Source organism: Puntigrus tetrazona, unplaced genomic scaffold (genome assembly GCF_018831695.1).
Source record: "Puntigrus tetrazona isolate hp1 unplaced genomic scaffold, ASM1883169v1 S000000694, whole genome shotgun sequence".
In the NCBI taxonomy this organism is placed as follows: Eukaryota; Metazoa; Chordata; class Actinopteri; order Cypriniformes; family Cyprinidae; genus Puntigrus; species Puntigrus tetrazona.
In genome coordinates this window covers 94,818-166,906 of record NW_025048308.1, presented here as the reverse complement: position 1 = coordinate 166,906, position 72,089 = coordinate 94,818, and the positions used below count along the sequence as shown (strand labels likewise).

General features: G+C 40.4%; 2 pseudogenes; both read right to left on the bottom strand.

The window, feature by feature from the left end:
* Positions 1-20,387: 20,387 nt before the first annotated feature.
* Positions 20,388-67,498, bottom strand: LOC122335042 (annotated as a pseudogene).
* Positions 67,499-69,904: 2,406 nt separating this feature from the next.
* LOC122335044 lies at positions 69,905-70,013 on the bottom strand (annotated as a pseudogene).
* Positions 70,014-72,089: the final 2,076 nt, after the last annotated feature.

Genomic DNA, 72,089 nt, shown 5'->3' with positions numbered 1-72,089 from the left:
ATGACTAGAAATTTTCTTCTATTAAACTCTAATAAAACAGAGGTGCTTCTTATCGGCCCAAATTCATGTTCACAGCAAATTTCTGAGCTCAAACTACAATTAGATGGATGTGATATAAACGTTACTCCGACAGTTAAAGACTTGGGTGTGATATTGGACAGCAACCTGTCCTTCGAACACCATATCACTCATGTTACAAAATCTGCCTACTTTCATCTTAGAAATATTGCTAAACATGCTCTCTCTCTCAGATGCAGAAAAGCTAGTTCATGCGTTCATGACATCTAGACTGGATTACTGTAATGCGCTGCTTGCTGGTTGTCCAGCATCTTCAATAAACAAGCTTCAGTTAGTGCAGAACGCAGCCGGTCAAGTTCTTACCAGGACAAGGAAATATGATCATATAACCCCAGTTTTATCCTCCCTGCACTGGCTGCCTGTTAATTTCCGAATTGATTATAAAGTACTGTTACTGACCTACAAGGCTCTAAATGGTTTAGCCCCCATTTATCTGACCAGCCTTCTGTCTCGCTACAACCCTTCACGCTCTTTAAGATCTCAAAACTCAGGGCTCCTGGTAGTTCCTCGTATAGCAAAGTCCACTAAAGGTGGTCGAGCATTTTCACATTTGGCACCCAAACTCTGGAATAACCTTCCTGCTAATGTTCGGGGATCAGACACACTCTCTCAGTTTAAGTCTAGACTAAAGACATATCTTTTTAGCAAAGCATACTCATAAAGATTCACATAAACCTATGCTACAGTACATTGTGATTCCCAATAGTATGAATGGCCGCTACGCTAATTATCCTTTCATCCCGAGGCATCTAGGTACCGAGCCTCTCCAGTGGACCCAGTGAGGAGATGACCTTCCCAAGATGACGTCGAGGAAAACTTAACCTTCCGTCTGGACTAATTCTATCTTGAATTTTATTGTAATTCATCCTGCTGTGTAGTGATTTGCTTTTGTTGTGTAATGATTTGCTTTTGTTGTGTAATGATTTGCTTTTGTGAAGCTGCTTTGAAACAATAGCCATTGTAAAAAGCGCTATACAAATAAACTTGAATTGAATTGAATTGAATTGAATACATTGCGCAACCCTAGTTTATAAACAGTACATATATATTGTGACAAGTCGGCTGCCCCTCCTCTTTATCGTCACCATCACCCCGTCCTTTATTCGCCGCCCTTCACCAGGCTCCCGACGGGAGTGGGTGTGTTCGAGAGGAGGGGCGTGGTATTGTTCAGGTCTGGCGGCGTGTGACGAGGCACACCTGACGTGGATTTAGCCTCGTTACCGTCGCCGTTAAAGGGCCGTGTCGCGCCTCTCCTCGGGAGACCGGTCTCTTCCCCCGTGCATGCACGCTGGTGTCCTCGTGGGTCCAGGAAGGGTGCGCGATGGACCTCACCCCGCCGTCCGTGAACACTGAGCTCATCCCACTCTGCCGCCCGGAGCAACGAAGCGACGGAGACGCCGCGGAAGAAGCCGCCGCCCCTCGCGCCCGACCAGAAAAAGGGGCGTGTGCGACCGCCGGACTCCGCCCCTTACCTGGACCCTTCCCCTGGAACACGGCCTCCGGCCTTCCCGAACACGCGACGAGGACACCAGATCCCCTTTTATTTGGACACTTTTCCCTGGACACTTTATTTTGTATTTATTTTATTTCTGTTAATAAAAAAAAGCCTCTCCGAGGCCTGACGCCACGCCCACTGTGTCTGTCATTGGCTCCTCCCGTCACAATATATATATATGTCCTATGTCCTATGCCCTATAAAAGAAGTTCAAGTAATGGCACAGCCGTCTTTCCAAGCCATCATACAGAAAACCCAAATTTATCTCAATGGCTAATTTATCTAACTTATCTAACTCCAGTCCCACCTTGTTAGCCCTGTCGACTGACTGCTGCCTCTGGGATTGAACCCTCTTTACCAATGTGGACTCAGAAAAAGTCTCCTTTCTCATCACACACATTAAACAGAGAGATGGTGTCAGTGAGGTCAGCGCCAGCCATAGACCTGATGGGACAGAAAGAGCCCAGCACAAAGCTGAGCTCCATTTGCCACAATCAACCCATCTGAGGAAGTGATTCAGTAGCTCTTTTACCTGGCGCCGCTCCAGCACCCAACCCCCCCCCTTCCTTGATGAAGGAAGTTTTTAATGAAAATGACACACAATGTTATTTTCTGACTATATCAAATGATATATTGTTTGTAATATTGATAAGATAATGATTGTCAAATGATTAATTACAATTAATTGAATACAAAGTGTTTGATTACATATGTTTACTTTGTATATTTATTATGTATATATTATGTGTATATATATTTATTATGTGTATATATATAGTGCGACGTAACTAGTTATCTTGTGACAAGTTAAATTCCTGGATATGTTGCCATGTTGCCAGTTTGTGACTGCAAAATTGTATCAACATCATGGATCAGTATTCTTGTGCTGATCAGTTGGTATTTTTTTAGATTCTTTATTTTCAATGGGTCTGTCACATCTCTGGACTTTTGTTGTTGTTTTTTTGTCTCGAGCCACGTGCTGTCTGTGCCCTGCCTTCCCTTGGTGTTTAATTAACAGGCCTGTCACGTTCTCCGTGGTTTCTCGGGAGAGAAGGAACGCTCGAGACTCGAAAATACAAATAAACTTAAATACACAAGGAAATTAACGAGACAAGGCTGAAGACAATTGAACAATTAAACACCAAGGGAAGGCAGGGCACAGACAGCACGTGGCTCGAGACAAAAAAACAACAACAAAAGTCCAGAGATGTGACAGGGTCGCTTTGGGCGTGATCAAGTGCGGAAGTTATCAGTCAGTTGACCTCTACCAACCTCATTTGCACTTTTGTCCCATTGGAGACTGCAGCAAGTTCTCTCAGCACATTCTGTCTTTGCTGATTTCGCTAAACATTTCAACAGACAAGACATCACTGGAATCCATCACCAAATATGAGGAAGTAGATTGTGACATCTTCATCCCGCCCACGTCCATCCTCATTTTGAGCGTGCATCATGTAAAGTGGAGTGGCTGCCCACGGCAATATATCAGAGAAGTACGCAAGGCAGTCTGTGTGCTCACTGAACAGGGTGACTTTACAAAGACGAAAAATCTTTACAAATCTTTACTTTACAAGATGGAAAAATCAGGACGTGGGAAACGTTATGTGATCACGTTGAGCGTGGAGTAGTTTTTACGATTTATGAACACGTTTCAAAGATTTTATTTAATTTTGTTCGTGTCAAAGAACTTTTAGAAGTTTTAGTTCGTTTGACACGTCATCACGTGACCATGTGATTAGTCCGGACTTTATTCATGTTGTGGGATTTATGTTTTACAAGTTTTACTCAATAGAAGCACTGTGCCCAGGCCTCATAAAGGCTCTGAGTTTTTCTATTTGATATTATGTGTGTATGTGCTGTGCAAAATGTCTTATCTACAGAAACAGGACGTGGAGGCTGCTGAGCCCATCTACTGATTGAGAGGGAGAAAACAACTGCACCTGGTTCTGTGAAGGACACCCTGAGTGGGAGGAAGACCCAAGCACAAGAATATAAATATTGTGTGAAATGTAGTGTGAGCATACAGGACTGCCCTGCATGCCTTTAATGCTGTTGTTCTGTATCCTGAGCTCAGTCTCAATTATTCTGACTTTATTAAACTAATTAAAATAGTAAATTTAAGAGTAAATCTCATCATTGACAGACCTGAACCTGGGAGGGAAACAAGGAAGATTTTCCCAACAATGTCAATGGGTGTTTTTATCGCCTTTAGCTGGAAATGGACTGTTTGACGTGGTCGTTGTACATTACTGACACTCTGTGTCGGACCGACAAACCTTTTCTCTCTCCATTTACAGGAGTGTGGATGTGGTGGAACTTATTTGATCTCATTCGCTTAGTAGTTCGGAAAACAGGGTATCAGTATCGCACAGCGACCACGTTGAACACTCCATTTCAGCTAAAGTTGATATAAACTCCCGTTTACATGAACAAAGAGACACAGTTTGGAGTGATCACGTTGAGCGTGGAGTAGTTTTTACGATTTATGAACATGTTTCAAAGATTTTATTTAACTTTGTTTGTGTCAAAGAACTTTTAGAAGTTTTAGTTTGTTTGACACGTGACCACGTGATTAGTCCGAACGGAGTTTCTTTATTCATGTCAATGGGTGTTGTGACGGCCCGAGATGTGGCCGCACAAGATCATTAAGGTAGCCAAAGCTCACTCAGTTTCTTTTATACATTTCATATAGATTTAAGGTTATCATTTCCATTCTTTGTTTGGTTTATTTTCTTAATCACGTTTATAGTAACAATACACAACATGCATCTAATAAACAATTATTACTTTTATTTTGGTTTGCATACCTTTTTTCATCACTTTCATTCACAATCGCGGTTCATTTGGAGTGCACACAGATGGATTGCATTGTATTTTGTTATTAATATTTGTTTTCTATTCTGAGTTTAAGTTACCGGCCTGGCTAGCCGCGGACGGGAGAGTTGCGATACTTGGGGAAATTGGAGTCCTGGCGGGAACAAGGGATTAGTTTATTGGTTCCGCCTGGATGTACCATTGGCTAAGGTGGAATGGGGGAAACAGAGAATTGAGGATTTTTTTTAATTTAATTGTTTGGGGGTTTTGGATTGTAGTTATCTATTTAGTGTTTCTTTTAATATTAATTTTGAATTGTATTGTTTGATGTTGTCATTTATTTTTGTGTTTAATGTAATGTAACTTTTTTGTGTCTCCCCTTTTTGTGTTGTAATGGGCCCATCTTTTCCTTTTTATAAGCTGTGCGTTTTGTTTATTTGGGGAGTTGTAATTGGCCAGCTTACCCCTGTGTGAGTTCTTGTTTGGTTGTTTTCACTTGTTTTGGTTGCGACAAGTTTGACTTATTTGATTTGGGTAAATAAAGACCCATTTTTTTTTGTGTAAACCTGGGTGTTCCTTTTCTTGACCTCTCAGTCCCTCACAGGTGTTTTATCGCCTTTAGCTGGAAATGGACTGTTTAACGTGGTCGTTGTATATTACTGACACTCTGTGTCAGACCGACAAACCTTTTCTCTCCATTTACAGGACAGTGGATGTGGTGGACTTTATTTGATCTTATTCGCTTAGTAGTTCGGAGAACAGGGTATCAGTATTGCACACCGACCACGTTGAACAATCCATTTCAAATAAAGTCGATTAAAAACTCCCGTTTACATGAACAATGAAACACAGTTTGGAGTGATCACGTAGAGCTGGGAGTAGTTTTTACTATTTATGAACATGTGTCAAGATTTTATTTAATTTTGTTCGTGTGAAAGAACTTTTAGAAGTTTTAGTTTGTTTGCCAGGTGATCGCTCCGAACAGCGTTTCATTGTTCATGTCAATGGGTGTTTTAATCGCCTTTAGCTGGAAATGGAGTGTTCATCGTGGTGGTTGTACATTACTGACACTCTGTGCTCCGAATTGTATAGCGTTGAGTGCTTTGACAGGATATGGTTGAAATGTAAATAAAGGTGCCTGATTAATTTGATATCGTTGAGAAATAGACTTGCGTTTACTTGCACTCAGTGTGGCTGGCAGCGTCAGCGATGTTTGTCTTCCAACTGAATTAATGTGAGTTGATTTATTCAGGAAGGAAGGCATTGATGTAGGGACGAAGGCGTGAAAAAGAAGGGGAAATGGACGTGTTGTTTTGGCGTGGTGAGGGGCGGCGTAAACGCCGCGCTCCGGCCAAGTTTGCCGGTGGGGCGCCTTTTTCTCGGGCAGACAATGTCGAAGAGTTGCAGAAGACATGAAAAGAGTGGAGTGGAAAAGCTGGTGTGCGTCTTTGGCCTGCTGCCGGTGCCTTCTTTAAATAGCTCGCATTCGCGGGCTGCTTTCGCTTACGGCCATACCACCCTGAGCGCCCTCTAGTGGAATTCAGGAAGTGAGTGAGTCAGTGGCGAGAACAGGTGGAGATTGATTGTTTGGAAGAGCTTGGAACACTTTATTGTTTGAAAACTACGTCAAATAAGCAGGGATTTTTCTTTGAACGGTTGTTTTAATCCCCAGGCAGCTCTTGCTGTTTGGGGATAAATATTTCTGTTTCTGAGAAGGTGGAAAATGCAGAAAAAGAACATGGAGAAGGAAAACAGATTGGACAAGAGGAATTTGAAGGAGACAGTCAGTGATGGCGAACAAAGTAAGAGAAATTATGACAAGCATCTAACTGTACACGTGGTGATAGATGGAGATGACAGAATTACTATGATGGAATTGTTGAAGAAAGTAAAAGAAGAATGTGGAGTGGTTATTGGATGCAGATATAAAACGCCAAGAGAATATGAGCTGACTATGCAGGAGGAGAAAGGAAAGGAGAAATTACTGGATGGACTAAATATAAAAAGAGCAGAATCATGGCGAGAGAAATAAGCAGCACAGAGTTGGTGGTTTTCGTTCCTGGTCTGCCCACATATATCCAGGACGATGAAATATTGAAAAAGCTGACGGAATGGGGAGTGATGGCGGTTTCAAGAATTAAAAGGAGAATGTGGCCAGGAACTGAAATCGCGGATGGAACAAGATTTTTGAAAGTGAAGTTCACAGACACCGTCAAATCGTTGCCATATTCCACAAAGTTTGACACAGTGGGAGGTGCTGAGCACTTTCGAGTAATACATGATAGACAGGTGAAAGTGTGTCGTTTGTGCATTCAGCCTGGGCATGTTGTGAGAGACTGTCCGAGCTTCAAGTGTTTCAGGTGTGCCAAACAAGGACATTATGCACGGGAATGTAATGAAGGGATCTGCAACGTGTGCAAGATGGGAACTGGATTTTGTGCGTGCGAAACTGTGGTGGAGATTGAAGAAGAGGGAAGTGATGAGAAGTGGACGGATCTGTATGAGGTGGAAGAGGAAGAGGAGAATGAGGAGGGGGAAGATTCTGTGGCCGTGGAGGAGGTGAGAAGAGACAATGGGAGCAGAAAAGAAGACACAGCAGAACAGAGAGGCTCTGAGGAGGAGACCTGCCCAAAGGACGTGATCTCGGGTCAGAGAGAGGAGAGAGAAGAGAAAGGACCGAGGACTGAAGAAGAGAGGAAGACAGCAAAAAGTGGTATTGCGAGCCAAGAAGGCAGTAATGCCAAAAGTCAAGGCATGGCGTTTCAGGTGAGGGAGAAGATCAGTGGAGAAGGGGGAAAGAATGTGGTGCAAGAGACTCCAGAATCAAATGGAGGAGAGGAAATGGACACATGTGAGGAGAAGATCATGCAGAGGAAAAGAAAGAAGAAAGAGATGGAGTATAGGGGGAAAAAGTAAGACTTTGAGTATATATTCGCTATGTGGGGCACAATGAACATTGCATGCTTAAATAGTAATGGACTAAGAGAATCAAAAAAGGTTGAGAAGGTGATTGGTATGTTGAAAGCAGACATAATTTGTTTACAAGAGACACATTGGACAGAGGGAATTATGGAAAATATTAAAAAATTATGGGAAGAAGATATTTTAGTTAATCATGGACTCAAAAAGCATGTGGTGTTGCAATTTTGATAAAAGAGAAAACTGAAATGTGTAAAGCAAATATATAAAGATGATAAGGGGAGATTGTTAGTTATAGAATTTGTGTTTTGTAATGAATTGTTTAGATTGATAAATATATATGCACCAAATGTAGAGGCTGAAAGAAAGGAACTTTTTAAAGAAACGAAGCCATTATGTAAAGGTAAATGTATAGTGGTTGGAGATTTCAATGTGTGGTGCACAAGATTAGATGCTTCAAGCACTGCTAATTTTAAATCGGATGTGTCTAGGAAATATCTAAATGAGTGGATGCAAAGTGATGAAATGGTAGATGTTTGGAGAGAAGAAAACCCATTTGAGAGAGAGTTTTCTAGAAGGCAAATGGTAATGGGAAGCTTAAAACAAAGCAGGATAGATTTGTGTTTAGTTAAAAGAGAAATATTAAATTATGTTAAAAATGTGAAATACAGTTTTTTAGAATAAGTGATCATGCAGCTATAAAAGTAAAGATAGGTATAAATCTGGGAGAAAGAGGAGGGGGTGTGGTGTTTGAATTCATCTATATTAACTGAAGAGGCTTATAAGGAAAATATCAGAAAATGCATAAGTTATGAAATGGAAAACCCTTTGTTTGATGAAAATGTGTGTGAGTGGTGGGAAGGAATGAAAGAAAAAATTAAAAGAAGAAGCATTAGCTATTCAAAGCAAAGGGACTTTATGAGGGAAAGTAGAATAGAAGCACTGAAAAAGGCGTTGGAGAAAGAAGCAAAAAAAATAGAAAGTAATCCTGAGTACGGCAAAGAATGTTATCGTCAGATAAAAACAGAAATGGATGAGTATGAAATAGTAAAAAGTGAGGGTGCAAAAGTAAGGAGTAGAGCACAGTATGCGGTTGAGGGAGAGAGGAGTACAAAGTTCTTTCTGAATTTAGAAAAAAGAAAGCAGAAGAGAAATCATATTATGGAACTGGAGGATGGAAAAGGTGTAAAGGTAACTGATTATGTTGAAATAATAGGAGTGGTGGAGGCATTTTATGCGGGATTGTTTAAGAAAGAAGGTGTAAAACAAGAGTGCGTAGATGAAGTTTTAGACACGTTGAGTGCCAAGTTAAAAGAGGGCGATAAAAATATGTGTGATAGAGAAATAAGCATAGAAGAAATAAAAGAAGCAATAAAACAAACAAAACCAAATAAAAGCCCAGGATCGGATGGGTTAACACACGAGTTTTATAAGACGCTCATCGAGGTTTTAGCGCCCATTTATGGAAGCTATATAAAACTATGGAAGAGAGAGCGGAAGTGCCAGAATCATTGACTTTAGGCGTAATCACTATCTTGTATAAAACTAAAGGTAGTTTAATTTGGAAAATATACATGCCTTTGATTTAAATACAGATTATAAGATATTTATTGAAATAGTAAAAGAGATAGAGTATAATATCACCAAGTTTTATAGAGCAAGGGATATTTCAATGACAATAAGAGATTTGGGACAAAATGGGAAAGGATGAGGATTTTAAGATGGATTTAAATAAGTTTGATAGTGTATAGTAATTTTAAGAGCAAGTTGTGTAAAGATTAATGGTGAGGATTTTAAGATGGATAAAGACTCATAGTAATTCAAAAAGTTGTAGAGGTGTTTAACAGACTCAGAGAGGTCAGTTAGGCAGGGATGTCCGTTGTCGGCATTGCTGTATTCAATAACGGCTGATCCTTTGGCGACATTAGTTAAAAAGATAAGGAAATAAAAGGAATCCAAATTCCATATGGGGGAATGAGCATAATTCATCAGTATGCAGATGACACAACATTAACAGTCAAAGATAGAGAGAGTATAAATAGGGTAATGAAACATATGGAAACATACGGTAAAGCATCAGGTGCTAAAATAAATGTTGATAAATCAGAAATAATGAGTGTAGGTGGAATAGATATAGAAGGACAAGATATTCCTTTTAAAGTAGCGAAAGAATATATAAAGATTCTAGGTGTGAATATAGGAGTAAATGCAAAAGAGGCGAGAGATGCTACATGGACTGGGATTTTAAATAAAATAAAACAGGTTTTACAGTTTTGGAGATTAAGAGATTTAAGATTAAGAAGAAAGGTAGTTGTAGTTAATTCACTATTGCTTGTTAAATGCAATTATGTGATGAGAGTAATTGATCTACCGGATTGGTTGTTGAATGAAATGAGGGAGGTTGTGAACACATTTTTGTGGAAGGGGAAAGGAGTGAAAATATCAACAAAAACATTAATAGCAGATTACAAGGAGGGTGGATTGAGGCTGATTGATTTAGATGTAAAAGGAAAGCAGTAAGAGTGAAAACAATAAAGAAGTACTTATATGATAAAGTGGAATATGGATGGAAGGGTTTTATGAGAGATTTTCTGGACAAAAGTAGTGGTTGTGGAGAAGAAGGGATATTCATGGCCTTAAAGAAGCCAATGATTGAAGATATGCCACTGTTTTATAAAGAAGTATTGAGTGCATGGTCTGAGTTTTTAGTGAATGTGGAGTACGAGTGTGAAAATATAAATCAAATACACAAGCAGCCAATATTTTTGAACCCAAAGATACGGATGAAAGGGAAAATGTTTTATAATAGACTGTACATGAAAGCAGGAGTAAGACAGGTAAAGGATATGGCTTATGAATATGTGAAAGGTTTTTTACCAAATAGAGCCATTTATGATTAAGGGGTAGAGTGGGATGAGGAAATTGAAAAATCAAAAGTGGACTCTGTATGTGAAAACATTAAAATAAGTTTGCCCAGGAGCTGGGTAGAAGGGATTGAGAGAGAAACGGTTAAACCGGAAATTGGGGAATGCCAGAAATGTTTTATTTTGAAAATGGTAAAAAGAAACCTTTGGCTGATATAAATACTAAGCTGATATATAAAATATTCCTGAAAAGGGAAATTAAATTGCCTGCATCAGAAGCAGTTTGGCCAAAACTGTTCCCAGGATTTAACGTTAAAACAATATGGAAGAATTTAAGTGTGAAATATAATGGACTGGACTGTGAAAATTTAGACTTCAAATTAAGACATAATAGAATATATACAAAGGTGGTAATTCATCAAATAAATAAAAATATGAACAGAGAATGTGATGTATGTAAGATTGACCCGGAAACTTTGATGCATATCTTTTTTGAATGCAAAGAGCTTGATGTGTTTCATGAAAAATTGAAAAATGTGGTAAAGGAGGAATGGGGAAAAGATGTAACAGGAAATGAATGGAAAAAATTGTTTTTATTTGGTGAATGTATGAATTATAAGGATAAGAAGGTTAATTTGGGACTTCCGGTTATGGCGTGGTGCTGAGTGGAGGCGAGTCGGAGCTCCGCTACAAATACTGATTTAAATCTTATACTTTAACCCAACAAGCGTTGTCAAACTGTTCCCATTTAGAATTTTGTTACATCTTAACATTTTAAGATGCCACCAAAACCAATTAAACCGACGAGAAACAAGCTAAATCGACTGTACCTGAAGAGGCTGAGGCAGATGCTAAATCCAGCGAAGCTAACAGCGAGGGACCGCCAGAAGTTAGCCAACAGTCTGCAATTCTCGAGGCTATTCACTCACTGAAATCGGACTTTGCGAGCGATTTGAAGGATTGCTCCAGGCGATTAACGGAGTGCAGTGCGAGCTTAAAGCTCTCACAACACGGGTAACAGAAGCGGAGGATCGAGTAAGTACCCAAGAGGATAACGTCACAGAGTTGCAAACTCAAAACACAAAGTTGAAATCGGTCATAGAATCTCTATCATCAAAAGTCGATGATCTGGAAAATCGCAGTCGTCGGAGTAATCTACGATTAGTGGGACTTCCAGAAAAAGGAGGGGAAGGACATGTGTGCTTTCTTAGAGAAATTACTCCCGGAAATCCTTGGCAGGGAAAGTTTTCCAGGCCCTCTTGTAATTGAGAGAGCTCACCGAATCGGGAGATTCTCCGAAGATCGCTCTGCATCTCCGCCGAGAGCTGTGATTATGAAATTCCTGACAAAACTACGCTGACAAAACTCCGCACTCTGAAAGCAGCCCGAGCAGCAGGCACCGTGAATGTTAGACGAAAGAAAACTTATGTTTTTTCTGACGTGTCAGCTGAACTGCACTAGAAAAGGAAACGATTTGACGAGGTTAAGAAGGAGCTTCGCGATCTCAACTTTCCCGAACTGCGGTACGGGATTTTGCATCCAGCTACTTTGTGCGTGACATACAAGGGAAAGCACCACTTGTTCGACAATCCTTCAGATACTCAGAGATTTTTGCGAGATCTGAAAGACAAAGTATAACAACACTCTAAGGAAGATGTTTCTCACTGGGATCAGTTGCATAAACGTAAACAAACTTATGGTTTACCACGCATGTTAAATAATATATGTATATGTTTCAGTAATATGGGGTTAATAATTCTGAAATACTTGTTTGTTGGCCAGTTTTGTTTGGCTGTATTTTGCTTTCACTATGTTGTTGCCGTTATGTTACTATGGTGTATTTTTTTTTTTTCAAAATAATAATAGTCTGTATATCCACTCTAGTACTCTCTGCAAGGATCAGAATAAGCTTATGCTTTATATACAATAATGGCTACCCTATTTGATATCCAATTTATATCCTGGAATATAAGGGGTCTAAACAAAATTGTAAAGTTAAAACAAGTGATGAATAGAATTCGGCAAATGAAAGCTAAAATAGTATTTCTCCAGGAAACGCATTTAGCTACAGAGGATGTGGACATGGTGAGGAAGAGATGGCCAGGGCAAGTGTTTTCTGCCTCCTTTAATTCACAGTCTAGGGGGGTTATCACACTTATACATAAATCCATACCTTTACAAATAATTAACACTATTAAGGACAGACTTGGGAGGTATATAATTATTCAAGCTGAGATATTTTCTGTTAAACTGAATTTAGTAAATGTTTATGGGCCCAATGTGGATAATCCTACTTTTTACAGAAATCTATTTTTACTATTGGCTGAAATGTCGGGACATTTTGTCATAGGAGGAGATTTTAACTGTGCTTTATATCCAGAATTAGACCGATCAACTAAATCAGACCTCTCTCATTTACAGACCAGAACAGAGGTAAAACAGTTTATGCAAGAGCTCAATTTAATTGATATTTGGAGGAACAGACACCCAGAAAGTATAACTTATTCATGTTACTCTAACACTCACAAAACATTTTCTCAGTATTGATTATTTTCTTTTATCCGTTGATCTAATTTCCAAAGTCAAGGATTGCTGGTATAATAGCATATTAATCTCAGACCATGCAGCAGTTTCACTTATAATAAACTTTCCAAATTTTTAAGCAGATCCTCAAGATGGTGCTTTACATATAACCTGGCTGAGAGATCCCAAATTCTTGGAGTTCATTGATAAACAGATAGATTATTATTTTGAAATAAATACAAATCAAACATCTGCTTCAGTTCGGTGGGAGGCCTTTAAAGCTTTTATAAGAGGACAGATGATTAGTTACACAAACTATAAATATAAACAGTGTCAAGCTGAGATGATAGACCTGGAAAGCAAAATAAAGAACATTGAATCGGAAATATAACAAAAAATTACGCTGATCTTCTTTTTGGATCTGCACAAACTGAAAATTAAATATAATGAGCTTTCATTAGAACATGCAAAGAAAAGTTTGATGAGACTTAAACAGACTTATTATGAAGGGGGTGAGAGAGCGGGTAAGCTATAGCCTGGCGTGTTAAGCAGTTACAAAATGAAAGAGCCATAAATTCCATTCAGATAAAGGAGGGGGGTAACATTTGATCAAGAAACTACTATCAGGCTCTTTATAGCTCTGATTATCTAGAGAGTGCCGCAGAAAGACAAAAAGCCTTTCTGGATACTTTGGATTTTGAGTCTGCAAATCTGTGTTTCATGGAACCACTTGAGGATGATCTAAAATGTGAAGAACTAACTGAGGCCATTAACAGTATGAAAGACCCCAGGCCAGATGGCATACCGATTGAGCTATATAAAATTTTCCATCATAAATTAACTCGCCCCTTTTTGGACATGTACGAGGAATCCCTGGAAAATGGGGCTTTGCCTCCTTCTCTAAATACAGCAATAATAACTCTGCTGTTAAAGCCTAACAAGCCACCAATGGAGTGTGGTTCAGTATAGACCAATTTCTCTTCTAAATAATGACTTAAAAATCCTTTGCAAGGTACTAGCAAAGAGATTAGAAGTACACTTGCCTAAGCTTGTTCATATGGACCAAAATGGCTTTGTTTGGGGAGGCAAGGATTTCATAACATTCGTAGAGTATTAAACATATTACATGAGAAATCTAATACCAAGGATAATGCACTTTTGTCACTAGACGCTGAAAAAGCGTTTGACAGGATTGAGTGGCATTATTTGTTCCAAACTATGGAGAGAATGGGATTTGGTAACAATTTCATGAAGTGGGTTCGAATCCTGTATGCTAACCCCTCAGCCGAGATTCTAACAAATGGAATAATATCTGCCCCTTTCAGACTCTTCAGAGGAACACGCCAGGGCTGCCCGCTCTCTCCTTGCTTTTCACCCTAGCGATTGAACCGCTGGCTATGGCACTGCAAACATACACATATTTCAGGTATTAAGGTTGGACTTTAGAGCATCGTGATTTCATTGCTTATGGATGATATTATTATATTCCTTTCAAATTTAAAACAATCTATACCACCTTGCTAAATCTGATTGAAATGTTTGGAAAATTTTCAAGGTATAAAATTAATAATTCTAAATCTGAGTTGCTGTTCCTCCACAAAACAGAGAGGCTTCTCCCCAGTTCATACACCCTTTAGGATCTCACAAAATGGTTTTATTTATCTTGGGATTAAAATCACACCGACTGTTAATGAACTTGTAACCGCTAATTATAAGCCCATAACAGATATTATATTTGGCCTGCTGAACAGATGGATAAAACTCCCTATCTCAAGTTGATTGGCCGTGTTAATATATTAAAAATGTCAATTTTGCCTAAACTGCTATACCTCTTCCAATCCATCCCACTCCTTCCGCATTCATCTTTTTGCTCTGATGAAAAAAACTTTTACAAATTTCATCTGGAACAATAAGCCTCTGTCTCAGACTTTCTTTGCTCTACTTGCCTTATGACAGAGGGGGCTAAACCTTCCAAACCTAAAATGGTACTACTGGGCGCTCAAATTAGAGCAGCAATGTTTTACTTTGATAAAGACTTTCCTCCGTCCTGGGTATCCATAGAGGCCTACTCTATTCTAATTCCTTTGAACTTATATTAATATTCAGCAGATGTTAAAAAGTTAATAAAGTGTACTAAAAATCCATATACCAGAAACACTATAGCAGTTTGGTTTGAGGCTCTTACTTATTTAGGTGAATTATCAAAACTTTCATATTTTTCACCAGTTTTTGGCAACGAAAATTTCCATCCTGGCAGAGCTGATCAAGGATTTAAATTCTGGTCGAATCAAGGTATTAGTAAGGTGTCAGACTTATTTAACGGAGGAATTTTTATGTCCTTTGAAGAAATTAGAACAAGGTTTGGAATTCCCAAAGCATTTTTTCAAATACTTGCAAGTACGTAGCTTCATTCATTCAAGACAAAGGCCAAAGCCTGGTAGAACCCACTCTTTCTAGTTTGGAAAGCATTACACTTAATAGTTTAAAGGTAGAGGTCAGATTTCACTACTGTATAAAAATTTGTAGCCCATTCTAAAGAATCTTTTAATGATAGACTTCAAGCATGGCGGGAATGACCTTCAGATTGATATAACTGAGGATGAGTGGCAAATAGCATGTTCTAAAGCCCAAACTCAAACAGTGAACTCCAATTTTACACTGCTTCAATAAAAGTGGTTAGGTAGACAATATATTACTTCAGTGAAGCTACATCACTTCAACCCAATATTCCTCGATGTATGCTGCAAATGTAAACAGGAGAAGGGAACTTTATTCCATTGTATGTGGGAATGTACCAAAGTTAAGTGTTTTTGGGTAAAATATTGAGTATTATAAGTCAAATTATTAGCAAAGTAATACCTCTTGATCCTGGTTTGTGTATTTTGCATATTCAACCTCTGAACTTTAAAACTACCAAACATGAAAATGTGTTGTTAACTCTTTGTTTATTGGAAGCTAAACATGTAGTTGCATGATCTTGGAAGAAAGAAGAAAGTCCTGGCGTGGGCGCAGTGGATAAAAGGGATGACTTCTTGCCTTGCATTAGAAAAAGATTACATATTTTTGAAAAACAAACTTAATGTATTCTGGTCTATCTGGAAAGTTTTTTTGACTTTTTACAGAGTCTAGATGGTGACTCTTTTGTGGAAATGATGGACATTGAGTGTATACAGACATGAAAGATATTGTGGTATAAATATATATATATATATATATATATATATATATATATATATATATATATATATATATATATATATATATATACATATACATATATATATATATATATATATATATATATATATATATATATATATATATATATCTCTCTTAATGATATCTCTGTGCTAAATTATTTTTATTTATTTATTATTTTCATTTTTATTTTATTTTACTTTATTATTTATTTTTAAATTATTATTTTTGTTTTCTTCTTGGTTCACTGTTCTTTGTTCATTTATACAACCTGGTATAACAAAATATATTGTATTGTCATCCAGATTTGTACAACAGTGTTTGAAAATAAAAATGTTGTTACAAAAAAAAAAAAAGAAGGTTAATTTGTGTAACTTTATTTTAAGTCATGCAAGGTATGCACATGGGTTGGAGGAGGAATTTGGCATATTATGAAGGGAAAAAGTGGACGTAGGCTGTGATGTTCAGGACTGTTGTGGAAAAAGTATTTATCTAATGTGGAAATATCTGAGCAAAGATGTTTTGAAAAAGCTTTATTAATGGATGTAGACTTATATCTGTGGATGACAAAGGAGGATTGAGTTTAAATTTCTAAAGAATGTTAAATAACATAGATGATTATATGTGTAAATGTTTGGTGATGTGACAATCTGAATGAAGGATTTTGTGTTTATGTATTGTATGGATGGCTATGTCATACTGTGTTAATGAGTTGTATTGATTTGATACTTTCTTTGATAAAAAAAAATTAAAAAAAGCACGCCCAGATCTCAGAAGCTAAGCTCACTCCGGCATTCTTGCTTTCTCCTCCAGGAGCAATAGACAGACTCTTCTCTCTCTCTCAGCGATTCTCTTTAGAGCTGCACGTGCCTTTGCAACTCGGCCCTTCTCTTCGACTTGAGAGGTTGCCAGTCTTGTTTGTCAGTCCAACCTCTTGAATGCAAACTGCACAGGGAAAAAATAAATAAATATATAAACAAATAAATAAATAAATGAAATAAATAAATGATTTAAAAATTCAAGAATCAACCAAGAGCTAATTATTTATTCGCTTAAAGAAATCCTAGGCACGGCCGCTTTGGAAGTCTCTTCGACATTAGGCCCCCATTTGTTTCTCTCGGGTGCCTGACTACAAAATTTGTATTTGCCTTTTTCCTGCATCAGGAATCCTCAAATAAGATCCACCACATCCACTCTCCTGTAAATTTCAGCTCTGACCCTAATCAAACGACCTGAACATGCTGATCCATTTCTTCAGGATCAATGATTCGTTGAACTCAATTGGTCTATGTTTGCATTGTTTAATATTTGATTCCGCTTTTATTTAATTTACTTGTTGTAGTTTTTTCAAAAACTTTAGTTTGTTTGACATCGTGACTACGTGATCACCCCGATCGCGCTTCTTTATTCATGTCAGTGGGTGTTTTTATCGATTTATTTAGTTTTTACGATTTCTAAACACGTGTCAATAATTTTATTTAATGTTGTTCGCATCAAAGAACGCTTAGAAGTTTTAGTTTGTTTGCCACGTGATCGCCCCGAACGCGCTTTCTTTGTTCATGTCATTGCGTGTTTTTAATCGCTTTTAGCTGGAAATGACGTGGTCGTTAGGCAATACTGACACTCTGTGTCAGACCGACAAACCTTTTCTCTCCATTTACAGGAGAGTGGATGTGGTGGACCTTTTTGATCTCATTCACTTAGTAGTTCGGAGAACAGGGTATCAGCATCGCACAGCCACCACGCTGGAACACTCCACTTCAGCTAAAGTTCTATAAAAACTCCCGCTTAAATGAACAAAGACACAGAAGACCAGCATCAGAAATACACTGATTATGTGGTGCATTGAAATTAAATGCATTGAGATTTTGCATTGCATTGAACATTAGGGTTATTCAACATACCTTTAATGTTGTCATCCACTTTTACCACTGCAAAAACTCAAACAGTGGCATGTAGATGAAATATAAAAGAGACACAGAAGACTAGTATCAGAAATACACAGTTCCCTATCAAAAGTTACTTCGTGCGAGGCGCTGAATGCGCTAATGAGAACGCTCTTTGTCTCGACCGGGTTGTTGGGGCATGTGGTCAAACACGCCAAAGTTTGGCTTAGATAACTCGGTCAGGTGACGCCACCCGATCACGAACACCTGGAGGTTATAAATAGATGACGCGAAACATCCTCAGGTCTTTGTCTCAAGGACCGCATTGTGTGTGAGTGTGTGTGAGGAGAAAAAAATAAAAAAAAAAATAAAATAAAATATATATATATATATATATATATAAAAAAGAAAAAACGAGTAGTAAAACTAAATGACACATCAAGAAAGGAGATGCTTTACCTCGGTACAGAGGCAGCTCTCCCCATGACGATCATCATACTTTTGTTTTGGGAGGAAGAGCATGTGATCCCTTGGGTTTCGAGGGCGAAAAAGTAGTACTGATTTATTTTTCTATCAAGGTGCTTTCGCGGTCGCTTTGCCTTTTTTAAAGGAGGATCGAGTGGATCGGGCACGGCTAATCCGCTGAGGCGCCGTGAGACGGACTAGCCCTTCTCGCGCTGGGCTCGCTGATCGCTGAAAGCCTCGCGCTGGCCTGCTTTCTTTATCGCGCCTGCAGCGCTTTCTTCTGAACGGACCGAGGAGACTTTATCTCTTGCTTCTGGGGAAGCAGAGTGCCACCACAGAGCGCCCTCCCGGGCGACAATAAATCGTATGAGGAGCTACTTTGAGGTGGTAACTCACGCAGTCGAAAAGATTAAATCCAGACTGGCCCCAGGAGCGAGAGACCTCAAGCTAAACTAGGACGCATAGATTTCGTCGGGCGGCCGGGGAGGGGCATCAGCGACGGTTCTCCCCTTCTTTGGCAATCTCCACGGTGAGTTGGTGCGCTCGTGGAGTAAGCTTTATTCGTCCCGCGTCTTCGCGTGCCATCGACGCCGATTTATTCCACTATCGCGGATGCGTAAGGCACGGGCTATTTCAACGATGCCCCCCGTGGAAGAGACACTAGCGGGCTATCTCTCCTGGGACTTCATCGCCCCTGAAAAAGCTGACTCTCCTCACCAAAGCCGTACTATCCTCCTTGATGCTCTGTCACGCCTTCCGCCTCATTTGGCGACGCAGTTGGTCACCGCCGCCACTAGGCTTCGGAGGCGTAAACGCCGCAGGAAGCGCTAGTAGGTTTCTTCCCGCCGTGCGCCCAAGAGTCGGGACGCCGCCACCCGCCCTGACCAGGTCCAGTTCCTTTGAAGAGTGAGGCACAGAAGGACAGTGTAGCGGAGCCGAGCACCCCCTCAGAGACTGGGGGTGTGGCTCACACGCCTCACAGTCCGCCCTCAAGGAGACCGGGCCTGGCGGAGCATAATTCTACGAAAAAGAAGCTCTGATACTGGTGCGCTAGACCGTGGTGGCAGGCTTTCTCGGGAGGGGCGCAAAAATTCCAACAGAGAATAAAGGCCTTCTCGCACCCCGGTAGGAAGCCATTGTTCAATCTCCGCCACCACTGGTGTTTCGGGAGCAATGGTTTAACGAACGCTGATGTTCGGTCGCCCTGCCACGCTTTCAGGACGCCAACATCTAACAACCCCCAACAAAACGTAAGTGTCAAAATTAGTGCCCCTTTCAGAGAAGCTGGCAGCATGGAAGCTTACTGCCAAATATCTCTCATGGGTCCAAAAGACCATAGAAAGAGTTAGCAGATTCAGTTCGATATATCGCCCCTCCGCGTTTCAACGGCGCGATTTTCACTTCCGTGAAACCGAACGGGCGCATTTGTTGATACAGGAGCGTAAACCTGCTGGACAAAGGGCCATAGAACGTGTTCTCTTACTAGACAGACAGTCAGGTTATTACAATGGTATTGCTCTCAAGAAAGATGGGGCTGGCGTTCTATTTAGACTTCAGGATTGAACCATCACCAGAACATACAAGATATTAACAATAAAATGTCCAACCGGCGATTGGTTTTAGACACCGATCTAGACGATATTTTTCAACAGAAATATTGCCACAACACAGGAAGTTTCCTGAGGTTCGCTGGGGGCGGTTACCAGTATCGGGTTCTTCCTTTCGGCCTAGCATTGTCACCCCAGACACAGACAAACGCGAATGCAGCTCTGCTCCTTTTACGACCAGGTTAGTCCACATTTAAATTACATAGAACATTGGTCGATTCTTGCTCAGTCTCAAGAGCTTGCGCTTCGACATCGATGTCGCCCTAGCTCTATCCGGACGCTGGGGTTGAGACTCAATGCCAAGAAAAGCGCTCTCTCCCCGTTCAGAGGACAACATATTTAATGTATACCGACCACTACGCAGGCACCCCGTCTCCTGCACGCCCAAATCCATTCTAAAATAGCATCAAGCTAGCCAGAAAGTCACTCTTCATCACCTCAGAGTAGTTCTAGGTCTGTGGCAGCTGCTTCCACAGTGATACCTTGGGGCCTCCTGCACATGAGATCGTTTCCAGTTGTGGTTCAGAGCCAGGGGATTTCATCCAAGGCCAATCCCCAGAGGCAACAGGTTACGCTGGTCGGTGGGCTGCACTCTATCTATGCGTGGTTCAGGACCGTTTTCTGACCTTGGGTCCCACTCTAGGTCCGTGTTGTCGCCGCTAGTTGCTAACGACAGACGCATCCCCACGGGTTGGGGAGCGGTCTAGATGGCCGCCCAGCCCAAGGGATCTGGAGAGGTCATCTTCTCGAATGGCACATCAATTGCCTCGAAATGAAGGCTGGGCTTGGCCCTGAAATTTCCTCCAGCAGTTGAGAGGCTACCATGTCCTAGTGCGGTATCGGCAGTAGTCTTCACATAAATCGCCAGGGCGACCGCGTCGCGCCGCTGAGAAGCTAACGCAGCAGGTTCTGCTTTGGGCACAGACGTTCCTCGTCCCTCAGGCTTATTTATATTCCCGGGCACATGAACATGGGAGCAGACTTGTTGTCCAGACAAGCTGTGACACATGGGGAATGGAAATCTCATCTCGAAGTAGTCAGTCAAATCTGAAAAAAGATTTGACGAAGCGGAGGGTGGACCTTGTCATTGCAGGAGACAGCAATGTCCCTCTACTTCTCTCTGACTCATCCAGCTCCCTGGGTCTGGACGCCATGGCCCATGTGTGGCCCAGAATGCGTCTTATGCATTTCCTGATTGCTCTGCTCCCTGGAGTCTAGAGCCAAGGTCCGTCAACAGGGTCTCGCCTCTACTCATAGCACTCGTTGCCAACCAGAATATGGTTCTCAGATATCTAATATCTCTCCTCGACAGATCCCATGAAATACACAGATTTTGTGGTGCATTGAATTAAATGTATTGAGATTTTGCATTGCATTGAACATTTGTGTTATTCCAACATACCTTCATCTTATCGTTGTCATCCACATTTACTCATGGTAAAGACATAAAATGGTGGCATGTAGATGGAGAGATTCAAGCAGAGAAAAAAAAACAGTATCAGAAATACACAGATTTTGTGGTGCATTGAAATTAAATGCATTGAGACTTGCATTGCATTAAACAATTGGGCTATTCAACATACCTTGTTAATTTAATGTTGGCATCCACTTTTACCAAGGTAAAACTCAAACAGTGGCATGAGGATGAAATATATAAAGAATCACAGAAGAATCAGTATCAGAAATACACAGATTTTGTGGTGCATTGAAATTAAATGCATTGGTGACTTTGTATTGTTGAACAATAGGGTTATTCAAACATACTCCTGCATTTAATATGTCATCCACTTTTACCACGGTAAAAACTCAACAGTGGCATACATGAAATATATAAAGAGTCACAGAAGACCAGTATCAGAAATACACAGATTTTGTGGTGCATTGAATTAAATGTGCATTGAGATTTTGCATTGCATTGAACAATTGGGTTATTCAACATACCTGTTAATTTAAAGTTGTCATCCACTTACTAATGATAAAAACTCAAACAGTGCATGTGGATGAACATACAAGAGACACAGAAGACCAGTATCAGAAATACACCGATTGTGGTGCATTGAAATTAAATGGCTGAGACTTTGCATTGCATTGAATTGGGTTATCTTAACATACCTTGTGCCATCCAATGTTGGCATCCACTTTTACCACGGTAAAAACTCAAACAGTGGCATGTGGATGAAATATATAAAGAGTCACAGAAGACGAAGAATGAAATACATTGATTTTGTAGTGCATCAAAAATTAAATGCATTGAGACTTTGCATTGCATTGAACATTAGGTTATTAAATTTTTGTTAATTTATTGTTGTCATCCACTTTTACCACGTAAAAACTCAAACAGTGGCATGTAGATGAAATGTAGAAAAATACAGAAGTCTTAGAAATTACAAGTAGATTTTATGCTTTTGAATGAAAAAAATTTATTTTTATTTTGTAATAAACATTTGGGTTACTGAACCTGTCTTTTGTTAAGTTGGATGTTGTTATACAACCCACATTTACCAAGGTAAAGGCTCAAACAGTGGTATGTAGATAAAGTATAAAGTATAAAAGAGACACACATGACCAGTATCAGAAATGCACTGATTTATGGTATATAACGAAAAATAGAGATTTTATATCGTAATATTTTTTGTTTACTGCACTTACCTTGTTAATGTTAATGTCCATTACCATGGCAACGTGGTTAAAACAGAGTAAAGATTACAACACAACTGTGTTCCAAAACATGATGTCATAATTACAATAATAGAATGCTCAGGTGAAACTGAACATGGTGTATACAAATTAGAAAATTATTGGTTTATACTATAGTGAATGTTTGGGTTTTTTTACTGAAATTACCTTTGTCTGGGGTTAATGTTAGTAACTTACTCACATTTACCACGGTAAAGACATTAACAGAGGCATTTAAATGAAATATAGAAAGAGATACAGAAGGCCAGTATCAGAAATACACAGATTTGTGGTGCATTGAAATTAAATGCATTGAGATTTTGCACTGCATTGAACAATTGCTTATTCAGCATACCTTGTTAATTTGTTGTCATCCACTTTTACCACGGTAAAACCTCAAACAGTGGCATGTAGATGAAATATAAAAGAGACACAGAAGACCAGTATCAGAAATACACAGACTTTGTGGTGCATTGAAATTAAATGCATTGAGACTTGCATTGCATTGAACATTTGTGTTATTCAACATACCTCTTAATTTAATGTTGTCATCCACATTTACCACGGTAAAGACATAAATGGTGGCATGTAGATGGAGAGATTCAAGCACAGAAACAGTATCAGAAATACACAGATTTTGTAGTGCATCAAGAAAATGCATTGAGACTCCTTTGCATGGCATTGAACATTAGGTTAGTTCAGCCTTAGCACTTAATGTTGTCATCCACTTACCACGGTAAAAACTCAAACAGTGGCATGTAGATGAAATATATAAAGAGTCACAGAAGACCAGTATCAGAACAAATAATGATTTTGTAGTGCATTAAAATTAAATGCATTGAGACTTTGTATTGCATTGAACAATTGGGTTATTCAACATACCTTGTTAATTCAACATTGCAATCCACTTTACCATGGTAAAAACTATAAACAGTGGCATGTAGATGAAATGTAGAAAAAATACAAATACAGATTTTATGCTTTTTGAATAAAAATTGATTTTATTTTTGTACATTGATTGGGGTTACTTTGAACCCTTGCCTACATGGATGTTGTTATACAACCCACATTTACCATGCAGTCAACAGTGGTATGTAGATAAAGTATAAAGTATAAAAAGAGACAGAAGACAATAAAAATAGAGATTTATATCGTAATACATTTTTTGTTTACTGCACTTACCTTGTTAATGTTAATGTCCACATGGCAACATGGTTAAAACAGAGTAAAGATTACAATACAACTGTTTTTCAAAACACATGTCATAATAATAATACACACACACACACACACAATAATAATAACAATAATAACAGAACGCTCAGGTGCAACTGGAACATGGCTGCTGTTCGTTGTGTTCATTTGCCATCATAGTATTGTAAGGCGGAGGTTTCTGCTGGTGTAAATAAAAGATCAAGGACTTGAAAATACCGACGATCAGTAATTTTTATTGAGCCAGCTTTGGGAGACAAACCACACTCGTCGGTGCCCGGCTAAATTTTTCCTCTCCGCGCTCTTTTACTTCACCAGCCTTCCGGGAGGACTAACACCAAAATAAAAGTCCTTAACAGAAACATGCAAAAATAGAACACATGAATATTAAACAAACAACTCCACATTAGTTACCCTGTTGGAAAAGAAACGTCAATGCTTCAACATACAAAAGTATCAAATGTTCTTAAACCAGACAAACAATGCATATTCTTGCAATATAACCCAAATTTCAATAAACATAATACAGGGTGTGGCGTGAACCACAGCAAAGGTCTCTAAGACAAAGAACATTAATTTTTTTTTTTTTTTTTACTTCACAACATATCTTGGGCCAGAGGCATTTTCACAGGCCTGCGACCTACGTGTCTAGGGTTTAGCATACCCGCAGAGTCACATCTTGAGGCTGGTCCATGTTTGAAGATGTTACTGTCCATGTCATCAGACTGTGTGAGATTAATCTCTCCAGTGTTCCGAGATAAGTTCAGTGGGGACGTCTAAAGCAAAAGACCTAGCTGGACTCCGGACTAGAACCTCACCTCAGTAGCACAGAAGGCAAGTTCTCCTGGGCAGTAGAAGAATTGGAAGTACTAGGGTAGCTCTTCAACAGGCTTGTAATTATGGGAGATGATGCACTTGTTTGTCCAAGCGAAAGGTGGAAGACAGGTAAGGTTTAAGACTTGTTATGATAAAACACTTGCACTGTCTTTGCAAGCATCTCCTTATTATTACATACAGCACAGAATGATCATCATTTGTCTGAACATTTCCTGTTATAATGTAGGTCCTTCCAACGGGGCCAGTTTACATCGGGAATTAGCAGGATCATTTAACCAAACCAAGTCTCCAACATTGTATGTGGTATACTTCGCCTTTTGTCATATTGTGCTTTTGATGCCAGCAGAGCAGCTGTTCCTGATTCTCCTGACGGAACTTGAAAGCGAACTGCAATTTCCTTGTTCATGGACTGAAGCCAGACCGCACGCTCTTTCCTGTCCTACTGAAGTTTAGTGCCTCTGCCGGGCACCCCAGCAGAGTATGCCACGCCTGTCTACAGGAAGAGTTCGCCGTTCCGTCAGGAGAATCAGAACATGCTCATGAGCATCAAAAGCACAATATGACAAAAGGCGAAGTGATACCACAATGTTGGAGACTTGGTTTGGTTAAATGATCCTGCTAATTCTCGATGTAAACTGGCCTCAATGCTGAAAGGACCCCTACACATAACAGGAAAATGTTCAGACAAATGATGATCATTCTGTGCTGCATGCCATTAAGCCAAAGGAATGCTTGCAAAGACAGTGCAAGTACATCATAAACTGCCTTAAACTTTACCTGTTCTCCATCGTCCATGACACTGACGCATCATCTCCCATATTACAGCCTGTTGAAAGGGAAGCACCCCAGGTACGCCCCAATTCTTCTACACTTGCCGCCCAGGAGAACTACTGGTTGTCTTTTTACTGGTGAGGTCCCTAGTCGGAGTCCAGCCAGGCCTTTGCTTTTTGGGGCAGTCCCCACTGAACTTATCTCGAACACTGGAGAGCCAATCTCACACTGCCTGATGACATGGACAATGTATTCAAACATGGACCAGCCTCAAGATGTGACTCTGCAGGGTGCAAAGTAAACCTTAGACTGCTAGGGCTGCAGGGCTCAGAAATTGCCTGCAAAGTTTAAAGATTATGTTGTGAAGTAAAAAAAAAAAAATTAATGTTCTTGTCTTAGAACCTTGCTGTAGTTCACATACACACCCTGTATTATGTTTATTGAAAATTTAAGCATATTGCAAGAATAACCTGCACATTGTTTTGTCTGGTTTAAGAACATTTGATACTTTTGTATGTTGGAAACGTGGACGCTTTTTCCAACAGGGTAACTAATGAGTTGTTTGTTTAATATTCATTGTGTTCTATTTTTTGCATGTTTCTGTTAAGGACTTTTATTTTGGTGTTGCGTCCTCCGGGAAGGAGGGGCTGGTGAGGTAAAAGGGAAACGCTGGAGAGGAAAAAAGATTTAGCGGCTCGAGACCCAGTGTGGCTTGTCCTCCCAAAGCTGGCTCAATAAAATTACTAGTCAGTCGGTATTTTCAAGTCCTTCGCCTTTATTTACACAGCAGAAACCTCACGCCTACAATACTATGATGTAAAATGAACACAGCGAAACAGCAGCCATGTTCAGTTGCACCTGAACGTTCTGTTATTATTGTTATTATTATTATTATTATTATTATTATTATTATTATTATTATTATTATGACATCATGTTTTTGAAAACAGTTGTGCTAATCTTTTACTCTGTTTTAGCCATGTTGCCATGGTAATGGACATTAACATTAACACAAGTAGTAACAAAATGTATTACGATATAAAAATCTCTATTTATTGTCTTCAGTTCTTTTTACATTTATACTTTATCTACATACCACTGTTTGAGCCTTTGTCAAGGTAAATGGGGTTGTATAACAAGACCATTAACTAATAAGGGGCAGGTCTAGTGAACTCCAAATGTTTGATTACAAATAAAATCAATTTTTTTATTCAAAAGCATAAAATCTGTGTATTTCTAAGACTTCTGTGTTTTTTTCACATTTCATCTACATGCCACTGTTTATAAGGTTTTTACCATGGTAAAAGTGATTGCAATGTTGAATTAACAAGGTATGTTGAATAACCAACATTCAATGCAATACAAAGTCTCAATGCATTTAATTTCAATGCACTACAAAATCATTGTATTTCTTGATACTGGTCTTCAGACTCTTTTTATATATTTCATCTACATGCCACTGTTTGAGTTTTACTGTGGTAAAAGTGGATGACAACATTAAATTAACAAGGTATGTTAACAACCCCAATGTTCAATGCCATGCAAGTTCAATGCATTTAATTTTGATGCACTACAAAATCTGTGTATTTCTGATACTGTTTTTTTTTTCTGTGCTTGAATCTCTCCATCTACATGCCACCATTTATGTCTTTACCGTGGTAAATGTGGATGACAACATTAAATTAAGAAGGTATGTTGAATAATTAAATGTTCAATGCAATGCAAAGTCTCAATGCATTTGACTTCAATGCACCACAAAGTTCAGGTATTTCTGATACTGGTCTTCTGTGTCTCTTTTATATCATCCACATGCCACTGTTTGAGGTTTTACTGTGGTAAAAGTGGATGACAAATATTAAATTAACAAGGTATGCTAATAACCCAATTGTTCAATGCAATGCAAAATCTCAATGCATTTAATTTCAATGCACCACAAAATCTGTGTATTTCTGATACTGGCCTTCTGTATCTCTTTTCTATATTTATCGCCTCTTGTAATGTCTTTACTGTAAATGAGTAAGTTACTAACATTAACTGAACAAGGTATTTCAGTAAAACCCAAACACTACTATAGTATAAACCAATAATTTTTTCTAATTTGTATATACACTATGTTCAGTTTCACCTGGAGTTACTCTATTATTGTAATTATGACATCATGTTTTGGAACACAGTTAGTTGTACTTTTACTCTGTTTTAGCCACGTTGCCATGGTAATGGACATTAACATTAACAAGGTAAGTGCAGTAAAACAAAAATGTATTACGATATAAAAAATCTCTATTTTTTCGTTATATACCATAAAATCAGTGCATTTCTGATACTGGTCTTCTGTGTCTCTTTTTATACTTTTATACTTTTATCTACATACCACTGTTTGAGCCTTACTATGGTAAATGTGGGTTGTATAACAACATCCAACTAACAAGGCAGGTTCAGTAACCCAAATGTTTATTACAAAATAAAATAAATTTTTTCATTCAAAAGCATAAAATCTGTGTATTTCTAAGACTTCTGTATTTTTTTTCTACATTTACTCACATGTTACACTGTTTGAGTTTTTACCTGGTAAAGTGGATGACAACAATAAATTAACAAGGTATGTTGAATAACCCAATGTTCAATGCAATGCAAAGTCTCAATGCATTTAATTTGATGCACTACAAAATCAATGTATTTCTGATATGTCAGACTCTTTTTATATATTTCATCCACATGCCACTGTTTGAGTTTTTACCGTGGTAAAAGTGGATGCCAACGTTGGAATTAACAAGGTATGTTGAATAACCCAATTGTTCAATGCAATGCAGTCTCAATGCATTTAATTTCAATGCACCACACAATCAGTGTATTTCTGGATACTGGTCTTCTGTGTCTTGTATGAAACATCCACATGCCACTGTTTGGAGTTTTTATCGTGGTAAAAGTGATGACAACTTTAAATTAACAAGGTATGTTGAATAAATCCAATTGTTCAATGCAATGCAAAATCTCAATGCATTTAATTTCAATGCACCACAAAATCTGTGTATTTGATACTGGTCTTCAGACTTATATATTTCATGTACATGTTAATGTTTGAGTTTTTACCGTGGTAAAAGTGGATGACAACATTAAATTAACAAGGTATGTTGAATAACCCTATTGTTCAAAGCAATGCAAAGTCTCAATGCATTTAATTTCAATGCACCACAAAAATCTGTGTATTTGATACTGGTCTTCAGATTTATATATTTCATCCTCATGCCACTGTTTGGAGTTTTTACCTGGTAAAAGTGGATGCCAACATTAAATTAACAAGGTATGTTGGAATAACCCAATTGTTTAATGCAATGCAAAGTCTCAATGCATTTAATTTCAATGCACCACAAAAATCTGTGTATTTCTTGATACTGTTTTTTTTCTCTGCTTGAATCTTCTCCATCTACATGCCACCATTTATGTCTTTACCATGGTAAATGTGGATGACAACATTAAATTAAGAAGCAGCGTTGAATAACACAAATGTTCAATGCAATGCAAAGTCTCAATGTATTTAATTTCAATGCACCACAAAAATTCAGGTATTTCATGGGATCTGTCGAGGAGAGATATTAGATATCTGAGAACCATTCTGGTTGGCCAACGGGCGCTATGAGTAAGAGGCGAGACCTCTGTTGACGGACCTGGCTAGGACCTGGGAGCAGAGCAATCAGAGGAAATGCATAAAGACGCATTCTGGGCCACACATAACATCGCGCCCAGACCCAGGGGAGCTGATGAGTCAGGAGAGAAGTAGAGGGACACAGCTGTCTCCTCAGAAGCAAAGAGGTCCACCCCGCTTCAGAAAAATCTTTTCCAGATTTGACTGACTACTTCGGGGTGAGTTTTATCTCCATGTGTCACAGCTTGTCTGGACAAACTGTTCCATGTTCATGTGCCCGGGAATATAAATCGCCTCTGAGGACAGGAACTTGTCCTGTGCCCAAAGCAGAACCTGCTACGTTAGCTCGTTTGCCGGCGCGATCAAGAAATCCGCTTCCTGGCGATTTATGTAAGAGACTACTACAAGTTGTCCACCCGCACTAGGACATGGTAGCCTCTCAACTGCTGGAGTAGCTATTTAGCCAGAAATACAGCCTTCATTCTTTATACTGATGTGCCATTCGAGAAGATGACCTCTCCAGATCCCCTTGGGCTGGACGGTCATCTAAGACCGCTCCCAACCCGTGAGGGATGCTGCCTGTCGTTAGCAACTTACACGACAACACGGACCCAGAGGGGACCCAAAGTCGAAACCCGGTTCGAACTACAGATAGGGCAACAAGCCCTCGACGCTGCAAATCTCTTATTTGCCTCTGGGGATTGGCCCTTGGATGAAATCCCCGGCTCTGAACCACAACCGAAACGATCTCATGCAGGAGGCCCAAAGGTATCACTGTGGAAGCATGCCATGAGACCTAGAACTCTGGAAAGGAGTGAAGGAGTACTTGGCCCAGCTTGATGCTGGCTTAGAATGGATTTGGAGGCGTGCAGGGAGACAGCAGTTGCCTGCATCGTAATGAATCCCATACGACCCCAACATGTTGTCCTCTGAACAGGGGAGAGAACGCTTTTTCTTGGCATTGAGTCTCCAACTCCAGCGATCCGAGATGAGCTTGTGACTCACATCCTCATGTCGAAGCGGCAAGCTCTTGAGACTGAGCCAGAATCAGCCAGTCGCTCATGCAATTTAGAATGTGGGATGCCCTGGTCGTAAAGAGCCAGAGCTGCATTCATGCATTTTGTGTATAAAGTGGGTGACAATGTTAGGCCGAAAAGGAAGAACCCGATACTGGTAAGCTCGCGCTCTGAAAGCAACCTCAGAACTTCCTGTGTTGTGCAATATTTCTATGTGAAACATGTGCCTCTTAGATCGATTGTCACAAACCAATCGCCCGGCTGATTTGAGAAGCAATCATTTTTATTGTTATCTTGTATGTTCTGAGGTGATGGTTCAACTGAAGATCTAAAATCGGACGCAGCCCCCATCTTTCTTGGGAACGAGAAAATACCGGCTGTAATAGCCTGACCGTCTGTCTAGTAGGGGAACACGTCTTAGCCCTCCTTTGGCCAGCAGAGTTTGCAACTCTCTGTATCAACAAATGCGCCGCCCGGTTTCACGGAAGTGAAAATCACGCCGTTGAAACGCCGGAGGACGATATGCTTAACCGAACTTCGTAGCTCTTTTCATGGTCTTTGGACCCATGGGGAGATATTTGGCAGTAGCTTCCATGCTGCCAGCTTCGAAAGGGGCATCAATTTTGACACTCGTTTTGTTAGTTGTTAGATGTTCGGTGTCCTGGAAACGGCAGGAGGCGACCGAACACCAACGTTTCGCTGGAAACCATTGCCCCCGAAACACCAGTGGTGGTGAGATTGAACAATGGCTTCCTGGGGGTGCCGGAAGGAGCCTTTATTCTCTGTTGGATCTTTGCGCCTCCCCGGAGCACCCCCACGGTCCTGAGCGCACCAGTATCAGGAGCTTTTTCGTGGAGATTGTCTGCAGGTCCGGTCTCCTGAGGCGTGACTGTGAAGGTGATGAGCCAACCGCAGTTTCTACGAGGGGTGCTCGCCGCTATTAATTGTCCTTCAGCTCACCTTCAAAGGAACTGACCTGGTCAGCCAGTGGCCGACGTCCCGACTCTGAGCACGCATGGAAGAAACCCACAAACGCTTCTCATAGCTGCCGCTTTCTCCCGAAGCTCAGTGGCTGACTGTATTAACCGCGCCGCCAAATAGGCCGGAAGGCGATAGGCATCAAGGAGGATGGCACGGCTTGGTGGGAGGGGTCAGCTTTTTCAGGGATCGATGAAGTCTCCAGGGAGAGATATCACTAGCGTTCTTCCACCCGGGGCATCATTAGTAGCTCCCGTGCCTTCTCAAGATCCACGATAGTCGGTCAAATCGGCAACTAAGACATCGGGACTAATATGGCTTGACTCAATGAGCCACACCAACTCCTCGTGGAGATTGCCAAAGAAGTTGGAGAGACCGTCGCTGATGCCCCTCCCCTCGGCCACCCGACAGAAATCTGTCGCCTGCTTCGAGCGCTGAGGGTCTCGGCCCTGGGGCCAGCCTAGATTTAATTTTCACTGCAAGTGAGTTAACACCGAGTAGCCTCTCATACCGCATTTATTGGTCGTGGAGGAGCGCTCTGTGGTGGCACTTCTGCTTCCCAGAAGCAAGAGATAAAGCTCTCGGTCTGTTCAGAAGAAGCGCGCTGGGCGCGATAAAGAAACGGACGCGAGGGCTTCATGGATCCGGCGAGAGCGAGAAGGTTGGTCCGCTTCACGCCGCCTCAGCCGGATTGGCACGATCCACTGATCCCTTTAGCAAGGCGAGCGGGCTAACCTTGATAGAAAATAAATCGGCCAGTGCTCGCACTCGCCTCTAATCCGAGGATCACATGCTCTTCCTCCAAAAAACAAAAGTATGATGATCGCCATCGAGAGCGTTCTGGCACGGAGGCATCTCCTTTCTTGATGTGTCATTTTAGTTTACTATCGCTTTTTTCTTTTTTATATATATATATATATATATATATATATATATTTTTATTTTTTTATTTTTATTTTTTTTTTTCTCTCACACACACCCACACACAATGCGTGTCCTTGACAAAGACCTGAGGATGTTTCACATCTATTTGCAACTCTAGGTGTTCGTGATCATGACGTCACCTGACCGAGGTTATATAAGCCAACCTCATGTGTTTGACACACATGCTTCGTCAGTCCTGCCGAACAAAAGACGCCTCTATTAGCGATCCAGCGCAGCATCGAGAGTAGCTTTGGATAGGGAACTGTGTATTTCTGATACTGGTCTTCTGTGTCTCTTTATATTTCATCTACATGCCACTGTTTGAGTTTCTACGTGGTAAAAGTGGATGACAACATTAAAGGTATGTTGAATAACCCTAATAAACACGTAATGCAAAAGTCTCAATGCATTTAATTTCAATGCACCACATAATCAGTGTATTTCTGATACTGGTTCTCTGTAAAATTTTGTTCATTTAAACGGGAGTTTTATCGACTTTAGCTGAAATGGAGTGTTCAACGCGGGTCACAGCGACATTGATACCCTGTTCTAATCCACTAAGTGAATGAGATCAAAAAGGTCCACCACATCCACCTCCTGTAAAATGGAGAGAGAAAAGGTTTGTCGGTCTGACACAGAGTGTCAGTAGTACAACCACCACGCCATTTCCAGCTAAAGGCGATTAAAAACACCCAATGACATGAACAAAGAAACGCCGTTCGAGCGATCACGTGCAAACAAACTAAAATCCTAAACGTTCTTTGACGAACAACATAACAAAATTATTGACACGTGTTTAGAAATCGTAAAACTAAATAAATCGATAAAAACACCCACCGACATGAATAAAGAAACGCCGACGGAGGATCACGCGGGTCACGTGTCAAACAAACTAAAAAGTTTTTGAAAAACTACAACAAGTAGAATTAAATAAAAACGGGAATCAAATATTAAACAATGCAAACATAGACCAATTGAGTTCAATCTAATCATTGATCCTGAAGAAAATGGATCAGCATGTTCGTGGTCGTTTGATTAGGTCAGAGCTGAAATTTACAGGGAGAGTGGATGTGGGTGGATCTTATTTGAGGATTCCTGATGCAGAAAGGCAAATACAAATTTTGTAGTCAGGCACCCTCGAGAGGAAACAAATGGGGGCCTTCCAATGTCGGCGATCTCAGTTAATGCGTTTCAGATTTCTTAAACTAATAAATACTAGCTCTTCGTTGATTCTGAATTTTAAATCATTTATTTATTTCATTTATTTATTTATTTGTTTATATATTTATTTATTTTTTCCCCCGGTGCAGTTTGTATTCAAGAGGTTGGACTGACAAACAAGACTGGCAACCTCTCAAGTCGAAGAGAAGGGGCCCGAAAGGTAAGGAACGCAGTAGCTCTAAAGAGGTCGCCGCTGTAGAGAGAGAGAGAAGGTTCGTCTATTGCTCCCTGAGGAGAAAGTAAGAATGACGGAGGTGAGCTTAGCTTCTGAGATCGGGCGCTTTTTTTTTATTTTTTTTTATCAAAAGTATCAAATCACTATTAACTTATTTAACACAGTATGACATAGCCATCCATACAATACATAAACACAAAATCCTTCATTCAGATTGTCACATCACCAACATTTACACATATAATCATCCTATGTTATTTAACATTCTTTAGAAATTTAAAACTCAATCCTCCTTTGTCATCCACAGATATAAGTCTACATCCATTAATAAGCTTTTTCAAAAACATCTTTGCTCAGATATTTCACATTAGATAAATACTTTTTTTCCACAACAGTCCTGGAACATCACAGCTACGTCCACTTTTTTCCCTTCATAATATGCCAAATTCTCCTCGCCCATATTGCATACCTTGCATGACTTAAAATAAAGTTACACAAATTAACCTTCTTTTTTTTTTTTTTGTAACAACATTTTTATTTTCAAACACTGCTGTAGCCAAATCTGACACAATACAATATATTTTGTTATACCAGGTTGTATAAATGAACAAAGAACAGTGAACCAAGAAGAGAAAACAAAATAATAATTCTTAAAAATAAATAATAAAGTAAAATAAAATAAAAATGAAAATAATAAATAAACAAAAATAATTTAGCACAGAGATATTTCATTAAGAGAGAAAAATTATATATATATATATATATATATATATATATATATATGTATATATGTATATAGATATATATATATATATATATATATATATGTTATATATATATATATATATATATATATATATATTTATACCACAATATCTTTCATGTCTGTATACACTCAATGTCCATCATTTCCACAAAAAGAGTCAACACTAGACTCTGTAAAGTCAAAGAAAACTTTCCAGATAGACCAGAATACATTAAGTTTGTTTTTCAAAAAAATATGTAATCTTTTCAATGCAAGGCAAGAAGTCATCCTTTATCCACTGGGCGCCAGGACTTTCTTTTCTTCTTCCAAGAACATGCAACTACATGTTTAGCTTCCAATAAACAAAGAGTTAACAACACATTCATGTTTGGTAGTTTTAAAGTTCAGAGGTTGAATATGCAAAATACACAAACCAGGGATCAAGAGGTATTATTTCTGTTAATAATTTGACTTATAATACCTAAATATTTTTACCCCAAAACACTTAACTTTGGTACATTCCCACATACAATGGAATAAAGTTCTTCTCTCTGTTTACATTTGCAGCATACATCGAATATTCAAGCTGAAGTGATGTAGCTTCACTGAAGTAATATATTGTCTATCAACCACTTTATTGAAGCAGTAAAAATTGAGTTCACTGTTTGAGTTTGGGCTTTAGAACATGCTATTTAAGCCACTCATCCTCAGTTATATCAATCTGAAGGTCATTCCGCCATGCTTGAAGTCTAATATTAAAAGATTCTTAGTCAGCTTACAAATTTTTTATACAGTAGTGAAATCTGACCTCTACCTTTTAAACTATTAAGTGTAATGCTTTCCAAACTAGAAAGAGTGGGTTCTACCAGGCTTTGGCCTTGTCTGACGAATGAAGCTAATGATTCTGCAAGTATTTGAAAATGCTTTTGCGAATTCCAAACCTTGTTCTAATTTCTTCAAAGGACATAAAAATTCCTCCGTTAAATAAGTCTGACACCTTACTAATACCTTGATTCGACCAGAATTTAAATCCTTGATCAGCTTCTGCCAGGATGGAAATTTTTCGTTGCCAAAACTGGTGAAAAATATGAAAGTTTGATAATCTACCCAAATAAGTAAGAGCCTCAAACCAAACTGCTATAGTGTTTCTGGTATATGGATTTTTAGTACACTTTATTAACTTTTTTAACATCTGCTGAATATTAATATAAGTTCAAAGGAACAGAATATAGGCCTCTATGGATACCCAGGACGGAGGAAAGTCTTTAATAAAAGTAAAACATTGCTGCTCTAATTTTGAGTCACCAGTAGTACCATTTTTAGGGTTTGAAGGTTTAGCCCTCTGTCATAAGGCAAGTAGAGCAAAGAAAGTCTGAGACGAGGGCGCTTTTATTGAAACTCCAGATGAAATTTGTGTTTTTTTCATCAGAGCAAAAAGATGAATGCGGAAGGAGGGATGGATTGAAGAGGCATAGCAGTTTAGGCAAAATTGACATTTCTTAATATATTAACACGCCAATCAACGAGATAGGGAGTTTATCCATCTGTTCAGCAGGCCAAATATAATATCTGTTATGGCTTATAATTAGCGGTTACAAAGTTCAACAGCTTTGGTGTGATTTTAATCCCAAGATAAATAAACCATTTTGTGAGATCCTAAAGGGTGTATGAACTGGGGAGAAGCCTCTCTGTTTGTGGAGGAACAGCAACTCAGATTTAGAATTATTAATTTTATACCTTGAAAATTTTACAAACATTTCAATCAGATTTAGTATGGGTGGTATAGATTGTTTTAAATTTGAAAGGAATATAATAATATCATCCGGCAAGCAATGAAATGCGATGCCTAAGGGTCCAACCTAATACCTGAAATATGTGTATGTTTGCGAATTGCCATAGCCAGCGTTCAACTGCCAGGGTGAAAGCAAGGAGAGAGCCGGCAGGCCCTGGCGTGTCCTCTGAAGAGTCTGAAAGGGGCAGATATTATTCCATTTGTTAGAATCTCGGCTGAGGGGTTAGCATACAGGATTCGAACTCACTTCATGAAATTGTTACCAAATCCCATTCTCTCCATAGTTTGGAACAAATAATGCCACTCAATCCTGTCAAACGCCAGCTGCCTATGACAAAAGTGCATTATCCTTGGTATTAGATTTCACAATATGTTTAATACTCTACGAATGTTATGAAATCCTTGCCTCCCCAAACAAAGCCATTTTGGTCCATATGAACAAGCTTAGGTAAAGGTATTTAATCTCTTTGCTGGTACCTTTGCAAAGGGATTTTAAGTCATTATTAGAAGAGAAATTGGTCTATACGAACCAATAATTCATTGGTGGCTTGTTAGTTTTAACAGCAGAGTTATTATTGCTGTATTTAGAGAAGGAGGCAAAGCCCCATTTCTCCAGGGATTCCTGTACATGTCCAAAAGGGGGCGAGTTAATTTATGATGAAAATTTTATATAGCTCAATCGGTATGCCATCTCTGGGGTCTTTCATACTATTAATGGCCTCAGTTAGTTCTTCACATTTAGATCATCCTCAAGTGGTTCCATGAACACAGATTTGCAGACTCAAAATCTAAAAGTATCCAGAAAGGCTTTTTGTCTTTCTTGCGGCACTTCTAGATAATCGAGCTATAAAGAGCCTGATAGTAGTTTCTGGATCAAATGTTACCTCCTCCTTTTTATCTGAATGGAATTTATGGCTCTTTCATTTTGTAACTGCTTAACACGCCAGGCTATAGCTTACCCGGCCTCACCCCTCTTCATAATAAGTCTGTTTAAGTCTCATCAAACTTTTCTTTTGCATGTTCTAATGAAAGCTCATTATATTTAATTTTCAGTTTGTGCAGATCCAAAAGAAGATCAGGCGTAATTTTTTGTTATATTCCTCGATTCAATGTTCTTTTTATTTTGCTTCAGGTCTATCATCTCAGCTTGACACTGTTTATATTTATGTTTGTGTAACTAATCATCTGTCCTCTATAAAAGCTTTAAAGGCTCTGACCGAACTGAAGCAGATGTTTGATTTGTATTTATTTCAAAATAATAATTCATTGTTTATCAATGAACTCAAGAATTTGGGACTTCAAATAGGTTATATGTATTACCATCTGGGGATCTGCTTAAAAATTTGGAAAGTTTATTATAAGTGAAACTGTTGCATGGTCTGAGATTAATATACATATACCAGCAACTTGACTTTGGAAATAGATCAACGGATAAAAGAAAAAATAATCAATAATGAAAATGTTTTGTGAGTGTTAGAGTAACATGAATAAGTTATACTTTCTGGGTGTCTGTTCCTCCAAATATCACTAAATTGAGCTCTGCATAAACTGCTTCTACCTCTGTTCTGGTCTGTAAATGAGAGAGGGTCTGATTTAGTTGATCGGTCTAATTCTGGATATAAAGCACAGTTAAAATTTCTCTCATGACAAATGTCCCGACATTTCAGCCAATAGTAAAAATAGATTGTAAAAAGTAGATTATCCACATTAAATTCCATAAACATTTACTAAATTAGTTTAACAGAAATATCTCAGCTTGAATAATTATACCTCCCAAGTCTGTCCTTAATAGTGTTAATTATTTGTGTTGGTATGGATTTATGTATAAGGGTGATAACCCCTAGACTGTGAATTAAAGGAGGCAGAAACACTTGCCCTGGCCATCTCTTCCTCACCATGTCCACATCCTCTGTAGCTAAATGCTCTGGAGAAATACTATTTTAGCTTTCATTTGCCGAATTTATTCATCACTTGTTTTAACTTTACAATTTTGTTTAGACCCTTATATTCCAGGATATAAATTGGATATCAAATAGGGTAGCCATTATTGTATATAAAGCATGTTTGTTCTGATCCTTGCAGAGTACTAGAGTGATATACAGACTATTATTATTTTGAAAAAAAATACACCATAGTAACATAACGCAAATAACATAGTGAAAGCAAAATACAGCCAAACAAAACTGGCCAACAAACAAGTATTTCAGAATTATTAACCCCCATATTACGAAACATATACATATTATTTAACATGCGTGGTAAACCTTGTTTACGTTTATGCAACTGGATCCCAGTGAGAAACATCTTCCCAGAGTGTTGTTATACTTTGTCTTTTCAGATTCGCAAAATCTTCTGAGTATCTGAAGGATTATCGAACAAGTGGTGCTTTCTGTATGCTCACGCACAAAGTAGTTGGATGCAAAAATCTCGTATCAGCAGTTCGAAAGTTGAGATCGCTGAAGTTCTTCTAACCTCACAAATCGTTTCCTTTTCTAGTGCAGTTCAGCTGACACGTCGAAAAAACATAAGTCTTCTTCGTCTAACATTACGGTGCCTGCTGCTCCTCGGGCTGCTTTGTGGCACGGATTTCGCCACAGAAGTGAATTTACATCACAGCTCGCGGAGATGTAGAGCGATCTTCGGCACTCGACCGGTGAGTCCTCTCAATTACAAGAGGGCCTGGAAAACTTTCCTGCCAAGGATCGAGTAATTTTCTAAGAAAGCACACATGTCCTTCCTCCTTTTTTCTGGAAGTCCCACTAATCGTGATTACCCGACGACCGCGATTTTCCAGATCATCGCACTTTGATGATAGAGATTCTATGACCGATTTCAACTTTTGTGTTTTGAGTTTCCGTAATCCCCAGACGTTATCCTCTTGGGTACGACGATCCTCCGCTTCGTTACCCCGTGTTGCGAGAGCTTTGCTCGCACTGCACTCCGTTAACGCTCGGTTAAATCCTTCAAATCGCCGGGCAAAGTCCCGGAGCCAGTGAGTGAATAGCCGAGAATTGCAGACTGTTGGGCTAACTTCTCTGGCGTCCGTTAGCTTCGCTGGATTAGCATCTGCCTTCAGCCTCTTCAGGTACAGTCGATTTAGCTTGTTTCGCGTCGGTTTAATTGTTTTGGTGGCATCTTAAATGTTAAGATGTAACAAAATTCTAAATGGAACAGTTTCTGACAACGCTTGTTGGGTTAAAGTATAAGATGAAATCAGTATTTGTAGCGGAGCTCCGATCGCTTCCACTGTAGCACCACGCCACAACCTGAAGTCCTAAATTAACCTTTCTTATCCTTATATTCATACATTCACCAAATAAAAACAATTTTTTCCATTCATTTCGTTACATCTTTCCTCATTCCTCCTTTACCACATTTTTCAATTTTTCAGAAACACATCAAGCTCTTGCATTCAAAAAAGATATGCATCAAAGTTTCCAGGTCAATCTTACATACATCACATTTTCTGTTCATATTTTTATTTATTTGATGAATTACCACCTTTGTATATATTCTATTATGTCTAATTTGAAGTCTAAATTTTCACAGTCCAGTCCATTATATTTCACACTTTAAATTCTTCCATATTGTTTTAACGTTAAATCCTGGGAACAGTTTTACAAACTGACGCATGCAGGCAATTTAATTTCCTTTTCAGGAATATTTTATATACTAGCTTAGTATTTATATATCAGCCAAAGGTTTCTTTTTTTTTACCATTTTCAAAATAAAACATTTACATTCCCCTCACTTCCCGGTTTAACCGCTTTCTCTCAACCCTTCTACCCAGCCCTGGGCAAACTTATTTAATGTTTTCACATACAGAGTCCACTTGATTTTTCAATTCTCATCCCAATTTCTACCCCTTAATCATGTACTGGTCTCCTATTTGGTAAAACTCACATATATTCATAAGCCATATCCTTACCTGTCGTACTCCTGCTTTCATGTACAGTCTATTATAAAACATTTTCCTCTTTTCATCCGCATTATCTTTGGGTTCAAAATATTGGCTGCTTGTATTTGATTTATATTTTCACACTGTACTCCACATTCACTAAAAACTCAGACCATGCACTCAATATTTTTTATAAAACAGTGGCATATCTTCAATCATTACTTTAAGGCCATGAATATCCCTCTTCTCCACAACCACTACTTTTGTCCAGAAAATCTCTCATAAAACCCTTTCCATCCATATTCCACTTTATCATATAAGTACTTCTTATTGTTTTCACTCTTACTGCTTTCCTTTACATCTAAATCAATCAGCCTCAATCCACCCTCCTTTGTAATTCCGTTATTAATGTTTTTGTTGATATTTTCACTCCTCTTTCCCTTCCACAAAATGTTCACAACCTCCTCATTTCATTCAACAACCAACCGTAGATCAATTACTCCCATCACATAATTGCATTAACAAGCAATAGTGAATTAACTACAACTACCTTTCTTTCTAATCTTAAATTCAATCTTCCAAAACTGTAAAACCTGTTTTATTTTATTTAAACTCAGTCCATGTAGCACTTCGCTCTTTTGCATTTACTCCTATATTCACACTAGAATCTTTTTATATATTCTTTCACATTTAAAAGGAATATCTTAATCCTTCTATATCTATTCCAATTCCACACTCATTATTTCTGATTTATCAACATTTATTTTTAGCACCTGGATGCTTTACCGTATGTTTCCATATGTTTCATTACCCTATTTATACTCTCTATCTTTGACTGTTAATGTTGTGTCATCTGCATACTGGATGAATTATGCTCATTCCATATGGAATTTGGATTCCTTTACTTTATCTTTTTAACTAATGTCGCCAAAGGATCAGTCGTTATTGAACACGTTATTGCCGACAACGGACATCCCTGCCTACACTGACCTCTATAGGAAATGAGTCTGTTAAAACACCACACTTTACACAACTTTTTGAATTACTATACAATTATCCATCTTTTAGAGGATCCTCTCCTGAAACCAAATCTTCTCATTACTTCGTTTATAAAACTGTGTTTCACACTATCAAATGCCTTATTTAACCATACATAAAATTAAACCTCTCCCATCCTTTCCCCATTTTGTCCACAACATCTCTTATTGTGCACACTGTATTCGAAATATTCCTTCCTGGTATACTATATGCTTGACTTGGTGATATTATACTCCCCACTATCTTCTTTTATTCTATTTGCCAACACACTTCTGTCAATATCTTATATAATCTGGTATTTAAAAGGTTCTCAAAGGCCTGTAATTTTCCCAACTTAAGCCGATCACCTTATTTTTGTATACAAGATAGTGATTACGCCTAAAGTCAATGATTCTGGCACTTCGCTTCTCTCTTCCATAGTTTTACATAGCTTCCATAAAATGGGCGCTAAAACCTCGATGAACGTCTTATAAAACTCGTGTTAACCCATCCTGATCCTGGGCTTTATTTGGTTTTGTTTGTTTTATTGCTTCTTTTATTTCTTCTATGCTTATTTCTATCACACATATTTTATCGCCCTTAACTTGGCATCAACGTGTCTAAAACTTCATCTACGCACTTGTTTACACCTTCTTTCTTAAAACAATCTCCGCATGTGCCTCCACCACTCCTATTATTTCAACATAATCAGTTACCTTTACACCTTTCCATCCTCCAGTTCCATAATATGATTTCTCTTCTGCTTTTTCTAAATTCAGAAAGAACTTTGTACTCCTCTCTCCTCAACCGCATACTGTGCTCTACTCCTTACTTTTTGCACCCTCACTTTTTACTATTTCATACTCATCCATTTGCTTTTATCTGACGATAACATTCTTTGGTCGTACTCAGGATTACTTTTCATTTTTTTGCTTTTCTCCAACGCCTTTTCACAGTGCTTCTATTCTACTTTCCTCATTAAAGTCCTTTGCTTTGAATAGTTAATGCTTCTTCTTTAATTTTTCTTCATTTTCCCACCACTCACACACATTTTCATCAAACAAAGGGTTTTCCATTTCATAACTTATGTTTTCTGATATTTTCCTTATAAGCCTCTTCAGTTAATATAGATGAATTCAAACACCACACTTCCTCCTCTTTCTCCCAGATTTATACCTATCTTACTTTTATAGCTGCATGATCAGCCTATTCCTAAAAAAACTGTATTTCACATTTTTAACATAATTTAATATTTCTTTTAACTAAACACAAATCTATCCTGCTTTTGTTTTAAGTTTCCTTAATACCATTTGCTCTAGAAAACTCTTCTCAAATGGGTTTTCTTCTCTCCAAACATCTACCATTTCTTCACTTTAATCCACTCATTTAAATATTTCCTGTATCAATATCCGATTTGAAATTAGCAGTGCTTGAAGCATCTAATCTTGTGCACCACACATTGAAATCTCCAACCACTATACATTTACCTTTACATAATGGCTTTGTTTAAAAAGTCTTTCTTCAGCTTCTACATTTGGTGCATATATATTTATCAATTCCAACACCATTACAAAACACAAATTCTATAACTACCACCTCCTTATCTTATATATTTGCTTTACACATTTCAGTTTTTCTCTTTTTATCAAATTGCAACACCACACATGCTTTTGAGTCCCATGATTAACTAAAATATCTTTCTTCCCATAATTTTTAATATTTCCATAATATCCTCTGTCCAATGTGTTCTTGTAAACAAATTATGTCTGCTTTCAACATACCAATCACCTTCTCAACCTTTTTGATTCTCTTAGTCCATTACTATTTAAGCATGCAATGTTCATTGTGCCCCACATAGCGAATATTGCGTTAAAAGGGTTCTATAGCGCATTTAAATATACTAAAAGTCTTACTTTTCCCCTATACTCCATCTCTTTCTTCTTTCTTTGCCTCTGCACATCTTTCTCCTCACATGTGTCCATTTCTCCTCCCATTTGATTCTGAGTTCTGCACCACATTCTTTCCTTCTCCACTGACCTTTCCCTCACCTGAAACGCCATGCCTTGACTTTGGCATTACCTTCTTGGTTTACCACTTTTTGCTGTCTTCCTCTTCTTCAGTCCTCGGGTCCTTTCTTCTCTTCCCTCTCTGACCTCGAGATCAATGTCCTTGGACAGGTCTCTCCCAGAGCCTCTCTGTTCTGCTGTGTCTTTTCTGCTCCTCGCTATCCCTTCTCACCTCCTCCACGGCCACAGACCTTCCCTCCTCATTTCTCCTTCCTCTTCCACCTCATACAGATCCGTCCACCTCCTACTCCCTCTTCAATCTCCACCACAGTTTCAAGACACACACAAAATCCAGTTCCCATCTTGCACACGTTGCAGATCCTTCATTACATTCCCGCATAATGTCCTTGTTTACACACCTGAAACACTTGAAGCTCGGACAGTCTCTCACAACATGCCCAGCTGAATGCACAAACGACACACCACTCGTCTGTCATGTATTACTCGAAAGTGCTCAGCACCTCCCACTGTGTCTAACTTTGTAGAATATGGCAACGTATTTGACGGTGTCTGTGAACTTAACTTTCAAAAATCTTGTTCCATCCGCGATATCAGTTCCTGGCCACATTCTCCTTTTAATTCTTGAAACCGCCATCACCCCATCTCAGCCAGCTTTTTCAATATTTCATCGCCCTGATATATGTGGGCAGACCCAGGAACGAAACCACCAACTCTGTGCTGCTTATTTCTCTCATTATGACTTGCTCTTTTTATATTTAGTCTGTCCAGCAATTTCTCCTTCCTTTCTCCTCCTGCATAGTCAGCTCATATTCTCCTGGCGTTTTATATCTGCATCCAATAACCACTCCACATTCTTTCTTTTTTACTTTCTTTCAACACCCATCATAGTAATTCTGTCATCTCCATCTATCACCACGTGTACAGTTAGATGCTTTGTCATAATTTCTCTTCCTTTGTTCGCCACAAGGACTGCTCCCTTCAAATTCCTCTGTCCAATCTGTTTTCCTTCTCCATGTTCTTTTTCTGCATTTTCCAATCTTCAGAAACAGAAATATTTATCCCCAAACAGCAAGAGTTGCCTGGGGATTAAAACAACCGTTCAAAGAAAATCCCTGCTTATTTGATCGTAGTTTTCCAAATACAACAAAGAGTTCCAAGCCTTCCAAACAATCAATTCACCTGTTCTCGCCACTGACTCACTCACTTCCTGAATTCCAAAAGAGGGCGCTCAGGTGGTATGGCTGCAGCGAAAGCAGCCTGCGAATGCGAGCTATTTAAAGAAGGCACCGCAGCAGGCCAAAGATTTACATTTACATTTACATTCAGTCATTTTGCAGACGCTTTTATCCAAAGCGACTTACAATTGAGAGTACAACAGCGATTGATTTTTTGAGAGACAAACAGACAGAGTAAGTGCTCACACTACATTTCACACAATATTTATATTCTTGTGCTTGCGCTTTTCCTCCCACTCAGGTGTCCTTCACAGAACCAGGTGCAGTTGTTTCTTCTCGACCAGTAGATAGGCTCAGCAGTCTCCATATCTTGTTTCTGTAGATAAGACATTTTGCACAGCACATACACATAATATCAAGTAGAAAAACTCAGAGCCTTTATGAGGCCTGGGCACAGTGCTTCTATTGAGTAAAACCTGTAAAACATAAATCCTTTAAAACATAAATCCCACAATTCCCTGTCTTGATCTCTTTGAAAGAGATCACAACCTTGCTCCACTTCTTCCTCATCTTCCATGTCACCGACTGCTTCTCCCCTCTCTCTGACCTTCTCGAGAGGTCAGCTCGAACTGTTGTCAGAGGCCTGCTAGGGGCAGAACAGAAACAGCAAGCAGACAGGTGAAACCATGTGTTACCTTTTCCAGCCAACTGTACGTAGAAAAGTGAGGTTCTCGTGACAGTTATTTTCATGGGCTCTGACCACCTGGGGCAGACCATTTTCGTTTCATTTGTTTCAGCCTCACCCACTGCTCGTCAGGTCCTCTTTCGTGTCCAATTCCTGTTGCCCTATTTCAGGCCAAAACTTCTGTGGGGAAAATGTGTCAATAACAGCCCCACCTTCCGCGGGCAGGCCCCAGGTGCATCGGTGCACCCATACCCAGGCATTGGGGCCCAGGGCCAGGAAACCAAGGTCCAGTGGTTAATTCAAAAGGAGTAAATCCAGTGGTTCTGTTTATTGAACATCTCACAGACATTAAAGCTATTGGTAATGCTTCTACCCAATTCAGAGAAGTGCTTGCACAGATTTCGGCTATTTTGTTTTTAGGGTCTGGTTCAGTCGTTGAACTTTACCTTGGCTTTGAGGATGGTAGACTGCTCCATATGAGTGCTTCAATCCTAGAGCTGACTCTACTTGGTTCAGATGCTCATTTTTAAAGTGTGTACCATTGTCTGACCCTATGACTTTGGGGAACCCATGTATAGGTATGTAGTGATTGATGAGGCATTTTATCACTGACATTGCATCCTCCTGGCACATGAGGTAAGCTTCGGGCCATCCTGTGAAACTATCCACCATGACCAGTAAGTATCTCTTTTTGTGGACAGGATTTATCATGTCTGTGAAGTCAATCACAGTCATGTACCCAGGGCCTCTATCCGTGGGAAAGTGGCCAGGCAACGGATGTGTGGTGGGCTTGACATTATATTCACTGCAGGTCTGACATTCAGCAATAGTGTTACTGATCATGTGTGGTAAAATGGATGCCACCACCCCTTTAACCTTTTGGTCATATCTTTTGAATTACTATGTGCTTTGCGAGTGGGCCTCTGCTAGCACTGAGACAGCTACTCTAGCTGACAACACAGGGCTTCCTTCTGGACCTCTCCACAGTCCCGAGGCTGTTTTTGTTCCCCCCTTTGTAACAATTCCAGGTAGTTTGTTCTTCGGGAGGATGCAGCTTGCTCTCTAATTATGAACTCTTTGATTGGCTTCCTGTTGATGTCACAAATCCCACTTTGGCCCACCCTTGCAGCTCAACTGTAGCTGCCCCTACTGCATAGGCAGAATCTGAATATATGTTCACCCTTTACCACTTCCCTTTTGCAATGCTGATGTTAAAGTTAATAATTCAGCTCTTTGAGCTGATGGTTTAGTTGACAACTTCTGTTGGACTGTTACTGTCAGGTCATCTCCTCCTGTTAGGGTTATGTATTGACATTATGCAACTTTGATCCTTCAGTTTCAGTATCCATCGGGTGCCAGGCTTTGTCCGCTTGGTGAGAACGGAATGTTGGAGTTAAATGTTGACAGTTATGCACCTGTGGCCTTTTAGTTTCAGTTTGATTCTTGGTCATAACATGGCCTCCAGTAGAATACTGATAGGGCCACCGGAAGAATCTGAAGGAGTGAAGATTCTGACGCACAAGAAATGTGGCCAATTGTTTTCATTTACTGTATCTTGTCCTTTCCTCTATAAATAAAGTGACTTGCAACCTGAGCGTCGGAGGAGGCAAAGCAGGGAAGGAGGCAGAAGGCGGGGCCTGCCCGCCTCCGCCTCAGGCGGACTGAGATCCGGCCTGGAGACAAAAGGGATGTTAAGGGAGAAACCTGCTTCTCTCCCGCTTGCAACCGACAGCGCAATCCTTGCAAGCTTAAAAATCCAAAAACTTGTCTTGTGTTTTATTTCGCTTTGAGTTGATCCTTCCTGGTAAAGAGCTGTTTGAGTGAAATAGTCTCAACATTTACTTGGTCCTTCGAGCCGGATCCCAACACGACAGAGCGGAGGAGGAGAGGACGAAGAGGAGCCGAGAGACAGTCTCTGATCAGAGCCAGGCAATAGCTGCCTGCAAAAATCCACCACGTGAATTCGAGGGGGTCGGTGATTCTTCGTCTGGAAAAATGAACTTCTCCGGCTGTCTGACGGAGCCGTTGGAAGGACAACTCAACGCACTGATCAGGTGATATACCGTATTGTTTTTATGGCTGAAGTATGGGATGAGACTGCAGTATAATAGGTACCGCTCGAGTTCGTGAGCCAGTGATTTGCCTGTTAAGGTGAAGGATCTGTATCGACAGTGAAGCCAAGATTACTAGCTGCTTTGGAAGCACAGTAATCTCGACAGACGAATTCAGATTCCGTTTTTCCAGCCATCCAAGTGGCTAATCCACATTACGGTGTAGAGGACGATCGCAATAGATACCTTAATGCGTATCGCCCATGGTCAGACCAAGAACTTAAAGAGGCAGTAAATGCACTTGGTCCACTTGGAAATTTTACTGCATGGTTAGAGAATTTTCACCAACTGATACATACGCATCGTTTAAATGGCCAAGAGATTGATAGAGTTGTGAGATTGGCTTTTAAATACGAATATGGCCAGGATAGGGGTAACTTCATGGGTCTAGACAGGAATGATGATCCGTTAGCTCATGATGGAGCGGCATTGCGAGACGCAGTAGAACATGGACAGGGATTGTTGAAAAATAAGAAAGGAAAAGCAGACAGGGCCCATACTTTCGCTGCACTCACTGCCCTCCCCCAAGGCATGACCTTGCTTGGTGCAGACACTTTCTACCAAGCTAATCGGAGAAGGAGAGGGAGGAAAGAAGAATGTGGTCGAGGTAGAGAGAGAGCGGTGTTGAGACAGAGACGCGATGACAGAGAATATGATAGGTGTTTTAATTGCCACAAGGAAGGCCATTATATCCGAGAATGCTCAGAACCGCTAAAGCCCAGAACACAGGGTAGAAGCCCCGAAGAAAGCCACAGACCAGCCCCATATAATGATCAATTATGACTAGGCGAGCCCAATAATGACCCCATAGATGACTCAGAAAATGACTCAGATCTAGGCGAGGCTGACAATGACCCCAAAACTGACCTAGACTTGCAGACCAGTATCGAGGCTTTTCTTAGCTTTGTCAAGAAGCACTCGCTCACCCGAACGAGCTAATAGTGAATTGAACCCGAGTAAAATTTCTCTGTGACTCAGGGCAGACAGAACAGTATTACATGACAGAATTCCAGAATTGCTGCCTAGCTATATAAAAAAATATATATATATATATATATATATATATAGATATAGATATAGATATGTATGTGTATATATATATATATATATATATATATATATATATATATATGTGTAAAATCAGCCAATGGGCTGTTTTCTCTGAGACACAAAAGTAGTGTTATGTCCAGGTTGCCCAGTAAACCTCCTGGGTAGGGACCTTATGTCCCCACTTCAAATTTCTATACACCCACTGACAAGAATCTACTAAATTTGTTACCAGAACCAACACCCCCAAAAACAGAAGTTAAAACTGACAGGGACCTACATGTGACTATGTATTACAAGCGAGACCCAGGGCCCAACCCAGACTACTATTTAGAAAGGTTTTTTGAGGCTAGGCCCTCAACACGTGACATTGAGCACACTATACACAGACAGAAAAGGAAATGCTGTTTGCTCTGTAAAACTTTACAGCGAGGCACAGCGACTTTTGAAGGTCAAGGCAGACCGCCACATTTATCTTTGTCTAAGGCAGATAAGATTGGTGGGAAGTGAATGAGAGGCGCTCTCTCTATTCCAAAACAGTGAACTAGATGTGTACACTTACCCCCAGAGCCCATCTGACTAAAAAAAAAATAGTATGACATGCTTTAGCTGCTGTTGAGATAGATCCCTTTTCTCAAAGCAGTGCCAGAAAAATTTTGGTCAAAAGGGAAGACAGACGTAGGGTTAATGACAACAGCATCACCTGTGGTTATAAAGCCAAAACACCCGCTTTCCTCAGGGATTTGTTGATAGCCCGACAATCTTTTCATCAGAACTAATGAGCTGTCTGTCACCCCTCGCAGTTCCAACCCACAGTCAGGTTTTAGTTTATGTCAATGACGTATTGATTGCCTCAGACACACAAGAGCACAACAAAGAAGCTGCTGTAAAGTGTTTCAGCATTTAGCAGCGACAGGAACAAAGCTTCTTTAGCCAAACTGCAATGGGCAAAACAGGAAGTGGTATTTTTAGGTCACAGAATAACCCCGCTAGGTAGAGCCCTAACTGACAGCAGAAAAGAGGCTATACAGCTAGCACCAAAACCCGAGACAAAGCAACAGATGTTGCAATTTTTAGGTTTGTGTAACTACTGCAGACAATGGATTGCAGACTACGCCATACTAACACAGCCCTTGTTAGACATGATTTATGGCATTCCTACAGCCATGAAAGATAAGATTAGCTGGACCCCGGAAGGGGAAAAAGCTTTCACACAGCTAAAGGAGGGATTGATTCAATCCACAGTGTTGAGTTTACCTGATTATTCCAAACCATTTAATCAGACAGTAGACTGCAAGGACAAATTTATGATGTCAGTGCTGACACAGGAGTCAGGTGGAAAGAACAAACCAGTAGCTTACTACTCCAAGAGGTTAGATCCAGTGGCTTGTGCACTTCCACCTTGTGTGAGAGCTGTATGTGCAGCAGCCCTAGCAGTCCAGGCATCAGCTGAAGTAGTGTTGTTTCATAAACTCACACTATTGGTCCCACACTCAGTCGACGCACTATTAATTGAAACAAAAATGTCATTTCTATCACCAGCAAGACATTTAGCTGTCATGTCCATTTTAATGTCACAGCCACATCTCACCATCAAAAGATGTACGACATTAAACCCATCTTCTCTGTTGCCAACCTGTAATGACGGCACACCACACTGTTGTTTGACCAGCACAGAACAGAATTGCAAACCTAGGCCTGACTTGAGAGATGTTCCATTGACAGAGGGAGAGACACTGTTTGTAGATGGTTCATGCTCTAAAAATAGTCAAGGTGAAAATCAATGTGGTTATGCTGTTGTGTCAGAAAAAGAGATAGTGACTGCAGGAAACTTCCTCTCATTACTCAGCCCAGGCAGCCGAAGTTATAGCGTTAACAAAAGCGTGCCAAGTATCGCGAGAAAAAGACGTCACAATCTACACAGATAGCCAATATGCATTTTCTACTTTACACCATTTTGCGGCACAATGGGCGCGAAGGGGCATGAAAACTGCTAGTGGTCAAAACGTGAAACACGCCGCCCTCCTTACAGACTTATTAAAGCCATTCAACTCCCTCATACAATTGCAGTGTGTAAATGCGCGCACACACAAAGGGTACTGACCCAGTTTCACATGGCAATGCAAAGATATGTGAGATACATAAAGTAACATCAGTAGAAACTCCATTAGACATGTCAGTAATATCAGACATGCAAAAGCAAGCACCAGCGTCTGAGAAGCAGATGTGGTTAACAACAGGTGCACAAAACAGCAACAATTTTGACATATGGTAAACATGTGTCAACAGGAGGAGATGGTGCATAGGGTTTTATGCACCAGGTGTTATGCACCAGGGTTTAATAACTACTAAAAAAAAACAAATTTTTGTGAATCTTGTTTGATCTGCTGTAAACATAACTGCAGACCTAAGAGAGGTCAATTTCCAAAGCCAGACTACCTTTTCAGTTTATCCACATGGATTTTATTGAACTGACACCTTGCCAACAGTACAAATACTGTAATGTTCAGTTTACCGCTGTGTGATGATGTGTGTGAGAAACCACAAGAGCAGCATACACTAGCAGAGTGGATGAACAAAATGTTGAAATTTAAAATGTTTGAAATGTTGTGAGAGCAAATGATCTTCCAGATATACCTCTGTCCCCACAGATACTCAAGAGTGAAACCAGGCGACAGCATCCTGATTAAAGCACCGTGGTGCTGACTACTAACTGCCTTGAAGACCGCTGAGAGGTCTACGTGGATTCATCAGAGCCACTGTAAAAGGTCACAGAGTTTCCTGCCTAAAACGCACGAGTATGGGTGTGAAGTCCGGTTACAAAGGGTGGTGAAGGCAATAGGCCTCGCTGGTCTCAACCGGTGAAGAAACCAACAGAGCCCTACTCATTTTTAGCATGGCGTGGAAAGAAATCACCTTTGTGGCAGTAGCAGTTCTGGTGGGAGTCCTGCTGTGGATGGATGCGGAGGAGAGAGAGACGATTAAAGGGAAACTGAAACTAATTGAATTTTGACTGGTTCACAGAACAACATGAACTAAAGACTCATTTTGATTTGAACATGTTTATGCATTATCTGTGTTTTACCATGTTTAAGGGCAATGATTACTAAAATGATTAGCCAGACATTTCTCAGTTTTACCATGCTTCTCCACCAAGAGAAAATGGAGAGCTTTAAGCATCATGTATGAAGTCTCAGTTAAAACCACAGCTGTGACATGGCTGAGTGCTGATGTTATGATACAAAAGGTACACTGATAAGCTACAGTAGCCGTGCTGAGAACAAGAGGCACCGTTTTATTTCATTCTTCCTTTTCAGTTTATTTTCACATTTTCCTCCTATGTTCAAGCTTAAAATTTTATATTGTATACATTATGATTAAGATGCAAGCCTTACAGGTGATCGCTTGAGGTAACATTTTGGGGGTCGGTTGGGAATTTTTCTCAGATACTGGGGTTTTCGCCCAACCTTGCTGTTTAAAGTAAGCATCGACTATGTAATCCAATAATCAGTAGAGATGTAGTTCAATATGCATATGCCTCATTATGTTATTTTTCAGGTGCTAAATGTCAAACAGGAGGGAGATGTTAGGGTTATGTATTGACATTATGCAACTTTGATCCTTCAGTTTCAGTATCCATCGGGTGCCAGGCTTTGTCCGCTTGGTGAGAACGGAATGTTGGAGTTAAATGTTGACAGTTATGCACCTGTGGCCTTTTAGTTTCAGTTTGATTCTTGGTCATAACATGGCCTCCGTAGAATACTGATAGGGCCACCGGAAGAATCTGAAGGAGTGAAGATTCTGACGCACAAGAAATGTGGCCAATTGTTTTCATTTACTGTATCTTGTCCTTTCCTCTATAAATAAAGTGACTTGCAACCTGAGCGTCGGAGGAGGCAAAGCAGGGAAGCCTGCCCCGCCCCCGGCCTCAGGCGGACTGAGATCCGTCTGGAGGCAAAAGGGATGTTAAGGAGAAACCTGCTTCTCTCCCGCTTGCAACCGACAGCGCAATCCTTGCAAGCTTAAAAATCCAAAAACTTGTCTTGTGTTTTATTTCGCTTTGAGTTGATCCTTCCTGGTAAAGAGCCGTTTGAGTGAAATAGTCTCAACACCTCCCCTACACTGGACACCACTGCATACCCAGCAGAAAGAGTACCCTGATCATTTCTGAAACAACATCCATCACAAAACAAGGTCACGTCTGGTGATGACAGTGGCCTGCTACTCATACCCTCCCTGATCTTGCTGTCTTTTTCTACCCTTTCCTCACACATGTGGGGCTCTCCATCCACCACTAATTCTGCCATATTTATGCCCTTGTGTTCATGTACAATGTTTGGTGCAGTCAATATCTTGATCAATTTGTTTTGCCTTTGTGCAGAGAATGTGAACGAGGAGGAGGTAATGAATGCTACCAGTGAGTGGTTTGATAGAATTATCAATTGGTGTCCCATTTTCACATGATTGGTTTTTTCGATCATTTTAGCTACGCCAGCAGCGAATTGAGCACAAGGGCTTGTTTCTGTTCAACCACGTCCAATGGAGCACTCACATAACTCAACACTCGTCGTTGTTGAAATTGTTTCTGGTAGAGCACACCACTCACAGTTTTGCCCATGGTTGTCACATCTAAATGGAAAGGTTGGCCATAGTCTGGGGTTTGTAGAGCAGCAGCCTTTGCCATGTCCCCTTTTTAGGGTAATGAAGGCCTGTTCAGCCTCTGTTGTCCAATTCAATTCACCCTTACTGTTTTTCATTCCAATTTCCTTCACTAAAGCTCTCAGAAAAGCTGTTCTTTCAGTGTAATTCACAATATACTGTCTGCTGTAACCTATTAGGCCCAGAAAAGACAACATATCTTTCACATTTTGGGTTTTGGGTGGTTTAGTATGGCTTGTTTGGTGTCATTTGTCATAGAGGTTCCCTGCCGACCCACTAATCATCCTAGAAAAGTGACCTCTGGCCGGCAGACTTGCAACTTTTGTTTGCTTGCCTTCAACCCTACCTCAGCCAGAAGTGACAGCACCCTCTCTGTGTCTGTCAGACAGGTGGCAGCAGATGTAGATGCAATGAGCAAATCATCCACATATTGAACCACAATTGTGTTGGTATCGACTGTCAGATTGTCCAGCAGCTTTCTTAGCTCTTGGTTGAAAATGCCAGGGCTCAAAATGAAGCCTTGTGGTAATCTGGTGTAAGTGCACTTCCGGCCGTTGTATGTGAAGGCAAACACGTCCCTACTCTGCTCTGCTAAAGGTATACAAAAAAATGCATATGCCAGATCTATACAGGAGAAGTGGGGTCAATCTGGTTAAAATGGTGTAAGGATTTGGAGTGGGCAGTGGTGTTGTCAGAACCCTCTCATTTATTTTTCTCAGGTCATGGACCATTCTATATTTCCCTGTGGAGTGTTTAATGACAGGCAGTATTGGGGTGTTCCACTCAGAGGTGGTCTCACACAGCACTCCCTTGTTCAATAGACTCTGAATGGTGGGGCAATACCAGTCATGGCCTCACAATTATTTCTATACTGTTTCTCCTTTACCACTGTTGTTTTGTCTATTTCAAAAGACACTGGCTGAATATCACAATAGCCCACATGCTCACTTCCTGTTGACCATAACTTTTCTGGTAGGTTGGCTAGCATCTCTTCTGCTCCTGGCCCATCCATTACAGCATTAGTCTTTTCTCTGTTTGACCTTAACTTCTCGTAGCTGCCCTCACATATTTCCTCTATGTGTAGTCTGTGACCTCCTGTCATGTGGGATCTTTCCCAACCCTGTCTCTCATCTGCCCAATCTGCTGGAGATGTGTGGTACAGAGACAGTTTTCATTTCAAACCAGTCATATTGTTCCTCACTTAACCTTACTTCCACAGCTACCCCTTCCTTTCCAATGTAGATGACTGAGCCTTTCAGGTTGGTATGTCTTTGATCTACATATTGGCTAAACTCTGTTGCATAAACCTCATCATTACTTTTGTCATAGTATAGAGTACAGTGGAATGGATCAGAAACTGGCAGGAAGTGTCTCAACAGGTCTGGTCTCTGGTTTATCAGCTGCCTAAAGTTGGTTTGTTCTGGATGCAGCACTCTGACCCAATAAATGTCCACCCCACTCTTCCTGCTGTAGTTAATACCCATTGACCAGCTGCAGGTACTAGACCACCCTTAATGCAGCAGTTTTGTGTTTTTCCATTTGGAAAAGTTAAAATGATGCCCTCTGGGCTACACAGAATTTTCACCCCCAATTTTACTAACAGGTCTCGTCCGAGGAGAGCAGAGGGCACACTGGCAGAGCATAGGAAAGGGTGCATGACCTTTTGACCTGCTACTTCTACAGACAGAGGTTTGGATATTGGCCAGGCTACAATTTCCCCAGAGAACCCTTTGACTTCCTGTACTTTACAGGAGAGTGCGTCCTTTCTCAACCATTCCAGCCTGATGGTAGAGAAGGAGGCCCCAGTGTCCACTAAGGCCTGTACTGGCTGTCTGTTGACCAGTATAGTTAGGTAGGGCTCAGCCTCAGCCCCCTTACAGGTTCTCTGTGGGTCTTGTCAATAATCCGCCTGGTCTGCCTGGCCCCAGACTGGGCTTTGTCTGGGCACCTGTTGGTTGGTAGACCACGGGACATTTCTGGGGACACCTCTTCCTCTTCCCTGAGGCCCTCCTCTGACAGGAGCCCGTCCCCGTGCAGGAGGTTGTCCCCCTCTATTCAGTGGGCAGTCTCTTTTCCAGTGATCACCTGCTCCGCACAGATAACACCCTGCTCTCTCCCTGGTCTCCCGTAATTCCCCCTATAATTTTGGTTTTGCCACCCATGTCCATATGGATAATCACGTGGGCCCTGAGGCTGATAGTTTGCTGCCCCTTGTGACACTTCCTGTCCCTTCATCCCCTGATTCATTACAGGCATTTGCAGAGCTCCCTCTCTAGGCTTCTTTTTATTCTTTTCTTTTTCTGCCTCTATTTGCAATTTTAGTAGTTGTGTTTTCAGTTTTTCTACCTCAGAATCCTCCCTTTCTTGTTTTTCCATGGCTTTGTCTACATAGTAAATGAAATACCTGGCCCATGTCTCTCCACTACCCCCACACATTTCTGGACTGTTTTCTACTTGTTGTTTTGCTTTTTCTGGAACTCCCTTCACTACTGCCTGCCTGTAAAACTCTTTACAGATGTCTCTGCAATCTGGGTGCTGCCCTGTCCTTTCTTCCCATTCAGCTTCTGTCCTATGCAGATATGTTGATGCAGATTCTTCTGCTCCTATCTTAAATTTGATAGATTGATAAGTCATTTTTGGTGTTGGATAGAGGTTTGTAAGAGCCCTGCTTATTTGGGTAATTACTTTGGACAGTGGTTTCTCATTGGCCATGTCTTCTATTCAAGCTTCATCCTCTAGAGTAGTCATCTGGGTTCTGGTAAGCAGATGTCCCATTAGGGCCCTAAAGTCCCCTATTGCTAGTTCATTACCATGGGTTAATGTGGTGAGTTTATTTAACAATCTCATTCCTCCTTAGTTAGATCTGGCAATTTCTGCAGTACTGCATTCATGTCTGCATTTCCCCATGGTCTATACTCTGAATTCTGGTGTCCTCCTATCCTGTACAGTGGATACTGGGTTGGGTATGTTGTTCTAACCCCCATGTCTTTCTTTAAATTTAAGGCTTGTAATAAGGTGGTTCCTGGGGCACCTCCTTCTCCTTTGTGGGGGCTGGTAGCTGTACCAGCCCTGGGTGGGCCTGTGCCGCCTGTTTAGAACCCCGTCTATGTCCAGCTCATATCCAGTGATTGTTACACTATCCTTTTCTTCACCCTGACCTTTAGCTAGGCTTAGCCCTTTCATTGAATCTTCCCTACATTCTTCTCTGATTTCCCTTTCCCTTCTTTCGAGTTCTGTCCTCAGCATTCTGACATTTTCCTCCTCATGTATACTTTCTTCTCCATACAGACTACCTTCTCTGCTTCCACATGCTGCCTCCTCCTTATGCACACCCATCAGTCTCTTCCTTTCTCCAGTCAGCTGCCCTACGTGTCGCTCTCTAATTCCTCTACTTCCTGAGTTCTCTGAAGTATTTCTCTGTCTAAACTACTGTTAATGATTGAACTCATGGGTTGTTTTGTCAGTTCTTCATTTATTAGCTCTCTTACTCTTTTTTTTCTTCTTCTAACCTAGCCTCCTCACTTGGTTCTACCTCAACTGTTCCTCCTGTTAGGACAAACCTTCCATTTTATTTGCCTGTTTGGTTGTCGTGGACACTTCCCCTGCCACAACATGCATCACATTCAGCATTAAAGGAGCGGAAGGGGACTTTTCTACATAAGGAGGGGTGCTTAGGTTTTTCTTCTTCTGATTGTTTCTCATTAAGAGCTGCAATTTTTACCCTGCAGATCATGACACTGTTTATTCTGCTCCATATTCTAGTCTGATAGGCCTTTTCTTTCACCTCTTTTTCTAATTTCCCTTCAGTAAAAATGTTTGCAGCTTGCCTGTTCTGTACCGCCATTTATGCTCTTTGTCTGCTCTTTCTTTTCTCTCATTATGGCCCTTAATAGTTCCCCTTTGGTCTCAGTGGAATTGTCCCACCCATTAATACACTCTAATTGCTTCCATGCCTTTTCTAATTCTCTTGTCACCCTTGGTTTTTCTTTAATTTCAGCCTGTGCCAACATTTGTCTACACAATTTATCCCATACTTCCTTATAGGTAGTCATTTTATCAGTTTATATTTTGCCCTAGTCCAATTACACTTCTCAAAATTTGGATTATGACCAAACAGTCTGCACCATCAGGTTATTGGGGTGTTTGTATGTCTAACTTTTTTATGCTTCCCTATGGGTAATAATTGGCTTTTTATTATTTAATCTAACACCACCTACTTTCCCAGGATCAATGTCCTTAATACAGAAACCACTGTGTGTGTACTGCTTCTTTCACTCATTTAGTGTCCCAATCTCTTGGGCTCATGCATTCAGCTTTCTCCGCACTTGAGGCCAAACCCTCGCGTCCGTTCCTACCAGGTCACACTTAAGTGAAGGTGCGCGACAATTTGGTCTCAAAATACTTGAGATCAGCTTATCTCATTCACACACGCACTCAGGTACACACATAGATCGATATAACACCACACTTCACAATATTTCTTATACGTTTTTTTTTGTACCACACCGGGTTTCACAAACTGCAATTTACCACGCCGGGTTTCACAAACTGTAGAGTACCACGCCGGGTTTCACAAACTGTAGAGTACCACGCCGGGTTTCACAAACTGTAGAGTACCACGCCGGGTTTCACGAAATCACTCTTTTAGTGAATTTCAACCTTGCCAGAAAGTTACCTTTTGCAGTTCAACCTTGCCAGGAAATTACTTATACAGTTCAACATTTCTAAAAGGACATTACCATTTTTCTATTATTTTTGACTGCATTTACTTCTTTAAATCCTTTGAATTCGTCAATTATTCTGATTTCAATATACAGAAAACCACTGGTGCCTCCACCACTCCAACCAGATAATTTAGAGTAATCAATCCTGCAGTTCTTTTGTGAAAATGTGACTGCTTACCTGTTTCGTTGTTCAGTACTGATGGTTGAAGCAGAGGATTCCCAGCAGAAACCTCGTCTCAGACAGATCCGGGTGCCCCCTCCAAATTGTTGGGACAATCTTCGTTGTTTCCCTCCCAGGTTCAGGTCTGTCAATGATGAGACTTACTTTTAAATTTACTATCTTAATTAGTTTAATAAAGTCAGAATAATTGAGACTGAGCTCAGGATACAGAACAACAGCATTAAAGGCATGCAGGGCAGTCCTGTATGCTCACACTACATTTCACAGAATATTTATATTCTTGTGCTTGCGTCTTCCTCCCACTCAGGGTGTCCTTCACAGAACCAGGCGCAGTTCTTTCTTCTCGACCAGTAGATGGGCTCAGCAGTCTCCATGTCTTGTTTCTGTAGATAATACATGAATTGACATGAACAAAGAAACGCCGTTCGGAGCGATCACGTGGCAAACAAATTAAAACTTCTAAAAGTTCTTTGACACAAACAAAATTAAATAAAATCTTTGACACGTGTTCATAAATCGTAAAAACTACTCCCAGCTCAACGTGATCACTCCAAACTGTGTTTCATTGTTCATGTAAACAGGAGTTTTTAAATCGACTTTATTTGAAATGGATTATTCAACGTGGTGGTGTGCAATACTGATACCCTGTTGTACCATTACAACACAAAAGAGGAGACACAAAAAAGTTAAATTACATTAAACACAAAAATAAATGACAACATCAAACAATACAATTCAATATTAATATTAAAGAAACAACACTAAATAGATAACTACAATCCAAAACCCCCAAACAATTAATTAAAAAATCCTCAATTCTCTGTTTCCCCATTCCACCTTAGCCAATGGTACATCCAGGCGGAACCAATAAACAAATCCCTTGTTCCTGCCAGGACTCCAATTTCCCCAAGTATCGCAACTCTCCGTCCATGGCTAGCCAGGCGGTAACTTAAACTCAGAATAGAAAACAAATATTAATAACAAAATACAATGCAATCCATCTGTGTGCACTCCAAATGAACGCGATTGTGAATAAAGTGATGAAAAAAGGTATGCAAACCAAAATAAAGTAATAATTGTTTAACAGATGCGCATCTGTTAAAGAATTATTACTTTATTTTGGTTTGCTACTACCCTCATCACTTTCATTCTGTCGCGGTTCATTGTGTGTATTGTTACTATAAACGTGATTAAGAAAATAAACCAAACAAAGAATGGAAATGATAACCTTAAATCTATATGAAATGTATAAAAGAAACTGAGTGAGCTTTGGCTACCTTAATGATCTTGTGCGGCCACATCTCGGGCCGTCACAACACCATTGACATGAATAAAGAAACTCCGTTCGGACTAATCACGTGATCACGTGATGGCGTATCAAACGAACTAAAACTTCTAAAAGTTCTTTGACACGAACAAAATTAAATAAAATCTTTGAAACGTGTTCATAAATCGTAAAAACTACTCCACGCTCAACGTGATCACATAACGTTTCCCACGTCCTGATTTTTCCATCTTGTAAAGTAAAGATTTGTAAAGATTTTTCGTCTTTGTAAAGTCACCCTGTTCAGTGAGCACACAGACTGCCTTGCGTACTTCTCTGATATATTGACGTGGGCAGCCATTCCACTTTATCTGACAGCGCAATCTAAGAGAAGGCAGAAATGGAGCTCTGATTTTGGATGGAGATGATAAGCCACTGAAACCTCTACTACAATGTCTAAGTCGTTAGTTAGCATCACCCTCTGCATCCTCATCCCCACGGTTCATCCTCCTCTTGCATGAGCAGGCCATCAAACAGCAGCTTCCATCAAACCACTCTGGACAGACATGGGTCCTGCTTGTTAACCACCGTCACTCTCAGCCTTTGCTCAAGGATTTTCACTGGCAATGATGCACAGTGAGCGCATGTTTGTAGACCTGTCAGCGATATCTGAGTGTGTTTTGAGCTCATACACATGATGCACGCTCAAAATGAGGATGGGCGTGGGCGGGATGAAGATGTCACAATCTACTTCCTCATATTTGGAGATGGATTCCAATGACGTCTTGTCTGTTGAAATGTTTAGCGAAATCAGCAAAGACAGAATGTGCTGAGAGAACTTGCTGCAGTCTCAATGGGACAAAAGTGCAAATGAGGTTGGTAGAGGTCAACCGACTGATAACTTCCGCACTTGATCCATTAAAAATAAAGAATCAAAAAAAACCAACTGATCAGCACAAGAATACTGATCCATGATGTTGATACAATTTTGCAGTCACAAACAGGCAACATGGCAACATATCCAGGAATTTAACTTGTCACAAGATAACTAGTTACGTCGCACTATATATATACATAATAAATATATATACACATAATATATATACATAATAAATATACAAAGTAAACATATGTAAACTCGGCATGGCTGCGGCCATTCGTGACCTGTTTGAGTGAATGCTGGAGAAGGGGTAGGTAAGTTAATTTAACTTTAGTTTACTTCATGTTATGCTTAGGTTAGGAGTGACAGCCTCCCGTGTACTTGTGTTTTATTAGGTAGTGTAGTTAATTTGGGCGTCGGATACGCTGAAGACCTCGGTTTTGTTTCTACATTTTCTTTTTGCTAGTTAGATTAGTTGGGTTGGGGCCTTAGTTATTAGGAACGTTTTGCTTTTAATTTTTTTTTTTGATTTGGCGTCACTCATTCTTTTCTCTTCTCTTTTAAGTTTATGAATCTATCTCTTCTGTTTAAAAAGAAACTGTTAAAATAAAAGCAGATTGATTGATCTATGTTTGCCTCACGGACATTCTTTATTGCAGTTCTTCGCAGCAGTTGCATCTCACTTAAATGTTACTACATCCCCATTTAACAACGAACACGTAACAGTATGTTGAATAACCCTAATGTTCAATGCAATGCAAAGTCTCAATGCATTTAATTTTGATGCACTACAAAATCAATGTATTTCTGATACTGGTCTTCTGTGACTCTTTATATATTTCATCCTCATGCCACTGTTTGAGTTTTTACCGTGGTAAAAGTGGATGCCAACGTTGAATTAAGAAGGTATGTTGAATAACCCAATTGTTCAATGCAATGCAAAGTCTTAATGCATTTAATTTCAATGCACCAAAAAATCTGTGTTTTTCTGATACTGGTCTTCTGTGACTCTTTATATATTTCATACACATGCCACCGTTTACGTCTTTACCATGATAAATGTGGATGACAACCTTAAATTAAAAAGGTATGTTGAATAACACAAATGTTTAATGCAATGCAAAGTCTCAATGCATTTAATTTCAATGCACCACAAAATCTGTGTATTTCTGATACTGGCCTTCTGTGTCTCTTTCTATATTTCATTTACATTGCCTCTGTTTATGTCTTTACCGTGGTAAATGTGAGTAAGTTACTAACATTAACTGAACAAGGTAATTTCAGTAAAAAAAACCCCAAACATTCACTATAGTATAAACCAATAATTTTTCTAATTTGTATACACCATGTTCAGTTGCACCTGAACATTCCATTATTGTTATTATGACATCATGTTTTGGAACACAGTTGTGTTGTAATCTTTACTCTGTTTTAGCCACGTTGCCATGGTAATGGACATTAACATTAACAAGGTAAGTGCAGTAAACAAAAAATGTATCACGATATAAAATCGCTATTTTTTTCGTTATATACCATAAAATCACTGTATTTCTGATACTGGTCTTCTGTGTCTCTTTATATACTTTATACTTTCTCTACATACCACTGTTTGAGCCTTTACCGCGGTAAATGTGGGTTGCATAACAACATCCAACTAACAGGGCAGGTTCAGTAACCCAAATGTTTATTACAAAATAAAATAATTTTTTTTCATTCAAAAGCATAAAATCTGTGTATTTCTAAGACTTCTGTATTTTTTTTCTACATTTCATCTACATGCCACTGTTTGAGTTTTTACCGTGGTAAAAGTGGATGACAACATTAAATTAACCAGGTATGTTGAATAACCCTAATGTTCAATGCAATGCAAAGTATCAATGCATTTAATTTTGATGCACTACAAAATCATTGTATTTCTGATACTGGTCTTCTGTGTCTCTTTGTATATTTCATCCTTATGCCACTGTTTGAGTTTTTACCATGGTAAAAGTGGATGACAACGTTGAATTAACAAGGTATGTTGAATAACCCAATTGTTCAAAGCAATGCAAAATCTCAATGCATTTAATTTCAATGCACCACAAAATCAGTGTATTTCTGATACTGGTCTTTTGTGTCTTTTTCTATGTTTCATCCATGCCACTGTTTGAGTTTTTAGCGTGGTAAAAGTGGATGACAACTTTAAATTAACAAGGTATGTTAAATAACCCAGTTGTTCAATGCAATGCAAAATCTCAATGCATTTAATTTCAATGCACCACAAAATCTGTGTATTTCTGATACTGGTCTTCTGTGTCTCTTTGTATGTTTCATCCACATGCCACTGTTTGAGTTTTTACCGTGGTAAAAGTAGATGACAACATTAAATTGAGAAGGTATGTTGAATAACTCAATTGTTTAATGCAATGCAAAGTCTCAATGCGTTTAATTTCAATGCACCACAAAATCTGTGTATTTAAGATACTGTTTTTTTTTCTCTGCTTGAATCTCTCCATCTACATGCCACCGTCTATGTCTTTACCGTGGTAAAAGTGGATGACAACATTAAAATAACAAGGTATGTTGAATAACCCAATTGTTCAAAGCAATGCAAAATCTCAATGCATTTAATTTCAATGCACATAAAATCAGTGTACCTCTGATACTGGCCTTCTGTGTCTCTTTCTATATTTCATTTAGATGCCTCTGTTTATGTCTTTACCGTGGTAAATGTGAGTAAGTTACTAACATTAACTGAACAAGGTAATTTCAGTAAAAAAAAACCCCAAACATTCACTATAGTATAAACCAATAATTTTTCTAATTTGTATACACCATGTTCAGTTGCACCTGAACATTCTATTATTGTTATTATTATGACATCATGTTTTGGAACACAGTTGTGTTGTAATCTTTACTCTGTTTTAGCCACGTTGCCATGGTAATGGACATTAACATTAACAAGGTAAGTGCAGTAAACAAAAAATGTATTACGATATAAAATCACTATTTTTTTCGTTATATACCATAAAATCAGTGCATTTCTGATACTGGTCTTCTGTGTCTCTTTTTATACTTTATACTTTATCTACATACCACTGTTTGAGCCTTTACCGCGGTAAATGTGGGTTGTATAACAACATCCAACTAACAGGGCAGGTTCAGTAACCCAAATGTTTATTACAAAATAAAATCTATTTTTTTCATTGAAAAGCATAAAATCTGTGTATTTCTAAGTCTTCTGTATTTTTTTTTCTACATTTCGTCTACATGCCACTGTTTGAGTTTTTACCGTAGTAAAGCGGATGACAACATTAAATTAACAAGGTATGTTGAATAACCCTAAAGTTCAATGCAATGCAAAGTCTCAATGCATTTAATTTTGATGCACTACAAATTCATTTTATTTCTGATACTAGTCTTCTGTGACTCTTTATATATTTCATCCTCATGCCACTGTTTGACTTTTTACCGTGGTAAAAATGGATGCCAACGTTGAATTAACAAGGTACGTTGAATAACCCAATTGTTCAATGCAATGCAAAGTCTCAATGCATTTAATTTCAATGCACCACAAAATCTGTGTATTTCTGATACTGGTCTTCTGTGACTCTTTATATATTTCATCTACATGCCACTGTTTGACTTTTTACCGTGGTAAAAGTGGATGACAACGTTGAATTAACAAGGTATGTTGAATAACCCAATTGTTCAAAGCAATGCAAAGTCTCAATGCATTTAATTTTAATGCACCACAAAATCTGTGTATTTCTGATACTGTTTTTTTTTTCTCTGCTTGAATCTCTCCATCTACATGCCACCATTTATGTCTTTACCGTGGTAAATGTGGATGACAACATTAAATTAAGAAGGTATGTTGAATAACACAAATGTTCAATGCAATGCAAAAGTCTCAATGCATTTAATTTCAATGCACCACAAAATCTGTGTATTTCTGATACTGGTCTTTTTTTCTCTGCTTCAATCTCTCTATCTACATGCCACCGTTTATGTCTTTACCGTGGTAAATGTTGATGACAACATTACATTAACAAGGTATGTTGAATAACCCAATTGTTCATTGCAATACAAAGTTTCAATGCATTTAATTTCAATGCACTACAAAATCGTCTCGGGTTACTTGACTGTAACCCTATTCCCTGAAAAAGCGGGAACGAGATGCTGCGCTGAATGCGCTAATGAGAATGTCTTTTGTTCGACCGGTTGTTGAAGCATGTGTGTCAAACACGCCAAAGTTTGGCTTATATAACCTCGGTCAGGTGATGTCACCCGATCACGAACACCTGGAGGTTATAAATAGATGTGACACGGAAACATCCTCAGGTCAAATTTTTGTCTGAAAGGATGTCCAGTCACGCCCACAGTGCGGCATTGAGGCGCAGCATCTCGTTCCGCTTTTTCAGGGAACAGGGTTACAGTCAAGTAACCGAGATGTTCCCTATCAAAAGCTACTCTCCATGCTGCGCTGAATGCGCTAATGGGAACGAGAATACCAAAGCCGCCGCACTAGGAGTGTCTGGACCCCCAGCGTTGTGTAGTGTGTGCACGCAACACTGAAGAGGTCTCAGACATTACTCTGGGATGTAGACTCAAGGACATGCGAAATAGTAATAGTACATAGTAGGGACATCCAAACTATAAAATCTAACAAATGTGTTGACCACGCACCTCATAGGCTAGGGCAGTAGCATCTCTCACCCAGTGTGACATAGTCTGTCTAGTGGCAGCCGCCCCGGTTGCGGCCACCATAGCATCTGGCTGCTCTGACTTATGCCACTGGCTAGTGCGGTGGACGTAAATCTGGAGAGCACGTACTGAACACAGTAAGTGAAGTTTCTCCTGCTCCGGTGTCATGAATGGCGGAGGGCAGAAGGCTTCAAGGACGACCGGATTTACAGTCGAGAATGGAACTTTCGGAAGATAACTAGGGTGAGGATGCAAAATAGCTTTTACCAGCCCAGGGTAAAAAAAAAATCTAGGCAGGATGGCGAGACTGACAGAGCCTGCAAATCCCCAATTCTCTTCAGAGAAGTAATAGCTGTTAGAAAAACCATCTTTAGGGTCAGAAACCTGACAGGCGCTGACTCTAGTGGTTCGAAAGGGTGTCCACCAAGCCCTCAAGCACTATAGCTAGATCCCATGAGAGAACTGTCGCCCTAGTGGGCGGCCTCAACCTCTTAGCTCCTCGAATGAAGCAAACAACTAGGGGGTGTTTCCCTACGGAAGCCCCTTCAACCAGAGCATGGCAAGCCGAAATGGCAGCCACGTAAGTTCTGAGAGTATTAGGACGTGTGCCTGAGGACATTTTCTCTTGCAGAAACTCTAGCACTGAAACAATCTGGCAGTGAACTGGGTCTGCATGGTGTGTTGTACACCAACTTTCGAAGATGTGCCATTTCGTGGCATATGTTCTTCTAGTGGAGGGAGCCCTAGCACTAAGAATACTCTCACATTACATTGGCTGAAAGGCCAGCATCACTTAGTTGGTCCCTCTCAGGGGCCAGACGTGAAGATTCCAGAGCTTGGGATGGGGATGAAATATTGTCCCCTGTGCCTGAGAGAGAAGGTCCCTTCTCACATGAATCGCCCACGGCGAGCCATCGAGGAGAGATATTAGATCTGAGAACCATATTCTGGTTGGCCAACGGGGCGCTATGAGTAAGAGGCGAGACCCCTGTTGACAGACCTTGGCTAGGAGCAGAGCAATTGGAGGAAATGCATAAAGACGCATTCTGGGCCACACATGGGCCATCGCGTCCAGACCCAGGGGAGCTGGATGAGTCAGAGAGAAAGTAGAGGGACATTGTGCTGTCTCCTGTGAAGCAAAGAGGTCCACCTCCGCTTCGTAAAATCTTTCCCAGATTTGACTGACTACTTCGGGGTGGAGTTTCCATTCCCCATGTGTCACAGCTTGTCTGGACAGCAAGTCTGCTCCCATGTTCATGTGCCCGGGAATATAAATCGCCCTGAGGTACAGGAACTTGTCCTGTGCCCAAAGCAGAACCTGCTGCGCTAGCTCGTTCAAGCGGCGCGACTGCAGTCCGCCCTGGCGATTTATGTAAGAGACTACTGCCGTGTTGTCCACCCGCACTAGGACATGGTAGCCTCTCAACTGCTGGAGGAAGTATTTCAGGGCCAGAAATACAGCCTTCATTTCGAGGCAATTGATGTGCCATTCGAGAAGATGACCTCTGCAGATCCCTTGGGCTGGACGGCCATCTAAGACCGCTCCCCAACCCGTGAGGGATGCGTCTGTCGTTAGCAACTTGCGACGACAACACGGACCTAGAGTGGAACCCAAAGTCAGAAACCGGGGTCTGAACCACATAGATAGGGTACGAAGCCCTCGACGCGTAACCCTTATTTGCCTCTGGGGATTGGCCCTTGGATGAAATCCCCTGGCTCTGAGCCACAACTGAAACATATCACTGTGGAAGCAGCTGCCATGAGACCTAGAACTCTCTGAAAATGATGAAGAGTGACTTTCTGGCCTAGCTTGATGCTATTTAGGGTGTTCAGAATGGATTCGAGGCGTGCAGGAGACAGCTGTGCCTGCATCGTGGTCGAATCCCATACGACCCCCAAATATGTTGTCCTCTGAACAGGGGAGAGAACATTTTTCTTGGCGTTGAGTCTCAACCCCAGCGATCCGAGATGAGCTAGGACGACATCCCGATGTTGAAGCGCAAGCTCTTGAGACTGAGCCAGAATCAGCGAGTCGTCTATGTAATTTAGAATGCGAATGCCCTGGAGTCATAAAGGAGCCAGAGCTGCATCCATGCATTTTGTGTATGTGCGGGGTGACAATGCTAGGCCGAAAGGAAGAACCCGATACTTCGCCCCCAAAAGCGAACCTCAGGAACTTCCTGTGTTGTGGCAATATTTCTATGTGACAATATGCGTCCTTTAGATCGATTGTCACAAACCAATCGCCCGGTTGGATTTGAGAAACAATCATTTTTATTGTTAACAACTTGTATGTTCTGAGGTGATGGTTCAATCCTCGAAGATCTAAAATCGGACGCAGCCCCCCATCTTTCTTGGGAACGAGAAAATACCGGCTGTAATAGCCTGACTGTCTGTTTGGTAGGGGAACACTTTCTATGGCCCCTTTGTCCAGCAGAGTTTGCAACTCCTGTATCAACAAATGCGCCCGTTCCGGTTTCACGGAAGTGAAAATCACGCCGTTGAAACGCGGAGGACAATATGCAAACTGAATCCTGTAGCCTCTTTCTATGGTCTTTTGGACCCATGGGGAGATATTTGGCAGTAGCTTCCACACTGCCAGCTTCTCTGAAAGGGGCACTAATTTTGACACTTCGTTTTGTTGGGGGGTTGTTAGATGTTCGCGTCCTGAAACGTGGCAGGAGGCGACCAAACATCCAACGTTTCGTTGAAACCGTTGCTCCCGAAACACCAGTGGCGGCAGAGACCAGTATCAGGGCTTCTTTTTCGCGGAGATTATGCTCCCAGTCTCTACGAGGGGGTGCTTGGCTCGCCACACTGTCCTTCTGTGCCTCACGCCTCAAAGGAACTGGACCTGGTCAGGGCCGGGTGGCCGACGGTCCCGACTCTTGAGCACGGCGGGGAAGAAACCTCACAAACGCTTCCTCATAGCGTTTCGCCTCCCGAAACCTAGTGGCGACGGTATTAACTGCGTCGCCAAATAGGCCGGAAGGCGAGACAGGGGCATCAAGGAGGATGGCGCGGTCTTTGTCCTTGATGCCCGTGAGGTTGAGCCACAGATGTCTCTCCGTGGACACCATAGCAGCCATAGAACGGCCGATGGCACAGGCCGTCTGCTTGGTCGCACGAAGAGACAGATCTGTAGCCTGGCGCAGCTCTAAAAACGCCTCTTCGTCTATGGACCCGCCTGTGCTCAAGTCCTTCAGCAGGTCAGCTTGATACGCCTGCAGAACCGCCATGGTGTGCAGGGAAGCACCAGCCTGACCCGCTGCCTGAAAAGCTTTCCCCACCAGCGAAGATATCATACGGCACGGCTTGGTGGGGAGGGTCGGCTTTTTCAGGTGAAGATGAAGTCCCAGGGGAGAGATAGCCCGCAAGCGTCTCTTCCACCTGGGGCATCATCACATCCACGATAGTCAAATAAATCGACGTCGATGGCACGAAGACACGGGACGAATAAGGCTTACTCCACGAGCGCACCAACTCCTCGTGGAGATCGCTAAAGAAGGGGAGAGACCGTCGCTGAGGCCCCTCCACCCGGCCACCCGACAGAAATCTGTCGTCTAGTTTCGGGGGTCTCTCGCTCCTGGGGCCAGTCTAGATTTAATCTTTCGACTGCGTGAGTTACCACCTCGAGTAGCTCCTCATACGATTTTTTGTCGCGGGAGCTGCCTCTGTCACGGAGGCAAGCATTTCCTTTCTTGATGCGTCATTTTAGTTTCACTATCGTTTTTTTTTTTTTTTTTTTTTCCTCCTCACACACACTCACACACAATGCGGTCCTTGAATACAAAAGACCTGAGGATGTTTCCGCGTCATATCTATTTATAACCTCAGGTGTTCGTGATCGGGTGACGTCACCTGACCGAGGTTATATAAGCCAAACTTTGGCGTGTTTGACACACATGCTTCAACAACCGGTCGAACAAAAGTTCTCATTAGCGCATTCAGCGCAGCATCGAGAGTAGCTTTTGATAGGGAACTGTGTGTTTCTGATACTGGTCTTCTGTGTCTCTTTGTATGTTTCATCCACATGCCACTGTTTGAGTTTTACCGTGGTAAAGTGGATGACAACATTAAATTAAGAAGGTATGTTGAATAACCCAATTGTTCAAAGCAATGCAAAGTCTCAATGCATTTAATTTCAATGCACTACAAAATCAGTGTATTTCTGATACTGGTCTTTTGTGTCTTTGTTCATTTAAACGGGAGTTTTTATCGACTTTGGCTTAAATGGAGTGTTCAACGTGGGCACTGTGCGATACTGATACCCTGGTCTCCGAACTACTAAGCGAATGAGATCAAATAAGGTCTACCACATCCACACTCCTGTAAATGGAGAGAGAAAAGGTTTGTCGGTCTGACACAGAGTGTCAGTAATATACAACGACCACGTTAAACAGTCCATTTCCAGCTAAAGGCGATGAAAACACCCATTGACATGAACAAAGAAACTCCGTTCTGACTAATCACGTGGTCATGTGATGATGTGTCAAACAAATTAAAACTTCTAAAAGTTCTTTGACACGAGCAAAATTAAATGAAATCTTTGAAACGTGTTCATAAATCGTAAAAACTACTCCACGCTCAACGTGATCACTCCATACTGTCTCTCTTTGTTCATGTAAACGGGAGTTTATATCGACTTTAGCTGAAATTGAGTGTTCAATGTGGTCGCTGTGCGATACTGATACACTGTTCCCAGTGGTCCACCACATCCACTCTCCTGTAAATGGAGAGAGAAAAGGTTTGTCAGTCTGACACAGAGTGGCAGTAATGTACAACGACCACGTCATTTCCAGCTAAAGGCGATAAAAACACCCAATGACATGAACAAAGAAACGCCGTTCGGAGTGATCACGTGGCAAACAAACTAAAACTTCTAAAAGTTCTTTGACACAAACAAAATTAAATAAAATTATTGACACATGTTTAGAAATCGTAAAAACTAAATAAATCGATAAAAAACACCCACTGACATGAATAAAGAAACAAACTAAAAGTTTTTTAAAAAAACTACAACAAGTAGAATTAAATAAAAACGGAATCAAATATTAAACCATGCAAACATAGACCAATTGAGTTCAACGAATCACTGATCCTGAAGACATGGATCAGCATGTTCAGGTCGTTTGATTAGGGTCAGAGCTGAAATTTACAGGAGAGTGGATGTGGTGGATCTTATTTGAGGATTCCTGACGCAGGAAAAGGCAAATCACGAATTTTGTAGTCAGGCACCAGAGAGAAACAAATGGGGGCCTAATGTCGAGGACTTAAAGCGGCCTTGCCTAGGATTTCTTTAAACTAATAAATAATTAGCTCTTGGTTGATTCTTGACTTTTTTAAAATTATTTATTTATTTTATTTATTTATTTTATTTATTTATTTTTTCCCTGTGCAGTTTGCATTCAAGCGGTTGGACTGACAAACAAGACTGGCAACCTCTCAAGTCAAAGAGAAGGGCCCGAGTTGCAAAGGAACGTGCAGCTCTAAAGAGGTCGCTGTAGAGAGAGAGAAGGTCTGTCTATCGCTCCCTGGAGGAGAAAGCAAGAATGACGGCGGTGAGCTGTCCTCCGTCACACCGGCCGAAGCAGAAAGCGGCACAGAGAAGGGCAAATCAAAGCAGCGGCAAATGTAAAAGGGTAAAGGAGCGAGCAAAAACAGTCGGCCCCCAGAGAAGAGCGCTCGCTGACTGGTGAAGGAAAAGCAAAAGCTTACAGCACCTGGTATTCCCAGGCGGTCTCACATCCAAGTACTAACCAGGCCCGCCCCTGCTTAGCTTCCGAGATCAGGCGTGCTCAGGGTGGTATGGCCGTAAGCGAAAGTGGCGCGCGAATGCGAGCTATTTAAAGAAGGCACCGGCAGCAGGCCAAAGACGCACACAAGCTTTTCCACTCCACTCTTTTCCTGTCTTCTGCAACTCTTCTACATTGTCTGCCCGAGAAAAAGGCGCCCCACTGGCAAACCTGGTCGGAGCGCAGCATTTCCGCCGTCTCTCACCACACCAAAACAACACGTCCATTTCGCCTTCTTTTTCATGTCTTCGTCCCTACATCAGTTCCTTCCTTCTGTTAGGAAAATCTTTGTTGTTTCCCTCTCAGGTTCAGGTCTGTCAATGATGAGACTTACTTTTAAACCTAAAAATCTTAATTAGTTTAATAAAGTCAGATTAATTGAGACTGAGTTCAGGATACAGAACAACAGCATTAAAGGCATGCAGGGCAGTCCTGTATGCTCACACTACATTTCACACAATATTTATATTCTTGTGCTTGGGTCTTCCTCCCACTCAGGGTGTCCTTCACAGAACCAAGTGCAGTTGTTTTCTCCCTCTCAATCAGTAGATGGGCTCAGCAGCCTCCACGTCCTGTTTCTGTAGATAAGACATTTTGCACAGCACATACACACATAATATCAAATAGAAAAACTCAGAGCCTTTATGAGGCCTGGGCACAGTGCTTCTATTGAGTAAAACTTGTAAAACATAAATCCCACAACATGAATAAAGAAACTCAGTTCGGACTAATCACGTGGTCACGTGATGACGTGTCAAACGAACTAAAACTTCTAAAAGTTCTTTGACACAAACAAAATTAAATAAAATCTTTGAAACGTGTTCATAAATCGTAAAAACTACTCCACGCTCAACGTGATCACATAACGTTTCCCACGTCCTGATTTTTCCATCTTGTAAAGTAAAGATTTGTAAAGATTTTTCGTCTTTGTAAAAGTCACCCTGTTCAGTGAGCACACAGACTGCCTTGCGTACTTCTCTGATATATTGCCGTGGGCAGCCACTCCACTTTATACGGCAGCGCAATCTAAGAGAAGGCAGAAATAGAGCGCTGATTTTGGATGGAGATGATAAGCCACTGAAACCTCTACTACAATGTCTAAGTCGTTAGTTAGCATCACCCTCTGCATCCTCATCCCCACGGTTCATCCTCCTCTTGCATGAGCAGGCCATCAAACAGCAGCTTCCATCAAACCACTCTGGACAGACATGGGTCCTGCTTGTTAACCACCGTCCTCTCAGCCTTTGCTCAAGGATTTTCACTGGCAATGATGCACAGTGAGCGCATGTTTGTAGACCTGTCAGCGATATCTAAGTGTGTTTTGAGCTCATACACATGATGCACGCTCAAAATGAGGATGGACGTGGGCGGGATGAAGATATCACAATCTACTTCCTCATATTTGGTGATGGATTCCAATGACGTCTTGTATGTTGAAATGTTTAGCGAAATCAGCAAAGACAGAATGTGCTGAGAGAACTTGCTGCAGTCTCCAATGGGACAAAAGTGCAAATGAGGTTGGTAGAGGTCAACTGACTGATAACTTCCGCACTTGATCACGCCCAAAGCGACCCTGTCACATCTCTGGACTTTTGTTGTTGTTTTTTTGTCTCGAGCCACGTGCTGTCTGTGCCCTGCCTTCTCTCCAGAGATGTGACAGACCCATTGAAAATAAAAAATCGAAAAAAAATACGAACTGATCAGCACAAGAATAGTGATCCATGATGTTGATACAATTTTGCAGTCACAAACTGGCAACATGGCAACATATCCAGGAATTTAACTTGTCACAAGATAACTAGTTACGTCGCACTATATATATACACATAATAAATATATATACACATAATATATACATAATAAATATACAAAGTAAACATATGTAATCAAACACTTTGTATTCAATTAATTGTAATTAATCATTTGACAATCATTATCTTATCAATATTACAAACAATATATCATTTGACATAGTCAGATAATAACATTGTGTGTCATTTTCATTAAAACTTCCTTCATCACCACATATAATGCTCGTTTTTTTTTGGGGCGGCGCCAGGTAAAAGAGCTACTGAATCACTTCCTCAGATGGGTTGATTGT